This window comes from Ornithodoros turicata, chromosome 1, assembly GCF_037126465.1.
Source record: "Ornithodoros turicata isolate Travis chromosome 1, ASM3712646v1, whole genome shotgun sequence".
NCBI classification, from domain to species: Eukaryota; Metazoa; Arthropoda; class Arachnida; order Ixodida; family Argasidae; genus Ornithodoros; species Ornithodoros turicata.
This window is the reverse complement of record NC_088201.1, coordinates 223637607-223709695: the sequence shown is the minus strand read 5'-3', so window position 1 is coordinate 223709695 and position 72089 is coordinate 223637607. Positions and strand designations below refer to the sequence as shown.

The 72089-nt window shown below is 47.4% G+C and overlaps 1 long non-coding RNA gene across 1 annotated transcript; it reads left to right on the top strand.

The window, feature by feature from the left end:
* Positions 1-33346: 33346 nt before the first annotated feature.
* LOC135377066 (uncharacterized) lies at positions 33347-42351 on the top strand. Its single transcript, XR_010417998.1, has 3 exons — positions 33347-33472; positions 35662-35725; positions 42304-42351. It is a non-coding gene; the product is annotated as an uncharacterized LOC135377066 (long non-coding RNA).
* Positions 42352-72089: the final 29738 nt, after the last annotated feature.

Below are 72089 nucleotides of genomic sequence, written 5' to 3'. Positions count from 1 at the left end.
CAACAAAAAAAAAAAACGTGTCGACACTTAGTGATTTTTCCGAGTAATTGCATATTTCTTGCGCGGAGCAGTGCACCAATGCTCTCTTTGGATCAGCTATCCGGCTGGCAATTTCGTGTTCCTCCGCTCGGTTGACAGACGGGGGTAATGGAAGATAAGGAACATCCGCAAGACCGCAAGACGCTTAGCGGGCAGTGAGTGAGCGTGAATGAGTGAGCCGAGAGCTGAGAGGATGGTCAATAGGCGTGAGTGAGCGAGCTGAGAACTGGGCGGCTGGTGAATGAACTTGAGTGAGTGAGCCAAGAGCTCAGCGAACGGTGAGAGAGCGTGAATGAGCGAGCCGAGAGTTGAGCGGACGGTGAGTGAGCGTGAGTGAGAGAGCTGAGAACAGGGCGGGTGGTGAGTGAACTTGACTGAGCTAACCGACAGCTGAGCATACTGTGAGTGCGCGTGAATGAGCGAACCGAGAGCTGAGCAGACGGTGAGTGAGCGTGAGTGAGCGGGCTGAGAACAGGGCGGGTGGTGAGTGAACTTGACTGAGCCAGCCGAGAGTTGAGCAGACGGTGAGTGCGCGTGAATGAGCGAACCGACAGCTGAGCAGACGGTGAGTGAGCGCGAGTGAGCGAGCCGATAACTTGGTGGGTGGTGAGTGAACTTCAGTGAGCGAAAGTGAACACTGCCGAGGTGTGCTCGCAGCGGCTAAACCAGAATGACGTACGCCCAGCACACGAATGGGAGCGCAACGCAGGTGATTGCCTCCGAGGTCGTCTGCTTCGCGTTCGCACCGCAACATGCTAAGTGAAAGGACCCAAGTAAATACGCCGACTTTCGCTTACCAGTGTGGATGCTGCAATGACCATGTTCCGTTATGGTTGTATAACAAACCAACAGGTTGTTATACTCCTGGTTCTACGAACACGTACGACACTAACCAGAAAGAACATTCCACGAGCCGATGACCTCTCCTAGACCTACGAACGCCATCTATCATTCCCGCCGGGCGAACCGAGGCCACGGTCTCTCTGCAGCTCTCTGATTGGCCTCGTGCGCATCAAGGGCGCTCACTGATTGGCGTTGTCCAAGTGACGTTTACAGAGAGGGAGTTCGGTACTGCTCTCGACACAAGAGGGAAAAGCGGTATAGTTGGTACAAGTTCATATTTTTATGTTTTATTTATTTATTGGTATTTTTATGGTGCCCATGAACGGCAGTTGCCTAGGTGATGGTGCACCCCAAATACGAACACAGTCAACAACAGAATAGAAACTAGTAAAGGTAATAGTAGCACGTCTAAAAATGGGAAAATGCTCAAGTACAGAAATACAGGGACTGAAACAGAGGTAAATGTGCACTCACAACATATCAAAGTCAACAGAAATCACACTAGAGTTGCAATTGTAGAGATGAAAGATTTAAAGTTCGCAAAAATGTCCAAATCGCACTCATGAGGGATATTATTAAAATTAGCCATAACACGTGATAAAGGACAGCTACCACAATGCCTATCGACATGAAATTTGTGTGAATATCTAAGCATCTTAGCTGGGGCGTTAAGATGGACGAGGGAAAGAAGTGCTGGGCAATCAAATCTAGAATGGATTACATTATATACAAAAACAAAATCGTGACACCTACGACGAAGTGACAATGTTCTAAGTTTAAATTTATTAAACAAGTGGTAATAATCGTAGTACGTGCTGATTCCGACGTACCTATCGTAAAATGTTCGAATGAAACGCCACTGAACATTTTCGATCATTTGCTGTCGTGAGGCGTTAACTGCGTTCCATGAACATGTTGGCTTACTGCAGCAATAGACGCCGACAAGAAGATATAACATGAATGGCACAAACTACCTGCAGACTCTCAACTAAGTGAAGTTTATTCAAAGAGGAAGTATTTATAGAAAGAAAAAAGCTTTGTACATCATTATGCGCAAACCTTTCCTTACATGTAATTTAGGGACTATTCCATCCCGCTGAATTGCGGTAAGATCCATGTTGGGCAATCTGGCCGATGCCTTAGAGTAATGGAACACGCTTCTTCAATATCGATTGAGCCCCATCTAGTAATCTTGCACTCCATTACAGGCATTGCTCATGTGCACTTATGTTTCACGATGCTTCAGTGCCAGTAGCACACAGAGACCAAACTCTGCGTAAAATAACGGGGGTCTTTGCCATCCACATGTTTCACTCACTGACCAGGAAAAGGAACTTCTTGAACCTTGGTGAACCCTGAAAGTCAGGAATATGACTGCAACACTTCCTAAGCTACCACGTGATCAGTCTGAGAAATTGATGACGCGTACTGGGTTCCTATCCTATATGCGCTATGATGACGTACAAAGTTTTTTTTTTCTTCTATAATCAGTTCCTGTTTGAATAAACTTCACCTAGTTGAGAGCCTGTAGGTGGTTTATTCAGTGTTCTAACTCCTTGTAAGCTGATATATACTCTCAACATCAGTCGTTTGCTCTTGTCATGAATCATATCAAATTGGACAGACGTACCTCCACTAATCCACGTCCGATTGTCGGCGTGATTGTCGTTGATGAACGAGGATTGAAATGACACTGTAGTTTTGGAATCGACAGCCGTAGATGTGATAGACCATTTAAGGATTGGAGGTTAATATAAATCACGGTTGTTGTTGCTGGAAGCTGTTCAAGGCATTTGAGCCATCTTGTCGCGTCGTCTTCAGTGTTCGCCCAGGGCTCCAGCTTATTTGCCACGGCGTTCACGTCCCATGTGTATATCTGCGAATTGTACCACTTTACAGTTGTCTGTATGAGACTAGTAGTGTACCTAAATATAGATAACAGCAACAACTTTATTGATGATGATGAATAGGGGGCTTCATACCCGATTGCTGGTGATCTTCGATCGTTATTGTAAAGGGGCTCGTTATTTTATTCCCCCCATTCCACCAAGCACTGGGGTAGAGTATCGCCTGTTGCGATGAAACTCCCCACTCTCCAAGACCGAAAATAAAGTTGTTGTTGTTGTTGCTGGTGATCATGCGGGGAATGAAATAATGAGCCGGATTGCCAACGATGGCGCTGAAAAATTGGTCTCGCATAATCTTGTGGGAAGTTCGTAGAGCATGATGTTCGGCTATTTTTTTCTGATGGGATAGCTCCTGAATACCCGCGTCAATTATCATTAATTGGAGTAATTTAGACATGCTCTTCACATTGGTGGAGTACAGAAGTCAGCATTACTAGGCTAATTTCCGACTTCAGTTCGCAAAAATTTACATAATTAAACTTACGTTACATGACATTTTATATCGGGACGTGGCAAAAACCTAGTAAGAACAAATGCCGCTGACCGCATGACTCTGGGTGGTGTAGTTTTTTTTCAAGCAGGTTCAGCAGTTCAAGCAGGTTTGGTCGAGCAGCATCGAAAATGCCCGTGTGACAGGGGTATAATATAATTTAATGAAACGTTTTCTGGAACACCCTGTATAACGTTTTATTTCTACCCCACGTGAACTAGTGGCACCTGGTATACGGGTAATCAAGGAAAAAGAACATCGCCTTATTATTCCTGTTACAGAAAAGAGCGGTACGCGCAATTTTTAACACAGAACCCAATCATAGTACACGATTAATTTTCAGAGATATATCCCTCATGAGATTGACAGAGATGTACAACTACCGGTTAATTGTTACTTACAAGAGGATTACTTAAAATAATAACGTGCAGTTTTACAATAGGGTGATTCCATCCGAACTTCTGCAGGGTGGTCCGGACACATCACTGATTTCCTTTGGAAAAATATATGTTGTCGCATATGTCGCATATCGCAACACGCATACACATAAGTTGTCGCTGTTTTTATTGTGTACTGCTGGTAAGGCTTTAGATTGTTAATAGACACATAAATAAATAAATAAGAGCAATACACATTTCGGCTCTATGTATTGTGGTGCGTCCGAAAGAAATTTTACTCGACGGCGTGGCATTCTGACGGAGCGATTTTTGACATGTTCTTCCTCGCCAGCGGACAGTCCCAAACGATAGATCTTTTTGTGCAATGTGTCAGGTACAATGGCCTTCAGTGTACGTAAACACGACTCGTCAGAGAAATGCGTTGAACAAATACGGCATTGATCAGGAATATCTTCACGAAGCGCTTCCAACCACTTTCGTTTCCGCGCATTGCCCGTTGGAATCTTGTGGTACACAACGTCATTTGTCGAAAGAACACACTTGGTGTATCTCCGAACATTACAGTAGATACCTGGCATCGCTGTCAGGTGAAGTCCTGTTCAATTTCGGCAGGAAATGAACTTTTCCATACACAAACCATGCCAGAAGCAATTGACACCGTGTGATACGGTTGCTAGGAGAGCAGACAGAGGGCGCTGACAGTACTTTGCGAAACTGCTTCTTCGATATTTTGAACAATTGTCTCAGCAATTGTTGTGATAATCGAAGTACTGTAATTAGTAGCCGGGCACAACTTCATCATGTAGTACTTTGGTATCACGAGACGAGAGACCTCCGATCATTACGTTTTTAGCTGTAGCGGGGCGCCACCTAATGTCCGATTTAATTTTCCGAACTGATGCTGTGTAATAATTGCATTGTATTACAATGAATTGCCTTACCTTTAACTCGATTTTTTTACCAAAATTATAGTTCACATAATGTTCCTGTGTGGTTTGTATGTGTGAGAAGTGATAGCGTTTGTAACATAATATTTTCCTGCAACTACTGCCCGGATGTACTTTCATGACTGCGCATATATTCAAAAATCGTGCTGTTGCCGATGCGGTTACTTATGCGAACTAGCAAGGTTGCGGACGCGGTGGCGGATCTCGAACGCTCGGGTAACGTGCGTGTGCAGATACCTCGCTGTTATCCGCGCTAACCTCACGACATTGTACTCTGCCTAACACTGTGCAGGCGTATGGAAACGATGTCTTCCAGATTATTCTTTTTTATTCCGTTTTAGGGCCGCGAAGCAACTATGGCTGCAAGCGGCGTACAGGTCTGGACAGATAGAGAGAGGACAGCAGGATGGACTTGGAGACAGGGGTGTTAGTCCTGGGCCTTCTTTTGGGAGAACTGTGCCAACATTCCTGCTGAAAGTATTCGGAAAACCCGAGGAAAACTTCAGACAGGACAGCACGCGGTATAAGATAGGAACCGAGAACCTCCCAGTCTTAAGCAATACCTTGGCTATACTACCAATGCGCGTGACGCCGCAACCCACTCCGCCATGGGGCTGGTTTTCCAGAATGTTGCGGACAGCCGACTGTAGATGGCGCTGGTGTAGAGCGGAAACCAGTGCCGTGTATGCCAAAGAGAGTCTGGCCATTATGGGGAGCCTAAAAAAGAGACTCGACCTGTCAATAAAATTGAGCGTTTTTCACTGGGTGCTGTTTTCTATGCTGGCCGCCATGACACCAAAATTTTCCCGAAAATGGCGGCGTAGCTTGGAACGGCGAAGCGAGGATTTCATGACCAATTTTCTTTTTCACAAATTGCGTCAATTTTATTTCGCAAGTGTATATTCTGTTGCAATTATCTTGCAACTCACCTTTAAATTACGCTCCAGTGTCGATGTTTACCTGAAAATAACATGTTTCGTCGTCCTTGTTAGGCCTAGTAACGACAGCAATCACAGGCAAATAGCAAGAAAAACGCTACGGATTGCCAAAAATCTGCATTTTATGACATACTGTTATTCATGTATCCTTTGCCCAGTCTTGATTCAATCATATGTTATGTTTAGTTAAAATAAGTATAATACCGGTAGTCTGTTCTAACTAGCGGTTTTACCGGCCAATCAGTTCTGCTAGCATGCACTTCTGCCCTTCTGCTATTCCGCGTCTTCCCGACATGCCCCTCTCCATCCAGATGGCGTCGTTAAAAATGGACGCAAAATCAATTATATTGCTTGGTCATCAGTGAATATCCTTTTCAATCCAATCCAATCCAGTTTCCCGAAAATGTCGGCACCCAGTGAATAGAGGTGATTTATAGCTTGGATAGCCTGGGATTAATAGCGAACTATATTCTGCCTCACGATTGGCCTGAGAGATCAAAAAGTGAGTGGAGCCTCATGTATAGGCAGGTCCCACTTATGGTCAGACTCCCTTTGGCATACACGGCTCTGGCGGAAACAAAACGGTCTCCGCTGCTTGCCTGTAAAAATCAGTAGCGTTGCTCTTAAGCAACGCCTATTTGATGACACTATGCGTTGTGTAGTTCGTAGCACTCCCGACCTGAAATCATGAGGGACTGGGTTCGAATCTTGGGGGCGACTCATTTTTCCTGCGTTACTGTATAATTGAATTTCATGACAAAATATGTTAGTGGTTTGGTTTGAGATATATATTTTTTATTGCTTCCACCATGTTCGACAGAATAGACGATAATGTTCCTTCTTTTCCGTTTTTGCAAGCAAGTCGCAGATTTTCTTCGGGAACTTTGCTGGCAGGAGTCCACGGCCTGTCCACACTGCGAAATAAACACATGGAAAAGCTACTTAGTAAAACGGAGACGGGACGGCACCGGGCACACATCTGCTATGCAGAACATGGCGGTGGCGTCTCTGCGGTGACGGGCGCAGCACCTTTGGAATACAGTTATTAATAAGATATATGCTTCTGGTTAGATACACCAATGGCGTGAGCGCAGATTTACCTTGAGGAAAGCGTGCTAGGCGCACGCAATGCGTTCCGGACAGGTCATGGTCACACGTCACAGCAGACGTCAACGCACACGTGACCTTAAAGATGACTGCGCTCGTGATTGGTGGCCAAGCAGGTTTCCAACAATACGTTTTCTGTTTCTGTGTGCCGTTATTGGATGTCTTTGCGACTGCGGTAATTATTCTTATTCGATAATATCGCGATATAACGCGCAGTTGTGTATATGAGGCCTCGTGCTGTTGACCACTCCGAAGATGTGATAACGAGCTCGCTTTAGGACGCACAGAGCCGATAGGATGCACTCAAACTAAGCAGAAATGGGCTACCATGTCGTGGAAGAAGCATCACGTAGTTTACGCTGACAAAATATGTTCACGTCGTCGCTTCATGATGACCGGAAAACGTTGGTAAGCGCTGGTACGTCATGTAAACAAAGTCAAATGACCTCAAAAGGACATTGCCTATGACATGTGAGCGGGACAAGTTGTTTTTGCGAACAACATCGCCTTGGGCACCGGTACAAAAATGGCCTGTTTATATGACACCTGTGAGCGACACTAAGTTCCAGAGGGGAGGAAGAGCGCCATCTTGTTTCCGTGCGACACGAGCAGCATTCCCAGTTTGGTTTCAAAGAGGGCTAACTCCTCGTGGGATAGGGATGTGTGCATGATCTTTTTGCGAAAATCCATGCATTGTCCACGATAGTGTCCAGAGAATGCCAAGTTGAGCTCAAGTTTGTAGAGGAGATGGTTGCGACAGAAAACAACACTTCGGAGGACGCTGGATAGATGGCGTCGTGGCGCGAGGTGCGCGCGTAAACAAGACGGGGCTCCTGCTTGCACATATTTAGAGCCATGCCACACGGGCAGAAACAAAGAGAAAAGACAGCTTGTAATATCAGTCGATGATGTAGGTTCGGGTCCTCTATAGTAAACAACGAGATTTGGCCGAGGCAGACCACAATTACGGACGACACCAACAAGTAAGCCTCAAACGCCCAGAAGTCAACGAAAGCAACAACTCTTTTTTTTTCTTTTCCCTGAGTTGTTGCGTTCCTCCATAGCAGCCGCATGAGAGATGGGTACGTGACGAGTGTAAACGTGTACTAAGAGATTAAAAACAAAAGAGTGATATTACACGGCAGGAACAACTTATTTATTTACACAAGGTAACAGGACTTTAGTGCACGAGACTGCACTTCTTCAATTGCAATCCGGTGTACGAAAGTCTTGTTACCATGTGTAAATAAATAAGTTGCTCCTACCGTTTAATATCAATATTTTATTTACCCACCACCGGCAACTTGACATCGCCTATTTTTCTGCCTTAAATTCGCAATTAATCACTCATAATACCCCACCAAATGAGAGAAACGCCGAAAGTATGAATGCACCGTTTCCATTTACGTTTCACCCCTGGCGGCGGAATGCCGAACGTCGTATCCTTCCCCCCAATAAACATGAGGAGGCTTTTATGTCTGGCACGTTGAGTGGGAAAGTAGCAAGAAAAGATTGAAGGAAGAATTCGGGAAAAGCGTATTGTAGTGATTACGAGCACAAAGGTCCGTCATATCTAGGCCTCAAAAGTCCGCGTCAACCTTGGAACCGATTACCGCCCCCCCCCCCCGAATAAATATGACAGTCCTGTCCAGATGGCTGCGCATGCGCATACGCTTACCCAGAAATGGTGCATTAGAGGGAACAGATGCTGTTCAAAGACAGCGTGAAAAACCGCCATAGTGACAGCAGTATTTTACCAGTCAACCTGGCCATTAATGGATCATGCCATTATCTAAAGCTCTGTCAACATATGGAGCTGTCCTAGCAATGACATCGTAAAATAACAAGTGCTACCGATCATCGAACCCCTACAATCCGTTCCCTAACCCTACACGGGCGACGCCATTTTTCGTGGCGATTGAATTGGACAGGATTGAAATCGACACTTCTTGCAGACACACGTGCAGTTACACTTCAGGCTAGTGAATTTTTGTGAAACCTCCATGAACGGCAACGAAGACATTTAACAAAGCAAAGAGGTGAGAGTGTATGGGTGAAGAAAAGAGGAACAAAAGGGGAAGAGAACAGACATTCGCACCGCTGAGTTTTTATGTGGAGAAAAATGTCACATACATTTTAGCTAACAGCATTAAAAGTAACATCGTGACATCTCCCCGTAACATCTGCTGTGCCACCGGCCAGCTATGCCCGGGAAGTTCTGCTCTGTTTCTCCTCTCTCCGATGAAGAAACAATCGGACATGGGCGTAGACACAGCAAAGCGACACGACACAAATGCTCCTCGGGTGGTTGTGCGGTGTTTGTCTGCTGGGTCTTCGTTCACATCTCAGGCTTTCCTTATCGTGGAGTTGAACCCTCAGCTCGCCTGCATGCATGCTATACTATGTGGGCTGCCGCTTCCGGTTCAGACACGTGTACACCTAGAGATAAGGTTTGTGCGATAGGGGGAGACGCCCCTGTCTCCGAGATGTTACTTAAGCGACGGTGGAAGGCAGCGGGAACTAGTTCTTGCCTCGACTGGGTCTTGAGGCGACACGGCGCTACTCTGCACTAGAACATGTAAGACAATAAACCTTGCTTCTCTTGTTCAATTGCTGTGTTCGTGTTCTTCGGGGTTGCGGCGGGTCGATTACGGAACCGCCCCGGGTTTGTGGGCCGCGGTTCCCACAACTATCACACTACTATCCCTTCCTGGTCACGTGTGCACATAAAGTTATATTGTCGAACGCGTCAGTGAATTACTCAAGATGGTCTCATTCACGGAAAGCCAGTCGCGAGTAGGGCCTGCTGTATGGCTGATTCCCACGGTAACAACCGTTGAAAACGGGCTCGTTTCAACTTTCACAACCGTTGAAAGCATGAATACCATTGGAGAGATTTCGAGAGAAATGACGTCACGTTCGACTAATTCAGTCGAGATTACGTTGCCTGTGTCGTTAATGGTAGGTGCCCCATATACATACCAGAACGGCTTGTAACACGGACAGGCGGGTCTCTCGGTGTGCTGGAACAACCAGGGAAGTATTACATAACATAAATATTCACGTAGTTTAAGGCAGTTTGATAATGTAATGTTGTTAGGGCATTACATACATTCGTTACTTTCATCCCCTACTATACATTCAACGACAGTGACGTGTCTGCCTCATGGGTGTTATTCATTTCCTAAACGATTTCAGAAGAGCAGGAGACACATTGTTGAAGGAACGATCGATCTGTAGTAACCCCTAAGGAAGAGAACCACTGAAGCCGGAGGCCAGGGGTCAACTGTTTCATTCCGCCCTACGATGGCGACTCGGTTCCTCGGGGCCGGTGGGAGGCAGCAGGGTGTATGCGTGGGTGATTTGAACGCTCGGCGTCTTCAGATCAAGGAGCTACTGTGAACGGAAGCATACCTCATCAATTTTTGGGAGATTGACGAAGTTGATCTCACCGATTCCCATGTATTGACATCAAAGCGGAAGTCCAGTCACGTGGACCGATCCCGGCACACTGGACAGAGCCTATCTTCCACGGCATGTTTTTCAAACACACTGCGGCCTATGTTCTGGTTTGTACGGTAAATGTGAATATGACTATATGTCTATATCAAAATATATTTAAGTTGCTGAATAGTATTACTATGGGCAGAGCCGCAGACCTTGATCAGCGAGATCTGCCCTTCTATATCCCGTACGAAAATTCCGGATCAAACTTGATCAGCTCGGATCTGGTTTTAATCAGGCCGGATCAAGAGGAATCCGGGGTCGTTCAGGTCTCTTCCAGTTGGTTCCGGGCTGGATCTGCCTTTATCCTGCCTGAAGAAAACCGGAATGTCCCGGATTCCGGAACACCCGGGTTTTGATCAGGCCAGTTTAGTTCGGGGACCAAACGCGAACCTGGCATTGGCCGATGTGGGTCGGGTTAACACCAGGCCTATTGGACCCGGGTTGTGGCTTGGGCCGTTCTCTGTTTTTTTCTGTTTAAAGCCAATTAAAGGAGTTCTGTACAGAGAGAGCGAAACTTTTCTAATGTTGGGTCTATAATGTTTGTGTGAACTCGAAATTCGTAGCCCGCCACTGTTGGTTTCTGTCGTTGTTACACAGGAGGAGGAGTGTCGTTGGGAGGAACCTGAGAGGTCTGCCTGCCTGATTAGGCGGCATGTTTCTCGGGAAGGGAAAGGTGGTGGAGAGGAGGAGAGGAAAGGGTGAAGTGGAAGACCGAGCGGAATCCGCTCGGGGGGAGGATAGCTGCGTCCATGGGCCGACTTCAGGGGAACTGTGCCGGCATACGCCTATTACACATCTGAGGGAAACCCAGGAAAAACCCCAGACGGCACAGCCGGCCCGCGGATTCGAACCACGGACCTCCCAGTCTCCAAACGCACGCGTTACCGCTGCGCCACCGGAGCTGGGAATGAACTGCATTTAACCGCTCGGTTTTTCGGTTGCGCCGATACAAATAATAAAAGCAAAGACAGTACTTGAAATACATTTATACAGACTTTTGCCTCAGAATGAGATTGTTTGAATTGGTGTCATGCGTTAACTAAGCTAACTTTGTTAATTGAACTCACGAATTAGTCAAGGAAAGGTGGCATTTTTCTGCATGGATTTGGAAGCCTGTCGCCACAGCACGTACACTATCCCAGTGGAACTCAATGGGTTTTTCACAAGATTCGTACAGCAATTTGACAGTCAAAGATACTTCGCTTTGCGAAGTATAGTCGGTGAAATTGGTGGTTGAGGAACTCTCGGCTGCCCCTTTATCGGGACAAAGTGGAAAGAGCGACACGTTTTATTCCGATCGAGTGTCTTGTCGCCGTCATTGTCAGTGGCTGCTGGCTGAGGACAGACACTTTGACAAGGGTATACACTCTAAATCCGGTCCCCCTTATCGTCCCCCTTAACGGCCTGTAACCTGTGTTCCAGGGGTTACATTGGCATTTCCCCCTTAAAACCATGGGTTACTTCGTGTAGAACCCATTCGAAGGGTTACATGAGCCCGCTGTAACGCTTCGGCACCGTGCTACAAGGGTGACAGTGACGTGTCATCGATGTCACCCTTGAAATATCACCCTTACGTAATTCCAGTCACCCATACTCTCAACCGTAACCCTTATTACGAGGACAAGAACGAATTTGCTACAAGTTTCGCGTCTTCTGCGCCTGCGCTTAAACATTCAAACTGAACGGACGCGGACGCTCGGAGCTTCGAGTCCAGGCTTGGATCAAGTTGTCTCTGCGACACGTTGGCTTTGAACTCTTCCGTCTTGTTGTTGTTGCTGTAGTGATGTTCACTTCCGAGGACATTCGCGGCAACTTTTGCGGTCGGTGCAAGCAAAATGAGTGTGATTGTGCTGAGTTTATGAGGAAGATTGAGGATCATGCCGGCGACCGCACTGGGTGGTGTGTGTTCTGCGGTCATTCACCTTCAACACAGGGGCGTCTTGAATCAATTGGTGAGTGTCTTCCGCAATTATTAAAGCCATGATTTGTGCTGTCGCAAAACAAACAAGGGGCGGTGCTTTTTGTAGACGTGCCTCGCGTTGAGGAGATGGTTGTGGCCACCATTCGCGAAGAAACAGTGAGTTCGCAACGGTGTGTATCTCGTCTCTTTTTACATTTGTCCCTGTCTTTCTTTTAATGTGTGACCCGCTTTTGAGAGCGAGTGTAGCTGTCTGACGTAAGCTAAGGCTTGTTCATGCATGTGTCTTTTCAAGATGCAGAAACAGTGATGACCTGGGTACACCGGGATCGAATTTCACGGCGCAGTAAGCCTCTGTGTACAACTGTTCGACTATTCTAGAACGATTGGAGTACAAGCTACGGTACACCACCAGGATAACGCAAGCCGCAGAGTGAAGTCTCATACAATATCTTGCATGTACTTGTCAGCATTTCGTATATGGTTCCCAGGAGCAGATTTGTTGTCAGTAATTCAGATCCGTCATGTTGTAAGTACTCACATCCGCATTAACAGACAGCTGGCTTAACGAAGCAAACTAATGTTTCCCGACTCTGAGTAGTTGTGAAATAATTTTGTAATTTGTCATTTAGCCATAATAAATCGATGTGTTCCATACTCGGATTTCATGTACAAGTGTGCATGCGTTTATTTTATCACAAACACAATTTTATTTTCACGACTGTACACTGCCACTTCTCTATAAGTACATGAGCTGGGGCCACATGGCGATGCACTCAGCGAGCGGGCTTCACCACAAGCTACACTGCTGTGAGGGGAAGAGCGCTGCAGAGGACTGGTAACCCATAAAGCGGGGTTCAGCGCCTACGGGAAGGGTTACGTTTCGTAACCCATAAGGCTAAAAAACTGTGGCCTTGAGTGTCACCCTTATGTGCAGGCCACGCCTACATAACCCGTACAAAAGGGTTAGACCATAACCCCTGATGTAAGGGTTAAAAAATGATCATTTTTTAACCCTTACTATGGGTGACCAGATTTAGAGTGTACGTGCGATTGTGGCATTGTTTCTTTTGTTTTCGCACAGGAGGAAGGGTATTTGAACGAAGCCAACAATTCGGCAAACGTAAATACCAGTGATCGCGCTTCATCCAATAGCGAATTAGCGATTGCCAAATTTCAGTGGAAACCTTGTGAAAAACCGCGCGATTTTGAGTGCATTTGTGTGCTAGTGCGATGCGCTTCCAGATTAATGCAGAAAAATGCTTCCTTTGCTGGGCTAGTTTAAGACTTCAATTAACAAAATTAGCCTAATTAACGTGTGACACGAATGCAAACGGCCCCCCAATCAGTGGCAAAAGTTTGTATGAGTGCATTCCAAGTAGCTGGAAAATTCTCTTAAGTAAAAACTATTTTTGGGAATTTAATGGCATCCTCTCGTGGAACTCTTTGTATGTGCTCCCTGTTTTGAATGAAGTTTTGTAAACCAGATTTGAGTAAATGAAAACAATGCACTACAGAAGGGCTTTGCTTTGAAATATACTGTGAAATCTGTACACCATGCCTTGTGCACGATTTGTCGAAAATCAGGGGCACGAAATTAAACAACCTTTATGTTGTGCGCGCTTTCACTTTTCTCGAAGCTGCATATATTGCAGTACGCATTTTAGAATTTGTACGCCGTACTGTTTCTGCACTCTACCTCTTTCTTGTGTTTCCGGCAGCGCGTGTGGTAGCGTGCCACAGGAACATTTTGTTAATTCATACATATTTGTTAATCAATTAATATTCACGCACTGCTACGTTTGAGTATTTTCGGTGATCCCGCCGCATTCGCGTGTGATTCACGTAAATGCCTCCGTGACGTTCCGACTTCGGAAACATTCCTACATTCCTCGGCTTAGCAATAATAATAATAAAACACCGTGTCACACCGTTATGTCGCATCAGATATCGACAATCCAAGTCATCGACAATTTTAAGTCATATGAAATCGCATTTGGAGCCATTTACTCAAGAAGAACAGCTTTTCCAAAAAGAAGCCTCAGTCACACTGGCAGAACGTGAACAATGACGGACAGAAGGGCGACCATTGGCCAGCAAATTCTCTAGCCTCTATCCTCCGTGGTGACCTGGAAAACTTTCGTTTCACCCCGCCCGGGATTTTCCATTCTGCCGCCGGCTCCACGTGAAGAGGACGTCAAGCTTTGGCCCGATTCACCAAGGTATTTGGATTCCTCCTGGTCAAGCCTCACAGGTTTGTTGTTTTCATTAGCTTTGGTATAGTGTGTTGCGTTAGCTGTTTAGCTCACTGTACTTTGCTGAGGAAATTGCTGTGCTCGCAGACACATACTATCTGGAACTGTAAGCGAAAATCGTCCTGGAAGTTCATCCTCCGCATTTTTTTATTTCAACAGCGAAGGTGCGGTAAGGCGAGCTACGTAACACCACCAGGCCCGTCAGATGCTGGGAGAAATTAAGTTGATCGACCAAGTTACGGCACTCCGTGAGCAAGTCAACACATTAAGAAAAATGTTGTGGAAATCGAAACATATAGAGGTGAGTATGAGCCGCGATTTTTTTTTTCTGCCCTCAACGAGTACTCTTATTTTATTTATTTCTACCTGTGTTTCTTCTGTACGAAACATGTTCACAGAACTAGATCGTCTGCTGAGCAATGCCAGGAGACTGGTGCGGAAGCTACAAGAATTGCCTGGGTTGAATGCAGACCTCCAAAATATGGCGGCCACCTCATTGGCAATGGCGGTCCGACACGCATCATCCTCGGGTGGGTGCAACATGTCGACTGAGAAACGACAACTCAAGTACGCCGACCCCCAGGAAGAGGTACGTACCTGTTATTTGTAACTGGATTTTCAATTCATCGTGTTAGATTCGGGCATATTCATGTGCACATTCATTGCGGCACGAAAATTTTGGTCTACAAAGCGTTTCCATGCGTCCATGCAGGTCACTGAGCTCATCACTGGGTCAAGCATATTAGTGCCACACTGCGAGATTTCTGGCGTACGTCTGGGAAGGATTGCCACACCTTGTGAAGACGACAGGCACGCGGCTCCGTGAGCTTAGAGAGAAATGGTGAATGAGGCTGTTTCCGACAAATGTAAATGAATTTGCTGCTGATTTTCAATAAATGCATATAATATAGTCAAACATTTGTTACTTCTCTTGAAACGCACGTTGGGCACACGGATGACCCTGGGGTTGAGGCTGGGGTTTAAACGAACCGAGTCAGGTTATTATCCGATATCGGCTCGGATCTGTACACGGAATGATCAGGAATAGGTCGCGTTTTGAGCAAACGCTATTCAGAGGACAATACAAGTTTGATCTGGGTTACGACACCTCTAATCCAGATGTGATCAAATTTTGAATGAATCTGTGCCAAAATTTTATTGAGAGCCGATCAGTTTCTGATCAGTGATCTGAATCATGTTTTGATCAAAGGTTAGTCAGGAGGCGGTACAATTTTGATCCGGATCTGATAACATTTTGAATAAAGCTTTATCAAAATTTTATCATATGCTGATCCGTGATCCTGCCCAATTTAGCAATCAAACCGGATCAACCGTCCGGGATCAGGACCGGATTCCAATTTGATTCCGGAATTTTCGTACGGGTACAGAACAGGTTCGGATGCGTACAATGCCCCCACAGTAAAACACTTAAGGCTGAATCACTCGCTCCGAATATGTGAGCTTTTCTCAATGGATGGCGCCACTAGCGGAGCAGTCACGTGATATTGCGTGGGATGACAACATGGAAGTGACGCGACCGAGACCTATTTCTTATCCTCCTGTTCTCGCCGGAGCGACGTTTGTTATGGCCCGTTTCTTTGTTCGCCGACCTTCAATGGAGGCAGTTAATTCCAGTATTGTTGGTTGGCGAAGGTGGGGTGCCTTTGGAAGATGGTTCTGGCGGCAGTGTGAAATGCTGCTGTGTCTTTCTTCTGCCAATAGGTTCAATATTTGTATCTTATTTTGCAGTTGCACTCAGTCCCACTGCATACTTGTATACGTTTCCAGTGGCAAACAACATCGTGCAATAAAATTGATTGATTGATTAAAAAAAATGGAATGGAAAAATAATAAAATTACTGGCCTTTTCCCTCGCCTTTAAGCGTTATTCACTATATAGCAAAAAAAAATTTTTTTTTTTTTTTTGTCTTGAACTGCAATGCGTATCATTGGATTTTTTCTTTGATTATGCGTTATAAATGGCTCGGTTACCGAGATTCTAGCAAGGGCATAGCGTGCTTATCTCAAGCAGCTTATCTCAAGCTCTGATCGGGGCTTAGGTACTATACGAGCCAGTAATTTTATATGTCAATCTCGACTTACGTGTTACGTATGTGAGAAGCCATTTGGGTGCAAGAAAACCTTTTGAGTGTATTATGGCAAAAGTGTTGCTCGTTGTCGACGATCGCCAGCGAGGGGACTCTCTAGGCCCACAGCATTCGGTCGCGAAATTAGTGGTAAACTGCAGCTACGCTAACGCGAGCACATGCCACATTGGTAGAAGTTCGCGCGACTGATATTCTTTTGAAATTTTGCGATATTCTTTACGTTATATGACCTTTTGTAAGCCAATTGAAGTGAATGAAAGATTGGGAACCGTTTCTAACTGTTCATAACTTGCTCTTGAGCACGTCTGTTGATATTGATAACAAGGAACGACGTTAAATACCAGAAAGATACAAATACATCAATCAACAACAACGTTTTTCATAATACAATACTCCATCAAGTGCAATAGCTTTACGTCTGTTCAATATAGAGCCACGAGGGCAAACAGTTACTATTTTGCCCGTCACAGCGTGTTTAGAAAGAACGGTAGGAACGTAAAAAAGTTTCATGCTGCACACAGACAGAACGCTGCAGTTATGTTCCGCACCTCTGCGGGGTATTATACTATTACCTGGACCGTGCTATTACGCAAAGGATCGGACGTAAGAACATAAGACTAAAAGCCCTAACGAATACAGTGGTGGAAAGATCACTTCTGAGCGCAGACGAGTTCCGGCTGAGACAGGAGTACACAAAGGTACACAAGAGTGTCTTGACTACAAAGGCGCTCGAAACGGGATCTATCCTCTAATGGATGGTGACATACAGAAAAATCGCCCTCCAGTGAAGGAGTTTGGGGTCCTTATTGTTTGTAACCAAATCCTAGAAGCAGACAGGAAGCGCAAACACGACGCCAGGGAAGACTGAGTAAAAAGAAGGATTTAGGACGTTTCGCAGACTATCGGGTTGCGCGTTTTCTGGGACAGTTCAGTCCGACTTCCAAGTTTGAACCGCGTTTCTGTATCGGATGTGCTGCGAAGACGAGCACGTTTATGCGTCCTGGTAAGCCCGTCAACGCTCCAAGAGATGGCCAAGTCCAAAGTGCGCCCATCAAGGGTTCGAAAGAGGACCAAGAGGGCGAAAAGCGTTTTCGCAGCCCGAAAAAGGATGCGCTTGTCCGCTGCCACATTACCGACGGAAAGCATCGACAGGTAAGAGATTGTTTTACTCATTGAACTGGAGCAATGATTCTAGTAAAATGCCGAAAAGGGATTCCGGAGAAAACGTTCGCGAGGGAAGGGCAGCGCATTTCCATGGGCGGAAAAAACGTTCGTGGCCATTTACCCCAGTATTTCTTCTTTTTCTGTTATCTTATTTGTTACATGATCGTCAGCGGCCCTCGCGGGCATTGCATGACGGAGGGGCCAAATGTCATTGATTATAATTTCAACTCATTTAAACGAAATGTAAGATAAAACAGACAAACAAGTGTACGATGAGAGGTGCAGAATAACAGCATTCTTCAGGTGAGCCATGTCATGTGTACGTACTATATCCAGGGGGAGGGTGTTCCATTCAGCTGTAGCTTATTTTTCAACCTTTAACATAATCATGTAAACTTTTGTCAAATTTCCTGCACATTGCAACATGAGCAATTCTGAAAGCGACGACGGAAGTTTGATATCTCGAGTGGCTCATAAACCTAAATCATTTGCTACAGCAATTTTTTTATTTTATTTTATTGCATAGCCCCCACAAAATAATAACAACAACGATACATGAATGGTGATGAAGTGAGGTGCTTCGCCACAAAATAAGTGCGTTGTATATGCACAGAATGACAATATTTTCCTCAGAAATTGGTTGTACAGCCCCGTCAGTCTATTGAAGAATTCCTAATCGCGTGGCCAAGAGGGGCCCATTTCTTCCAGGGACGTCATCTCCCGGCAGTTTTTCTTCGGGGACATTCTTTTCCCACACCGATTGCGGTACATGCGCCTCAAATTCGTGTGCGGGAATTCTTGGCGCACAATCAGGGCCGCGAAGGACGGCGTGTTTATTTTTTATCTTGTGACATTTGCATTCTTTGTGGTGCTGAACACATGTCACTACCACTGAACCACTCATTTTTTCAACTTTTTTTATTTGTGCAGTCCCAACGCCTGTGCGTTTACAGAAGATGGGACCACCGATGAGTCAAAATCGAATGCCACAAACTGGGACACCGAGGAACAGCCATCTTCTCAGGAGTACGACGAAGACCACAGTTGTGATCATGCTGTGCAAAGTGCAAACGAACGCGTGGAAGACGACTTTGACCCGCCACCACCTCTCACCAACGCTCCTACAACACCGAGACAGAGTGCCACAATGTCCTACGAAGAGACCCCCCCCCCCCCCTTCGACTGCGCCGAGCAACGAAGGAGAAAGCGCTGCTGCAGCACCGTTCATGAACGTAAATGCCAGTGATGTGATCTCGTCAGAAAGCAGTGGTGCCCAAAGAACCACGTTAGTAGTTGACCTGCCACGAGTGCTCCAAGAATACGGACGGGCCGCACTGAACCACGTACAGGAGTGCGTGTTTTGTGGCCAACTTCAGTTCCACAAAGAGGTCAGAGTCGGGCTCGGTGTTACTTTAGAGTACCGCTGCTCCAAGTTCCCCCTGTGCAATTTCCGTCAATTCGTGAGAGCACAACCGGCATTGACAGTAGAAAACAGCCTCAATACATCTATTGTCCGAGGATGCCTTTCTATCGGGATTGGATACGCGCAAGCTCGAGAGCTGACAGCTTCGGTTGGTCTCCCTTTCCTTTCGTACAATCTGTACCAAAAGTGTGAAACAAAAGTCGGCAGCTGCCTTCATTTAGCGACATTGGACTCGATGAAGGCTGCAGCAGAAGAAGAGATCGAGTTGGCTAAGAAACGCGGCGAGCGCCCTAACTGTGACGGGTTTTGGGAAATACCCGTTATCGTAGACGGAGGATGGAGCAAGAGGTCGTTTGGGCACAGCTACAATGCGAACAGTGGGGTCGCCGTTATTGTTGGCAGGTACACCCGAAAGATACTCTACCTCGGAGTGAGGAACAAATACTGCACAACTTGCCGACGTGCGGAGTCAGGGGGAAAGGATCCTCTGCCACACACTTGTGCCCGCAACTGGACATCCTCTTCTACGTCCATGGAGAAGGACATCATTGTACAAGGCTTTCAGGAAAGCGAAACAATGTATGGAATTCAATACACGACACTGATTGGTGATGGAGACAGTAGCGTCTTCGTGAATGTGCAATCATGCGTTTCCTATGGTCGCTCTGTAAAAAAGGTGGAGTGTGTGAACCATATGGTCAAAAACTACACAAAGAGGCTGTACAGCGTAGCGAAGGATACGAAGACATTTGCCACACCCGAAGGAAGAGAAGCGAGAAAGCTGTTGTCGTCAGCAAACATAAAAATCCTGAAGGGGCTGGCAAGGTCTACTGTCCGACGGCATGCCGAACAAAATCATGCGGTAACACCTGAAGCAATCACGAGCCTGCGGCACCAACTAAAAAATGGGCCGTACCACGTGTTCGGTATTCACAGTGGCTGCCCCAGTGAACACTGTCCAATCAAAAGAGGTGACGCGTCTGAAATTCAACGAAGAACGGACAAAGGAGAGCTCCTTCTACGATCTGGCATGATGATGGAGATTCAGAAATCCATCGATATACTTGCAGACAGATGTGACACGCTTTTGCTCGACGCGACGAGTAACCCTGCCGAGACGTATATGAGTATGGTTGCACGTACGGTAGGCGGAAAACGCGTCGATTACGCGAAAGGAAAAAGCTACGGGAACAGATGCCGTCTAGCTGCCCTCGCGTATAACTTCAGAGGCGCGAAGTGGCATGCTTTTTACTTGAGAAAATCAGCTGCAAAGAGCCCTGGTTCAGCAATGAAAAAACTAATCAGGGAAAAGGAAAGAAGAGACCAGCAAAAGAAATGCCGAAGATCGCTGAGTTTCGGCTCGACGCCGCCCTCAAAGATGCCTAAATTTGCCAGCAGCGCAGAAGACAAGGATTACGGATCCAGTTCTCAAAAGCCGGACCTTGACGCCACAATTCTCAGTGAGAAAGCTAAAGAGTTCCTGGAGAACATAAAACTGAGCAGTCAGGAGGCGGACCATCTGCAAAACAACACAGTTGAGCAAAATAAATCGGAACTGTGGCGAACAGAAAGAAAAAGAAGAGTACCATCAACCTCTATCTACTCCGTATGCCGTCCACACCGAGACACATTCAAATACTCATCTGTGGTTAGACAGATCCTCTACCCAAAAACATTCACAAGCAAAGACTGTCAGTACGGAATTCATCACGAGGATGACGCCGCAATGGAGTTCCAAAACAGGAACCCAGCCTGTACTGTGCAAAAGTGTGGGCTCTTTGTGGACCCCGATTCACCTTACATATGCACCAGCCCCGACCGTCTACTAGATGACGACGGCATTCTAGAAATTAAATGCCCTTCATCTGCACAGAACTACACGTCAATTGTGGAGACAACTCGAAAGCATGCCATAGGCATAAGATTATCTAAAGACGGCTTGCTTTACTTGCCGACGTCTCACAAGTATTATTACCAGATTCAGGCGCAGCTCAATGTCACAAAGAGAAACTATTGTCAACTTCTAGTTTGGTCGCCACCGGACATGCAGGTTCTCACCATAAAAAGGGAGCCGTCATTTTGGGAGCGGCTGTTACCACAAGTAAAGAAGTTCTACCTCGAGTACATGGTTCCCGAACTGGTAGATCCCCGGATACTACGACACATGGATCTCAGAGAGGATCCAGTGCAGATAGGCATGATCGGTGATCTCCTTTAGAATGTAAGCAGCATGTTGTACTTTGGATGTGTCACACCAACTGGATATGGCATGTACTAACAACTACGGACCATTCGTCCTTACATCATGTTATCCTATACGCGAAAGAACATGTATACAAGTTGTACAGAATAATTTGTGTACGTGAATGTAGATACGTAATGTATGTTGTACTGTTGTACATCAATGTAAATATGAAATGTACGTCGCACTACTTTATATAAATGTAAATGTGTAATCTATGTCATAGTTTTGTATATACATTTAAATATGTAATATATGTTGTACTATTGTATACAAAACGTAAATATGCTGTAAATATGTATTGCAGACTTGCAGTAAAAATATGCAGTGTTTGACTACGCCGCGTACACAATTTTGCTTCGTCTTTTTAGTCAGAACATTCATGAAGAGCGTTGAAAATAAAGCGACCACGAGCAAATAAGGAGTAACACTTAGAACAATGCTACGAAAATCTAGAAAAGGAAACTTGCACATGCACAAACTAAAATGTCCTTGAGATATCTAAACATACCTGCCGTGTGTTTTGCAACCTTCCAGACGAAAATAATGTGAAACACAAAAAGCAAAACGGGCAAATAAAGGTTCCGGTACAAACCGGTAGGTGCACAAATGTTCTGGCTACTGAGGTATAGGCACGTACGTACACAGTCCAGGCAAATGTTTTTAATTTTTTTAATGCTAGCGTGATCAAGTGTACAAAAGATTGCATCACCTGATCTCAATAATTTAGTAGTGGAACAAAGCAGATTAGAAGTCACGAAAGTCTTCACAAGTGTCCAAGGTCAAACTGAAACGTCTTATCAAATATATGCCAGTATTGTGACTTTCACGATTCAGGGAAGTACGTTCGAATGAGAAAATAAATCTTCACGAAAAGTAACCATTCAGAAAAGTGCTCGACCAACATTGCAGACAAACCAACAAGCGATCGCATTGATACACGAACATGTTGTGCAGTGAGCTCAAAACCATTACGTCCAAAGCGCCAGCACACACCTTGCACTACTGTACCACTTGCTGTCTTGCACCCAAGCGGAGCGCTAACAAACAGGCAGCTCAAAGAAAAGAAAACGAGGTCAGCGCAGTGTGTACAGGCGATGAATAGGAACACTAAGAAGGGGCCCTCCCTCACTCCCTCTCGCTCCCCTGCTCCCCGTCTTCCCCCTCCCTGACCGGATATAGCTGCGGTGGCAGCACTGTGCAGTCCCGTCTAGCAGACGACATACTGTTACAGTTTATGTCAGGGTTATCACAAAACTCTGAGTAGGTAATCTCGGAAATGATGTTAAGTTGCGATCACTAGAATTTGATGAACGGCTTGACACTATTTTCGAGAGTTGCGTTTGCTGCAAAGACGTTTTATTGAACGTATTCTGCTACCTCCCATAGAGCCCCATGTATTCTCATGCGAGGAAACAAAAATTTATATAAATTTAACAAGTTGTCGTAAAGCTTTAAAAAAGGTGTCGATCTATGGCAAGTCTGTCACAGTATTGCCTGTCTAAGATATGACTTCATACTTGATTCCACTCCGGCGCCAACCTTGACAAAGTGAGGTCCCATAGAGAATACATTGAGGAGGCTCCCCCTTAATATATCAGTTTAAGGTACTTACGCATAGATAGGTTCTTCGATGGGGTCCCCGTAGGAAGCAGGCAACACTGGAAACGGGCGACAGAGTTACAGTGAGAATCTTTCTATACTGGAGAAGTGGAAAGCCCATTATATATTCCTATATATTCTACGTAATATATTTTATAGAAAAGCCCAATATGTATTCTGTATTGTATAGAAAATATATTCTTCTACATAAATAATTAATCCATACTCTGCCTAATATACGTTTTTACGTAATACTCAGAACGTATCAGGTTCGTATCAAACGTTCGTACCAGGTTTTGTGTCAAGCACATGCCATGCACTTGCACATGCTTGCACGCAGAACGCGCATCTCGTACTAAGCTATTCCCGATATCGGAGTGCATTCACATAAAAGTTGATGACTTTCTAAAGGAGCTCTACCTATAATGGCATCATGTAGGAACAATGCGAAAGGCGTCGACAATTTGGTGGGGTAGTACACATTCGTTAAACGTGTCACTTTCGGCAGTGGACATTTTTACAAGATTAGGTAACCGGTTATCAGGTATATTTAAGCGGGTACCCGAACGGCATTCGTGACACTACTTTACTTTTCCCATGTATGCAACAAGAGAGACATTTTGCATTCGATTTCCACAAGGTGATGTTTTGCAATCGAATAATTTGATGGAGAAATGGACTACACCGCTGACTCTGATGTGAATTCTACGCGCATGGCTTCTTCGCTATATGTATCTCCTCGTCGGTAGACGCGGGAAGGTCTCTGCCTAAATTTGTGCTGCAAATAATCAAACATTCCTTTGTTAGCTCGTTAATTAGGGATTTTCGTGGTGATATGAGATACCAGAATTGGAGCCAGATATTATTCGGAGCTAGCGTATTTTTAAGAGACCCCTACAAGCGTACTCTTATGTGTCAGACGTCAAATTCTGCCATTCAAGAAAGACGTGGGCTAGTTTGGGCGACAGAACTGGTTCGTGTTCGTGTCACAACCTTCAGGAGATTCATTGAAAGTATTTACATCCGTGCACAAGGATTATTTACATAGGTCCATGAGGACAAAGAGGGAATGGGGTTCCAGTTTATGTAATTTCATGTATTTGACACACTTACACACCTGCGAGAAGGACGACGACGAACAAGAAGGGGAGGACCATGAACTTCATGTTGGCTTTCCTGCACCATGGCCCAGGAATATATCGACAAATTAGTATAAGGACCTACATACTGTTTATTCAAATTCTCAAAAGAACGGCATAACAAACTGTTTTGTTTTGGACGTTGTGTCGTTTGCGAGTGATCACCGGGTCTCTAAGTCGGCGTGCTGCTTAGTGGGATGGATTGTTCGTCGTGGGCCGACTTCGCCGGAAACTGCCGAGCCTTTCGTCACAGTCGAGGCAACCGACATGGATGAAAAGCTTCCAAGAAAGTAACCGTAGTCGGTGGCGCACAAAGGACGACGTCTCAATTCCGGATACGAAATTATACAGTAGAAACGTTTAGCACATCACATTCGCTCAACGAAAACTATATGATAAAGCAAACCGTCGAATCAACGAATCAATCATCAACGTGTCACCAGCTCAGGTGGTTCAGTGGCTACGGTGCTGGCCATGCACGTCGAGACTGGGAGGTACCAGAGTTCGAGTGCCTGCGCCGGCTTGACTGTGTGGAGTTTTCCTGGGTTTTCCTCACACTCTTTCAGAGATATGTCGACACAGTTCCCTTAGAAGTCGGCCCTGGACGCACATTCGACCAGGACGTCAGTCGTGACGTTGCCCAACTCTGTGAGGCCGACAGCGGGGAGCCCATTCACCAACACCATCAGCAACGTGATGTCATTCACTTCAATGGTTGATAATTGTTAATTCACTGCATTAACGTCGCAACGAAACCATAGGTTCATGGGCGACGCCGGAGGGGTCAGTCTGTGGATCAACATAACGGCAGGGCAAGCTGGCGTGAATGCATTCAGGTAATGCATCGTCCCACCCTCGTCCAGGAATGCATCCTCGTTTGTAGTGCTTGCGGTGCAAACCAGGAGAAACAGGGCAGAGTACAAACACTGTGCTAGAAGATGATTTTCTGGAAGATTTACGGAGCTACTGGCCCTTAATGATGTCAGGCATACCAGGATTGCGGGTTTGTCCTCTGCCCTGCCTGTCCTCGTTTGTAGTGCCACTTTACCTCGATGCTGTGGATAAATTTCGCCAACCGCAGGGTTACTTAACGTGCTAGGAATATCTCAGCTCACATCACGCCATATTTAACGTCCCTTGCGGAAGGTGCTGTATCCAAGCAACTTGAACCGAGTCACCAAATAGCTGGTGTCCCCGTGGCCACCATGAGGTGGCCGAGATCAAACCGGCAACCTTTGCAACCAGCACGCAGACAACCTAGCAGGGCTCTTCATCATTCTGGACCCTCCATCATCCTACATCCTAGGTAGGGCTCTTCGCTTTCGGGTTTTATTATTTTCGAAATTAGCGGGGCAGGGGTAAAAATCCTGGTGTAAAAAAATTCGTTTTTCGAAAAGAAATTGGGGCAGGAATCCGCGCGTATTCTATCGCGTGTTTTGTGTTGTCTGGAGTTTTTTGGTGGAAGTAAAATCGTGTGAATTATTCTTGCAAGATGATTGCATGGATGTTCCATGAAATTCCGTCACATTTACGAAAAAAAAAAAACACGTTTGGTACTACATTGGGCACTATCGAGGAGGTGACTGACAGGAGGACGTTAAGAGGCAATCACTTCTGCGCAAGACAACTAATAGAGGAAGTTTGTTCGCACATCGCTCAGAAACGGCGTAAAGTATCGTCAAAACAGAAGTACTGGCGTGTTCGCCTTCCTTTACCCTCGTCAATGACACGTTTCGTACAATTGCAGGACTACCCGCTGATTTGTATTGAGCCCGAATTTGCAAATACTTTAGTGTGCGAGAGTCTATCGAGATGGCAGCACGTGTTCGAGACGCACCAAACTTTAATTTATGAAAAATCAATGGCTCAAGCTTGTCCCCTAAAAATCGGGACAATCGGGAATCGGAACAAGAACCGGGACAACAAAAATCGGGAATCGGAACAAGCATTTCCCGCATAACGGGAAATGTTTGTTCAGACCACTTGAGCGTCATAGCAATCACAAGGGCTAGCCTTTGTGGTGCTATTACGTTCTAGGAAAATGTCGTGTGGCAGAAACTCACGTATACTTAGCTTGCTGTCCAAGGGCACGAACGCTGGGAATCTTGTCTAGCGACTGGCACTAAACGATCGATCGTCGAGCTTCTCAGTTCGCCTTCAAGGAGCACAATGACGAGCTCGACAGGACAAACGCACTAAAACTTTACAACCCAAAGAGGGCTTTCTTTGTATAGGATTATTTGTAAGAGCGCATATCGTATACGCATTGATCATAGTGTCTTGTTTCTTGCTATCTTATATTTTCTCAGAGTTGTTGCGTTCTTTATAAAAAGAACGGCTCTTCGCTGTTGTATGCTTTTGAAAAGGAACTGCAGCCACAATAGGAATGATCATGTTTTCGCGTGAAGGTACTCGTTAAAGCCGGGTGTTGGGTTCTTTGTGAAAAGAAACAGCTCTTCGCTGTTGCACGCTTTTGAAAACGAGCTTCGACCACAATAGGAACGTTCATGGCTTCGCGTAATGGTGCTCGTTGTAGCTGGATCGTACTGTCGAAACTGTATTGACGTGAAAAGCTTTCAATGGAGAAGGCCACCGGGGAGCTGCCTGCGACACACTTGTCTGAAATCTTCATTCAAATGTAGCGCAGCCCGTGTGGACTTGAACGACCCTCAATGAGCCTTGCCGTTGTTCTGTTTCAGGGTGGGTCACATTGCCTACCGGTCTATTGGTAGGAAGAAACAAGATTACTGGCAGAGCAAACCGCCAGGTGTCGATTTCAGATACGTGTGTCGCAAGCAGTAGATGCTGGCTAAGAATGCGTCACCTGAGGAAAGGATTGGGCTATGTCTCGTCTCGTCTTTTCGTTTTCTTTTTGAGGGCTGCTTCTCCTTACTGAAACGTGGCTTTACTCACGGGGAGATATCGAATGACGGCGCTCTCACGACTATCAAATGAGAAATGAGTTCCAAAACAGATGTTGAGCCTGTAGTCTGTTTTTAATAATTAAAGGAAGAGTCTGAACCAAAAACCTGTTGAGGTAACACATGCGATGTCATTCCGTACCGTATGGTATTTTAGAGTGTACAATTTCTCATGCTGAAGTGTCACAGGTAATTAGACAATTCATGTTTTCCTTGTGGGTGATTAGGCGCTCCTCCGCGGTACAGCAGTCCAACAACATTGGTCTTCACCCCACCGGTATTCCTCGTGTACGGCTTTCGGTAGGATTTGCTTTTACCGCTGCAGGATATTTAAACCGAAATAGAGGAAGCAGATGGCAGGTCATCCATGTGGCACGAGAAAGCTGCAATGCGCGTGCCTCAAAAACCGCCGGTAGCCCACGCGAGACTATCGGTGAGTCACGCATGGTACATGAGGCATGAGAGAGAACCTTCAGAGGTTTCGGTTTCGTTTTGAGCTTCCCAGTTCTTTTGGAAGATAACGGGTCCCCTGCTGCCACACCAACTTTATTTAGCCACAATAACCACCTTTCGGAAAAAAATCAGTCGAACGTATTTACGTTGCCATGAAATAGTCCAGGGGTTGCCCCGGCGTCTCGCTTTAAAAGAGTAGTTAAATGTGGAATGAGACATCGCATTATCCCTCTCTGCCAATGTTGCAAGCTGCAAGAGTACTATTGAGGAGGGAAAAAATGCAAAAATACTGAAGGAGCTATACCAGAATGACATATGCCGGCCACACGACTCGGAGCGCAACCAGTTGATTGTCTCCGATGGCGTCGCAACATACTGAGTGAAGAGACCCCAGCAAATACGCCGAGTTTCGCTTACCAGTGTGAGTTTTGATGTGTCTGTGTCCCGTAGGACAGGGTACGTGTTATGCTCCTTGTAAGAGACCAAACCAGTCGGTCCGAGAGCATCCCCAAAACTGGAGAACGATTTATTCTCACGCGCCTCCGTCGTTCTCCTCCATGTAGGGCACTACACTCCTGACTCTACAAACACAACTAACCAGAATCAGCATTCCACGAGCCGACAATATCTCCTCGACCTGCGGACGCCATTTTCACGCCGGTCGCCAAGGTCTCTCTGGCGCTCCCTGAATGGCCTCGTCCGCGTCAAAGGGGCGCTCACTGATTCGCGTTGTCCAGGTGACGTTTACAGAGAGGGAATGCCGGAATACGCTCAACGTACGTTGTCTGCTCTTCTCATGAATTACGTCAAATTGCACAGAAACAACTCCACTAATCCGCGTCGGATTTTCGGCTTGATTATCGCTGATGAACGAGAAGCAAAATGACACCGTAATTTCGGAATCAACCACGACAGATGTGATTGTCCATTTAATGATGGGAAGTTGCTGTAGAGCGTGGTTGTTATTGGTGGAAGCCGTTCAAGACGTTTCAGCCATCTTGTCTTGTCGTCTTCAGCGTTCGTCCAGTGCTCAGACTTATTTGCCATGCCGTTTATGTCCCATGTGTATGTCCGTGAAATGTACCACTTCACAGTTCTCTGTAGGAGACTAGCAGTATGTCTAAATACACATAACGACAACAACAACTTTATTATGAGATGAGGAATGGGGAGTTTCATCGCCGGGGGCGATATTATACCCCATTGCTTGTGATGAAGCGGGGAATGAAATAATGAGCCCCTTCACAATAAGGATCGAAATCGTATGGTCTCCAGAAAGGTGAAGAGAGCTTTGAGGGCACAGCGTTGGTGAACTGGACGTGGCCAGGGAACAATCAATTTTGTGACAGACAGGGGGCGAGAGTCCAGCTCATTAAGGGATCCGGAGAGTACGGTCCGAGAAGGTTGGTAGTGTCGGCAAAGGAGAAGGATGTGCTCTAGATCTTCTACAGCACCGCAGCACTCTGGACATTGCAGCATAGTTTTTGTACGAACAAGATAGGGTTAGATCGTTTTTGCATGCGGCCGACAGGTGCCGACGGAAAGAAGTAGAGTGCTATAGAAGTTTATTAGAGTTTCCCTGCGTCAGCCTAGGCCTAGCCAACTTCTGGAATGAAATGCACCTTGGAGATGGACCTCGAAATACGTGGTGTTCACCAGAAATACCAGTATCAATGCGGCGGAGACCTTGAAGTTGCTTCTCCACTGCAACGGTTTTACCTGGTAGTGCAGTTGCAGTACAATATAACATGGAAAATAGGTTCAATGGTACCATCTTATGGGCGTCCTCACCCTTTTCCTCCGCTATTGAATTTCACTGCATCTACCAACAAGGGTTACACTAATAATATATCATTTTTCCTTGATTACCCCCACGCCAGGTACCAGTAGTTCACGTTGGGTAGAAATAAAACATAGCATTGCCTCATTATTCATCTTACAGAAAAGAGCGGTACATACATACATACATTTATTTACTTTAAGGACCATCGATGAGGGTATTATATAAAGGGGGGAGTAAGCATACAACACATTGCAAGCGCGGCATGAGCACTAAGAAAAATGTTCAAAACACAGTGCTATAAAGGAAGGCAAGTCTCTCTCCAAGGCGATGTGAGATGGTAGGTTGTTCCAGGTGGCAACCATGAATTGATGAGGGGAGAACAGAAACTTGTTAGTACGCACCGAAGGGGTAAACATTTTATGAGAATGATCAAGCCTGGGAAAAAGTCTGTGAGCCCGGGGCAGTAGATGGGATGTGGGAGGTCAGCGGCGTAGTATAACCTATGAAGAAGTGCAAGGCTGGATATCATCCTTCTGGTCCGCAAAGGATGTAGAAGGAGACGTTGCTTTATCGCCGTAACGCTAGAGAAGGTACTATAATCGTGAGCAATGAAACGAGCGGCCCTATTTTGGACAGCTTCCAGTTTGTCAATTAAGTACGACTGAGACGGGTTCCGTACAAGCGAGGCATATTCTAATTGAGGTAGGACTAGCGCTTTGTATGCAAGAGCTTTGACGTCAGGGGAAGTTAGGTACAGGTTTCGCTTCACAATGCCTAGCGACTTATTTGCTTTGCGGACCACATTATTTATGTGGGCATTCCAGGACAGGTTGCTAGTCAAAGTTACCCCAAGGTATTTGTATTCACTTAACCTTTCCAGGTGTGAGGATGGCGTATGGTACTGGTGGACTAGGGGAGAAGCCAGCGTTGAAAAGGACATGCATTTTGATTGGTACGCGCGATTGTTAACACAGAACCCAATCCTAGTACACGATTGATTTTCAGAGATATATCCCCCATGGGATTGACAGAGATGTACATCTATTGGTTAACTGTTACTTAAAAGGGGATGACTTATAATAATAACGTGCGGTTTTTATATATAGTGAACCTGGTTGGAAAGGCATCTTACCATATTGCTGCTATTACGTTTTAGGAAAATGTTATTCAGCAGAGGCCTATATACCACATTTGCTGTGCTAGACGATGGGGCCGAGATTCTTCTCAACCTATTGGCAGTGCACGCTAAGTCTGAGAGCTTTTTATTTTATTTTAGGTTCAAGGAGCACACTGAACATGGAAAAAGGGACAGTTTTTTTCAGTGATGTCCGCTAACTACTTCTACAGTAGTTTAACTGTAACTACTAACTATTTCGCGATGGTGTAGTGTAACTAGTCGTTCAACTACTTCTCAGGGGAGGTAGTTAAAACTACTTCTTTAACTACTGCGATGTATTTTAACTACATTTATAACTACTTAACGTTGTCCACCAACACCGATCCCAGTCTATAGTGTTCTTGGACACCTAAATATGAATCACAAGCAGTGATAAAACTGAAGATTTAGTACACATGCATGACACAATTGCTCTGCACCTCCGTTCTCATCAAACAAGTAGCTCAAGGTAAAAGTCGGAAGCACAATCGGAAGTAGTTGGCGCCTGCAGTAACAGAACTACTGCAGTTAACTACTCGAAATAGTAGTTTAACTAGTAGTTGCCACTACATTTCTGTAAGTAGTTGATAACTACTTTTTAACAACAATCAGGTAGTTAAACTACTAGTTAAACTAACTACTGGCCATCACTGAGTTTTTCAAGACAGGTACAGTTCAAAGAGGTCTTTCTAGGAATATGAACACGTGAAGACCAGCAGATGGTATGCGCCTGTATCATATCTTCTCGTTCTGTCCCCGTTTTTTAGTTTCCCAGTGGTGATCGGTATCTTTTTTTTTACGAGCAGCTTTTTACTATTGCATGTCTTTGAAACGCGCTACAATCGCAATAACAACATTTACCGCTCTGCGTAAAAGTACATCTTCGCGCTGCCCGTCACCATGTTCCGAAAGGTAAAAACTTACTGTAATGAAAAACGTGTTTTCATGCAGGAAGATATCAACCAAAAGTGCATCACAACTCTAGAAGCATAAATTCTTAAACAAACAGTCGCTTTGCCCACAGGCCGGTATATGATTTTCGCGTATGAGTCCATGGAAGTTATGCACTTGTTTTGTTACAAAACACAGAAAAATGCAAGACATATAGACTGTGACCTTCGGCGAGAAAACACTCCAGAAAAAAACGACGGCAATATTTATTGAACTTTTCGAGTAATTAATTGTTTTCAAATAAATGGTACAGCTACCCGGCTCTCAAGTTCATGTTCATCCACCAGATACACACACAAGTGTGACATAACATAAGAAACAGCCGCAACAGACGCCTGGCACTTCGACACTCCTATACTTTTCTTTCCTGACAGGTACACCGTCTTCGTAGATGTCCTTGGATAAATGTACAAATACGCATATAATGACAACATTAATAATAATTTTTATTCCTTGCATTTCGAATCAAGGTACAAAGCAGGCCCGCCTAAGCCGAAGGGCTTGTGACGCTGGGCCTGGAGGCAATCAACAGCAAGACAACTAAGCACATAATTTAGCTAGGAAATAGAAACCAAATGCAACTACATGGTATATTAATTAGTCGCAATAACATAATTAACGCAGTAACCCAAATCTGACTTTGACTCGATCGTTAAAAACTGAGTAGGATCATGTGCATCGTCGTAATAAGAATAATAATCACTACTAATAATATATGCTAGCAATAATAATTTATTTTATGTTCGCAGGTGTGCAGGGGCCTGGCAGGTCACATATCCGATTTCGCAAGTGGGTCATCGTTTTCATGATGAACATATCGCGAGAGCTGTGCCACCACTTTCGCAAAGAATAAATGCCTTCCTACTACCCCTTGGCTTTCATCATCCCAATGTGTGAACCAGCCGGATCGCTACGCGAGTGAGGGCCTCATAGCTGAGCGAAAGAGCGTCAAGCTGTCGTACTCCGCGCGATAAACGTGCAACCATTAAATCAATCAGTTGCCTCGAAAAATTATATGTATTACTGTGTATTGTACTATGTAGTATGTGTACTATGTATTGCTACGTATTGACATAGCTTCACAGACGGTATCGTTGAAAGAAATTCTGCGAGCGCTTGCCAGGGGACTGGGACCAACACCATTGATTGCCCCTCTGACACAGCTTCTTTTGTGGAATATTTTTCGCTGAGTGCTGCGGTGACAACAGCATACATGCCACAAGCCTTCGAGGTAAGATTTACAATTTTTTATTTTTATTTAATTAATGAGCACATGCAAATCAGGTTCAAGTTACGAATGAGCCACTCACTGGTCGGCTTCCGGCTGGAGTCAGTAGGATATTTACGAAGAGAAAATTTCGTCGACTGTGCCACCCATTTCAGAATTATTAATTCGGGGGGGCGGGTTCATGAAACACCCGTTACGTATGATTTTTCTTCTTTTTTTTTATGCGCGGCGATAGTTTTAGCCACCGACTCGTTGTGGAAAGGTCGGAACATCGCCCTCGCCCGCCTTTGTTCAGCTGTTCCCAGCTGTTCAACATGTTCAAAGTTGATTCATGTTGCAGGTCTCTTCTCGTCTTCTGTTCGGTGTTTTGTTTCGTCGTATAGATTCACGAGTGTCTGCCGCATCTTCAACTTAACAACCGTTCCCTTTCACATGTCCACTTTTTTTCTTTTTTTTTTTCAGTGATTCAAGCTTATGTCCCAATCACTACGTTCGTGTCTTCCATCGTGTGTCATATCACGCTTCCACGCATAACTTCCCAGGGTACTGTCACGATCTTCCTTAGACCTTCGGAGCTTCTTTATGCATGCAATGAATAACATTATTTGTCGAAGGAACTGAAACTGCAAATGGGCGACGCTCATCGTGATGTTCTTACCCTAACATTTCCCCAGAGCTTCGATGGAACAGTACCTTTGTATGTCAAACGAAAACCACGCTATACGCAAGGGAAGAAAAGCCAGGTAGACGCATCATTACACCTGCAGTTCCTGGTAAACACCTTTGCATAGAAATGTCTTCGTGACACCTATGTGGCCTTCCTTCCAAGAAGCGGAAACGATGTTCAGCGGTTCATACTTGTACTTGCGAAATATGGTATAAGAGGTTGCAAGATTGGCCGTACAGTCATTCAAGCTGCTACTACGAGTGACCTAGCCTCCATCACACGCCGTGTAAGCTTCTCGTGGTAACCTTTCGTTTTATTGCACTATGCAACCCTAGACCCTGTTCAAGGGGCAGCAATGTCGGTCTATATATCTTGTTACTGTTTTCGTGAGCTGAGGGTGCGCCCTGTTGTGCCCCGTTACCCTAGGTGATGTACTTCGCGACGTGGGCTATGGTAACGCCAGCTAGATGTAGAAAGCCTGACCCCAGCGTGACGTAGTCATTAACTGTTCGCAGACGACAACCTTGCCCTAGGCGACCGTTGCTACGGAAACGGAATACCATCATTCGCATGGGCCTGTCACCGATTGAAACGGAAATTCTGTAGTTTGAAATTGGTTGTCACGGTTGGGCGACATCAGGGCTTTCTATATCCAGCGTACGAAGAAGTTTGAAGAGGTATTAAGCAGGCCTCCTGTATCTAAGTGGAGTTTGTCGTCTCCGGTGAAAGTAGACGAGCTAGTCTTGCGTGAGAAGGGCACAGTTAGCGTCAAGGAAAAAGCTAGAAATGTCGATATTCCATCACTGCGTTCGCGCGAATTAGATCGAAAATAGCAATCTCTATGTTTTCCGCAGCAACCTAGCACTACTTATCAAGGAAACGTTTATTTACGCTTTACAGTTGGTTTACGAACCCTTATAGCTTCCGTCATCTTACCGACCAGCCTAGTCGTCGCATTACTGATACATGCATTCCCCTCTTTCCCAAATCGCGAAGGCTCCCCAAATCTCGACATACATAACTGCTTGAAATATACCCTGTATCTTGGTAGTGCTAAAGAGTAAGTGATATCCGGGTGGCTCCCACGTGCTCGTAAAGCGTAGCCATGTTTGGCGGGCGATCATTCCAACAGTGCTCCCGTAATATCGTGCTTACAAATCGATCTGTTTGCCATAAATGAGAGTGTTCACGCTATAATGACATTTCATAAACACTCTTGGTTGAACGGTGCACGGGCTGTGGGTCCTTGTGTTTCATATCACACATCTGATTACGACATACATGTTCCCGACGTACTTGTCTCCCCCCCCCCCCATCCCCAACGGGAGACCATTTTGCACACAACGTCGCCAATCGACAGAAACCATCTGTGATACTTGAGCGTCGTCTGCTGGCATGGAGGAAACAATGCTTGAGGACGACACTCAAGTATCAAGGTTGGTCCTCACTGGTGCGTTTTCACGTACAGGCATCCGTTCCACTGGCACGCATCCTGAGCGCCCAACGCACATCAATGCGTTGACATGTTCTCACTGCCACGGACCTACGTCCGTCGGTTGACACATGAGATCGACGAAGCGCACCAACGTTGATTCAGTGCATGCGCATACAGCACAGACGAAAGCACTACGATTGAACAACGTTTTTTAGAAGTGTTTTGTTGCCGTGCTGTGGTGCATCGATATAGAAAATCCGGAAACGGTGGCACTCAGCGACGCTTTCGCTAGATTTCTTGTGGACCAGTATTCCTCGGCGGCGCTACTCTTGCAGCAGAAATTGAAGGCGACAAGAACACACGTTCTCACGCTGCACTGCCTTTTAATAATCTAGCCTCGTCTTGTCACCCCTATTTCGCTGCAAAGCGTTTATTGCACTGCAACGCCCATGGCAGCACCAAATACACAAAACCACACGAAGCTGCTTCGTCAGCCGCCATTGCTGTTTACCTACACCGTACAAACTGCGCATGCGTCAGTTTCGCACCTCTGATCGGTCTCCTTGCTGCGTCGAACGCGCTGCTGTGCGGACTCTTGTACGTCCGTGCGTGCGAGCTCTCGGTTAGCTCGTTGTCATGGCAACTGACGGATACAGGCCAACGGAACGGATGCCTGTGCGTCAAAACGCATCAGTCAGGACCAAGCTTCACAGATGATCTCTCCGCGTTCGGTTCCGTGAAACACAGCCACCCGTCGGAGGCGACAATGCTTCAGCTCACTCCTGCGCGACACCGCCGATAGGCGGCAGCTAGAGCAAGGGCAGGAGATTTCAGACAAGTACGTCGCAAGTAGTACATATGTCGTCTGTCTATCTATCTATCTATCTAAAACTGAGAGGTGGTTGGAGCTATTTGGTAGTCATTGGTGGTACCTGCGGCTCCACTCTAGCGTCCTCCACTCCAGCTCCTGTCGTCTACGTTGTTCCCTGCGCGTATCTGCTGCGCTGACAATACCATCTGTTGTGACTGTCTTCTTACAGAAGAAGCTGAACATGAAGTTCCTTTGCCTGGCCTTGCTTCTCGTCATCGTCACTGTTGTGTCATGTATGTACCTACGAAAGTCATAAGATTGGTCAAACTGGGACTCCGCCACCAAATCACCAGGCTGCGGTATATCCGTAACCTTTGGGATGTTAGGAGCATGTGTAAGAAATATATCGTGCCAAACCTGCGCAGATTTTATCCAAACAAATTTATTACCAAGCGAGCGCTCCGCCTCTGTGAAACGAGAGGGCGGTGAAAGCAACACGCTGCTGACATCATCAGTCATCCGGCAAGGGAAAATGCAGGTTTCGAACATGGAGGAAGGAAACAGAAGGAGCGGCCCTCCACAGTGTTCCATCGGAAAGAGCGTAGCCGGCTTCGCATTGCATTCTGGGATGCTCCTGTCTACCACGTGACCGCTCACGTGACCCCTCCAGACAGGGCGGCACCACCAGAGCAGACGACGCGAGCTGTAGTCGTGTCATAGTTGAGATGGCAGGATTACGTTGAACGCGTGTTTGTACTTTATTTCTGTATGTTCGAATGTTTACTGTTCTATTAGAAGACAAGTCACGGTGTGCAGAACACAAAAGTAATACGCGGGACCGGAAACATCACGTGTGGCAACGGTGACTTCCAACGTATGTACGCTTCTTGATTAAGCGGTAAAGAATGCCGTACTCAGAACACTATTAGATTTCTACAACAACAAATGATATGAACTGAATCTGCGGCGCAGTATCAGGTCCCAAACGAACAATTCAAGATGACTTGAGCAGACACAGGCGACTAAAACAACTTACCGTGTGCTTACGAACAAAATGTGTTCCCGTGACAGTGCTGCTTTCAGATCAACGAGAGCCGCAGCCGGGACAGGAACACATTACTATACGTCGTTTCTACAATGGCGCTCACATTTTTGCAATAAATTACCTTCGGAAAGCAAAATCACACGGAGAGCAGCGCGAGAAACAAAGCCTTACAAAACCGAAACTTTAGATGTATCACGTGGTAGACAAGAGGTAATAGGGATTTTGACTCGAGCGACCGCTAGAGAGTGGCTACGCTAGTCTGGGGCGAAGAGCCGCTCCTTGTGTTTGCTTCCTCCATGGTTTCGAAGCAGACGAAAATGCTGGGTGACGTCACCATATCCTCCTCCGGATATCAACCGCAGTAGTACGGAGCTGTGTTTTCCGGTCTTCGCTTTTCGGTTTCGGTTTGCAATTGTCCTCATTTACGAATTAATTACTCGCGCAAAATGCATGTTGTGTTCCGTGTTGAGGGCGTGGTTCGTGTTCGGTATGATGCTCACCATTTTTTTTTCGAATATTTGTGAAGTCTTCTTTTAAAGCAACTAGAGCTATGTTAAACCTGATAAACCTGATACTAGAGTAGAACTTATAAGTATATTCTTGTTACGTTTAACTCTGAAAATAAGTTTGTCAAAAGCAACTATTTCTCAGGGGAATTCTGCACAAACGTTTCAAACACCATAAGTGCTTCTGGTGGCTACCTATAGAGAGAAGAAAGTGGCATCACCAATCCCGTTCACATGTCGAAGACGACAATGCACTACAGTGATAAGAATAGTTCCTGAAGCGGAGAAAGAGATGTCTGAAATATAAAGTTTAAAAAAAGCGCTTCTTGAGACATCTGCAAACTCCACAGACACAGGTACTCTAAACTTCTTCAAGTACACAACAGACAAAAAGAGCTTGTTGGTTAAAAGTAAACATACTCAACGACCGCTATGTACTCTGAGAAAAAAACATTCGCTAGAAAGGTAGCTTTAACCTACCCTTTCTTTGTGAAAAGAAAATGATCCAAAAGCCGGTGTTCATCACGAGTATAAGAAGGGTATACACCGACTTGACAAAACAACACAAAACAATTTAATTCAGACGTTTCGTCCCACCCATACGGCAGACATCATCAGTGTCCGTCAAGGGCAGAGTGAGGAATGCACCAAACCAGTCGTCTCATTTAAGGTCAGCGTAGATCTCGGAAAATGGGCCGCGGTTGACCAAATAACCTTCAAACCGCATATTAGACTCCGGGACCTCCTGTCCCCACCAAAGGATCCCATTGATCCGGATTTCCAAAGTGGAGTTGTCTACAAAGTGAAATGCAATGATTGTGACGTCAGTTACCCAAGCAGCACACAATATTTGGCCCATATTGGCTGGTCATTGGCGATACAGGTCCAATATAGGGCTCGTTTCGCCAAGATTTCCCCCATATCTGCTGAAACTGGGCAATATGGGCCCCATATTGCCCAGTTTGAGCCAATATTGGGAAAATCCTGAGAGTATGGGCACCATATTGCCCGTGTATACCCCATATTGACTGAAAATGCAGAAAATGGTACGTATTCGTGTTGCACAAATGAACAAGCAGCATGGCAAGATTGGACGTTGAAGTGCGTGAAATGCCCAATTCAGTACGTCGTTACATCCAACAACTTCCCGCAGATGATACACATTGTTCGAAACAGTCAACATACGTGGCAATCCCATTGTAACGTTCACTAGAACTCGACAACTCAACTTTCCACGTTCTGGAAGCAGCGGCCATCTTGCTTCGCGATGCCAATGCCAATCGGTCGAGCCGACTGAGAGCGAGCGGGTCGTTTGAGAGAAATCACGGGTCCTACATCTAATGCGCATGCGCGACAGTCGGATCGGACGTTTCATACAAGCTAAAATGTCGCTGGTTCCTGTAATGATAACGTGCGGCAGGCAAGTAAGGAACACAATGTTTGATAGAAAGGGATGGCTCCTCTATAAAGTTAGGTGCTTTCAAGTTGATGCAAGCAGTGGGAGTTGCTCTGGCGTATGTCCGTCACCGTCACGAAAGTGTTTCGCTCTTTTGTACTCTCGGAGCGGGTTGGACATTTTTGGTTCATAGAATATTGAGATCCCAATGAAGGCTTTTGAGGCATCTGTGGCATTCTCAGTTCCGTGGAACTGCTTGTGTCCTTCAGCAAGACGGGCGTACCACCCGTTCTTCGTTTGTTTTTGTTTTTTTATTGTATGGAACATGGATCAATGAGATCTGTAGAAATCAACAAGGAAAAAGAAGAGAGAAGTAATATCAGCGGTGGATATTAAGCCGGATAATGCTTTATTATTACACGGAGTCCCCGTTGCCGTTATCACAGAAATATTGGCAATATTGATCCCATTCCCATATGGGTCTAATGTTGGACCAATATTGGCGTGTTGCTTGGGTACATAGGTGAAACCGGCCGGAAACGGGGCACTCGACTCAAGGAGCACAAACGCGAAGTAGAAAGAGCCACAAACGCAACAAGGTCAAAGACAGAACTGTCTGATGATTGTTGAACTACCGGGCACACCTTCGACTAGATGAATGCGCTTACTTTGGGTTGCGAACAAAGGTGGGACCCCTGCAGATTCTTGGAGTCTTGGCACGTTCGGAAAGGTACGACTGTATGCAATGTCAACCATGGCCCACTTGCCGTGGTCTACGCTGACCTTAACGAGACGTCTGGTTGTGGTATTCCTCACTCTGCTCTTGGCGGGTTACGATGATGTCTCCCGTATGGGTGGGACAAAACGTCTGAATTAAATTGTTTGTGTTGTTTTATGAAGTCGGTGTATACCCTTTCATTTTCTTATTTCTGCTACACCATTATCCCTTATTGACCTCCTATTGCTCCACCAATGAACTCTTTATTGCTTCAGAAGGTTGCTCAGTCTTCCTTTTGTTGTGATTTAGTTTTTGATACACTGTTAGCGCCGTGAAGCAACTGTGAAGAGATGAGAGCAGAAAGGAGTGGGAGACAGGGGGGGGGGGGGTTAGTGTACGTTGGACAACAGTGGGCCCCTCAGCATGGCAATCAACTAAAACAAAGTTAGTTTCTCAGATGTACTGGTCCCACCCGTGTGACGATCTGATTGAATTCAAACTTCCAGTATTGTACTCCTGTTTTCTGCAGATCGCCATGGTGACGCAGTCTAAAATATCTCCGCCCAAAACCGCTGTTCGCAGCGTCACAAAATATAATCCAGTCATATATGGTCCTAGAAAGGCTCACACACACACACACACACACACACACACACACACACAAGTGAACAGAAGGAAAAATTATTACTTTTAGACTCTTTCCCCGGGAGCTCGTCCGTGACGTCATCTCCTGCATCCAATAGTGAGGACCGTGCTTTCTTCAAATGGGGGGCGGTAGCATTTCTTGAACGCGCTTTCGGGAACTCCGCGAAGCCGCGTCGCGTCATATTTGATGGAGAGGGGCGTCTGACAGAGTTCCTCTCCCCCTCCTACTTGGCGGCACCACGGCTTCGAAGTATCGAAGAAACTGGAGTGGGGGCACTCGCTCTGTCACCGCACATCGTGCCAAGTGAAATGTCGTCTACGGTCGTCCGGGAACACGGATGCCGCGGCGTCGCACTGTATGCTGCGTGCGGAAGAGTACTCGCGCACGCATACAGTACGCACATGAGCCGTCATCGCTTCATGCGGACGCAATGATCAAAAGCGAGGAACGTAACAAAGCGTGGCGCCATTAGACTCGCCAGACTTTAACAGGGAGTGAACGCCACTGCAGGCGACACCCGTGTTTTGGCACCGGCCCCATCGCAATCTGTGGTCGGTTTTGCCGTTACGCCGGACGCAAATCATGCACGGTGGCTACGCGGGCACTGTCCATCGCCTGCTGCAATGGTATCGCATGTCGTACTAGTTTGACAGTGTGCCAGAGAGTACAACGATTATTTTTTTATGTGTCAGCATTAGAACCCCCAAGTTCGAAAATCGTGACCGTCTGATGGATGTGTGAAGCCTCGGAAGAAACCTATCCCCTCCCTTCTTCCTCCTGTACCCGCGTGCTGCGCATGCGCACTGGTAGAGGGAAGACCTCTCTCTCTCTCTCTCTCCGGCAGCGCGGTGAAGGGGCAACTCGAGGAAGAAGGCTTGCGCCGCTGTTGTAACTGTGTGGTTAGTGGTAGTTAGTAACAGTTAGTTATAGTTAGAGGTGGAGAGGGGTGGATAGTGATAATTACATTGACCGTCTTGCAATTTTTTTCTTTGCTCTTTCGGTTTTATATTGCGCTGTCCGTCCCGCGTATGACCGCCGTTCGCCTTGCTTCCTGGCCAAGAAAATGATTCAGTTCAGCCAATAAAAAGTTGTCAATGATCTGAGGTCACAACACGCAAGATGGAAGAGTTTACTGCGGTTAAGCGCAATAACACGATTAGCTTGAGGGATAGCAAGCAAATTCAAACATCGTGTCGTGTTTTCCTCTCCGTATCCCTGTTTAAGGTGCCTATTTCAGTGCTGATGTTCACATGCTTAACGCCAGTGTTTCAGTTTAATGGGTGTCGTAGGGCCGAAGTCACACTGGTTATACATTATACATTATACACCAACATCCCGTCATACATGTATGACGAACGTGTATAACAAACATCCATTAAACATGTATGATCATACAGTGCTGGTCACACTGCTTAAACACCGGCAAAACATGTTTTAAAACACGTGTTTATAACCAGTGTGACCGTGCCGTCATACAAGCAAGCGCTCTGACTATGTTTGACAACATGTTGTCAAACACACGACGATGTATTCGGGCACTGCCGAAAAACGGTGATGGACAAGTTGTATAAACGGGCGTATTCGCCACGACAGTTTTCGTTCGCACGAGTCAACGACATCGTGATGCGCGTGAGTTATTTTGCACGAGTAAGTTGTAAGTCAGTGTTCGCGACATTGTGTTGCACGTACGTTCAAAATAGCGACCTCTTTGCCTGCGCACATGGAGCATCAAACAATCGAAAATCAGCCAGTGCAGCCCCGTCTTCGTCGTCTTCGTACATTTTGAATATTGCGATGTCCGCGAATGGAAGTTATATAAACTCCTGGGTTGGTTACTGTGACTCCAACGAGGAAGACACATAATAAAGATATCGAGCTCCCTGGGTTACGTGGCGTGCTGTATTCTGTGGTGACGCACAGAGGAAACGGTTGGCGATATGTGCTTGCGCAGGAAACGCGCGGCGTAGTAACGATCGCTTAAGTTGTGCGGGCGCTAACCAAAGGAATAATAATAATGACAAGAACGGGATGAGTAGGTAAGGGACTCAGTAAGGGTTTAAAGGGACACACATGCATATATCTAGCTAGAGAGGCGTCCTCGTACTAACTAATAAATAAATAAATTAAACAGACAGGGTCGGGATGAGAAAGACGGCTTAATTCCGCGCTCTCGCGGTTGTCGAGCGGATGACGATACCAATGAGAATGCAGAGGATGAAGACGATGCGCTACAGTTTCGACGAATTACTTGAACTGTTTGAAATTGCTTGAACTGTCCGCTGCACTGACACTGACGGGTGCCATACATCAGTGTTCAAGCCACTCCCACCGTAGTTGTATGACCAGTGCGACCGATGTTTGAACGACACATGTTCGAGGCGATGTATAATCCTACAAGCGTTTGAATCGAACGATGTTGTCAGACAAGAATTGTATGTCCAGTGTGACCGAGCATTATACATACGCCATACATGTTTGAAGACATGTTGTCATACATGTTTGGAGCACGTGTATAACCAGTGTGACTCCGGCCTAATCTTCTTCCTTCGCTTTCTAACAGGCGTCCCTGCCCCCAACGTCCACGGTCTGCTCCCCGAACCCTATATGTAAGTTCTTTTTTTTTGTTTTTCATTCGGCGCTGCAAGGCACAAATGTTCGCTTTCTAATCATTATACGAGTGATTGATATTCACGAGCCAGAGTGATGGTGATGGTGATGTGATAAATGGGGATGCAAGTTTCGACGAAGTCGCACCAGGGTGTTGTTTGCATTTTACTTGGCCCAAAGAAAAAGATCCTGGTTTATGCTAACTGCACCGGAATGAAGTTTGTGTTGCTCGCAAGGGTAATAAAGAGGCTGTGACAGCTGGAGAACAAATACTCTCGCACCTATGATACCACACACGGTGCAAACGTGGAAGGGGTATCTGAATAATTTCTGTGGTAAGACGTTCGAACAGCTTTTCTTTATTTCCTGATTGTAACTTTGAGAGCATACCAGCAGGCCACACAAAAGTCCCCAGGCTTCCTAATCTTCATCATGCGGCAGTGATTCAACGACGTCGTGAATGAGGAAATAAGAGACAACAATTTCTCAGACACAGTTATTTCCTCCCAATCTCGGGTCCTCACGTCGTCAGTATGAACCAGCTATCACACTAAACCTTTTTACACCTAAGTGAGTGTAAGAGGGGTGTATGTTGCAATATACACCCAGATCACACTCATATTACACCCGTTCTATGCTGACCCTCTCATAGATGGGTGTGAATTGGGTGCACATCTACATTGGTGTGTTAAGGGTGTAATATGGGTGCAAGGGTTTAAGTGCGTTTTGCATAATTGTAAAATGCTTAAAATTGTCATGGAATATGAATGGGTATATGTATAATGGGAATATGTACACTGGGTCTTAATTTTCCGTCATTCCAAAATAAGTAAGAAACACAAACGTTATCTTGATGGTGAGTTTATACACGAAGCAATTCCTCAATTCGGGTTTTTGTGTGTGCATACTCAAGTTAAACTTAGACATCTCACCCTTGGTTTTGACTGGAATGCAAGCAGGGCTATCGAATTTGCAGACGCTCGCAAGACAGGCAATGTGTATACTGCCCGTTTTGCTCTTAGAAAGGACATGCTTTTCTATGTGATTTTTTGGTTCGTCATCCCATTTATGTAGTGTTTCAAATTTTCTTGAAACTTAAGCGCGTATATCCTTATCCGTATATCAGATCGTATATTCGTCCAATATAGCACCAGTTCGTACGCCCTTTCACTATTATCGAAGTGATTGTGTGCGCTCGGTGAGATACGTTTGCAACTTAGCTTATGTAAGGTAGAAAATGTGAATGTTGCTGTTCTTATGTCACATTAAAGCAGCTGTCCAAAGATGAGTAATAGTTTATTCATCTGTTTCAGCTTCCTTCAAGGCTACAACCATTCTGGTACGTAACTAGACAAACACATACGGGGTTTTCGATGATAGGGTACGGTATTCTTTTCACTCGAAAAGAAAAGCGAAAAACACGTCGCTGGTAGGGCAGCCGTTGCAATTTTCGTTAAAAAAATTTAGGTCCAGGATGTGACTCGGTAAATTATCAAAAGAAATTGAAGACCTTACTCTCTCGCACGATGTGAATACCGTATTCCGTCATTCATTTTTTTTTTTTTTTGAGGTGTCCGGACGTCCTTGATTCTTCGAAATTAACTCTAGAAGGTACGACTAAGTACCCAAAGCTGCAAGGCAAATCATCAACAATGCCCGGAATTATGCTTCAAAAAATTCATCAATACAACTTAGAAACAAATCACGATCGCTTGAACAACATGGGGTAACATTTACGGGTAAACCAATCACGACGGTGCTTTGGGAGTCCTAGCTACGCAGAAGGCCCACTGGGAAGCCTATGTTTGAGATCGTCTTCGGGGATTGGCTGACGTCATGACTTTGTATGTCCACGCGTGAAGGAGGCCTTCTGTGTAGGTGGCGTTGGCCCAACTGCAGGACGGGAACAATACGCTATGAGAGTAGACCAGACTTTCGCGCAGCCACTCAGATTTTCCCTTTCCCTTTGTGCATGTAGAACGGTCTCATTGGATCGCTCTCAAATAAAGAACCGACCGGGAGGTACCCGGGTTCGAATCCTGGTTTTTCGTAGGTGACGCTGTGAAACATATGCCGGCACAGTTCCCTTAGAAGTCGGCCCAGGACGCACCCGATTCCCCCCGAGCGTTAATCGTGACGTTGCCCACGTCTTCGAAGCCGAAGAGGGCGAGCTCTTTCACAAGCACCCCCTCCCTCTCACGTTGCTTCATCTTTTTCACATAGTCTTGTGTCCCATCTGCGAATGCCCCCTTATTGCTGCTTTCTGTGTGGGCAGACTTTCCTCTCAGAATGGTAGCATGTGGCTCGGGGGGGGGGGGGGGGGGCTGGTGTCCTAAGACCAGACCTCACTTCAGACCTTCCTTAAAGCCAGACCTCGCTTAAAATGTTTGAACAAAGCACATGGAAACTCCCAGGCAACATTGGCAGTACCAGCATGGGGACCGGTATCACTTGCTCAGGAGTTTCAAAAGTTGTTTGCTTCACCTTTTCGGGTCTGCACAGGGTGGCTTTCAGAGTGTGCCACGGAACTCTGCGCTGTGGAAAAGTAACAGCACTTAATTACCCGCTTCAGAGCGTTTCAGAGCGCAGAGGGACTGTCTCATAAGAAACGGACACCACTTCGGTGCCGACACCACATGTTCGGCATCGGCTCACAATCTGACTGCAAATGAACCTTTTTCACACCCGCGTCCCATCCTAGCGGATGTCCGGCGACACACGATCGGCGCGCGCCAAAGCACAGCCGCCACCATATTGGCGCCATCTATTGAATATGTAGGGAACCTTCTCCGGCGCCGTCAGGGTTACAGAGCATGCGCAGAAGCGTTGTGAAAAAGGTCCGTTGTTTTGTCCGGAAAGTGCATCGATATTAATAAGCGAGTTTGAAACATTGAACGCTTACGGAATCTTTTGGTTGATTTCCGTTACCGCCTCCGTTACTGGCCGCATCTGTTTCTGGTTCGGTCTCCGATACTATTGTCGGTTTCGTTATGTTTCGTACAGACTTCCCCCTCCCACCTGGTTTGTCGTGTGCCTTCCTGATTTCTTTTTTGAGACATTGAGACCGTCACAAAATTAATACCTGTACATATATGTTCTGAAATATATTTTGCGAGCTTTAGGGATACGTGCGCACAAAACAGAACATTTATTGAAAAATATAGTACATTGTTTCTTTGAACAGCAACAAAGAACTGGTAAGTACACGAACACGGTTTTCAGGAATGTTGCTCACGCTTGCAACTCACACAAGTCACCGTGAGCGAAAATAACTATGCTTCCTGTGTTTACTGCATTTATTTACTATTTACATTTACTATTACATTTACATTTACTATTTACGTAGTATATATCCCGTTCTGGTAGTTAATTTTAGCTTTTTGTTCGTTTCATTCAGCGTGATTTCCTAAAGTTATCCAAATGATATAAAAGATAGTAATATTTCAAGTCCTGCAGTACCCGAACTATTGCCGGAAATAATGTTCGTTCCCGTTTCTGTCTCACATTATGAGTGTGCGATATCCGTTTCTGCTTCCGTTATCGTTACCGGCTATATTTCCTGTATAACACCGTTTCCATTTCTCTTACCTCTTCCTGGTTTTAAATACTGCTGCTTCCGCAGCTGCAGAGGCTCCGGCGCCGTAACGTCACTTTCTAACAAGAGCAGTGAGAGGGCGGCGCTCAGCGGAGAAAGGCAACGTCACGCCACCACACGCTCCCACGTCCCCGGCATTCCATTTCTCAAGCCGAGCTCTCAGTGGTGGTGGTGTAGGAAATGATGCCTTTTTCCAGAGAGGGTTCCAGAGTTGCACCCTCTCAACGTCCGGCGTCTACTCTTGTCATGTAATCCGCTGCATAACGGTCACTTTACGCCACTAGGTCGCGTGGGATACCGTGGTTACCGGTCAATTAGTAATGAAATTATGACAGAACCACCGCGAAAAAAACAAATCGATCCCACGGATGTCCCATGGATGTCTTAACACGGACTTCACCACACGTTGTGGAGCAGGTCTAGCGGGAAAAAAGACGTCCCGCAGACACCGTTTTGTCAGCTTTTCGAACATCCGTGTGACATCCCACGGCAGAACGGGAGAAATATGCGGGATCTGCGCGGAATGGAGCCCATTATACTGTACTTCCTGGACGGACCGCAACGGGACGGGATGCCCGCATGTATTTCGTTCGTCCGCACCTGACTTCCTTGGGACGTCTGCTTGAGGCCGCGACCTAGATGTGCTGTGTGGGAATAATATGGGACAATATGTTTTGTCTGGGTAGTTTCGAAATCGACTGGAACGAATGCGACCGCCCCTTTAAAACCTCATTACACGGTATAGCTATATTTTCCTATTTCGTCACAGCGATCAACCTCCCTGAAGAATTCTGAAGATAGCCGGAAGATTTGTGTCCATGGAGAACATTGCGCGCTTCCAAGAATTCTAGAAAGAACCCGCAAATGTTCACAGTTTCGGATTCTTCAAGAATAGGTGGTGTCAGCAAGAACTCTGTCGCCCTGTCTTTTAGGTACAACACCGTTCCCCGCTCTGTGTGGGAAGATTGCCAACTGCTGTGGCGAAGAGACGAAAATCAACATTCGAGGGGACGCGTGCAGCAGCCAACGTGAACCGACGAATTGCCAGACGTGTGCCGGAATGGCCACGTCATAACACCTTACGTCTCAAAGCTAGAAACCCAATCGATGATATGTCTGCGTGTCGTAGATAAAACAATTCTGCAGGACTCGGAAGAAACAAAATTTTGTCCTTATTGACACTCTGACGCGATAACACCGTGTGCAACCAAACGGCCTTCGTTTAGGTGTACGTTGTTTGGAGCACGTTTGTCTGTACGCAAGGCCCCCTATAACTTCTCGAATCACACCTCGTCCTTTGAATCAACACTTTAAATCCTATTAACGTAATTTGTGTTTTTCCTCTATTGTAACTGTATGCAATTCAAAAATTATACCGGGGACCGCGATGTAGGACAACTATAAAACATTGCAAGCTTGCTGCGCTCCCGTAGCAGCAACCCGTCTCATTTTAAATATTGATGTATCTTAGTTGTAATGTCCTGAATGCAGGGTAGGATGGTTGATGTTTGCAACGGTTCAGCCACTTCTGTAATAGTTGCGATGCTTATTATGAGCACAGGGGCCATGTTTTCTTAACTTGTTCCCAGAGCACTTTTGAAGAAAAAAACATTTGTTGTACACGAATCGACAATATTCAAGTGCGTAACCGATTTTCATTACTATATCATAGTTAACATTACGAGTTATTATTATCCTTATTATCATTTTTATTACCTTAAGACATCGTAAGATAGGGTGTGCGTGAAAGCTGACGACATTCTTAAAAGTGCCAAAATGAAATTGTAGAACAGAAGCACACACCAGCCGTACTACAATAGAGCGAGCTTTAATGACAGATGATGGTTGCGGGAACGAATAACGAAACCTCAGGCGAATCTACAGCGAAAACGCTGCGAACTTCGCTCAGCGCCGGAAGCCCTGCGTGAGGCGTCAAAAATGTGAGCGTCTGCCGCCGCCAGATATTTTCGCCCAGCGTCCGCGGTGGTGGTGGTGGTGGTGGTGGTGATAGGGCTTGCCGTCCGCGGTTCCGGAAGCGTCAACTGCAGATGAACCAATCAAAGTGCTCTTTCACTACTAATCTACGCCAGATCGCCTTCACGTGGTTCTTCTGCTCTCGTGAATCATCGTCATCGTACTCTTCGTGCAACTGGTTGCTGTCGTCTGCTCGCTGTTTCACCAACTGCAATCGTTAGAACTTGATGCATTCTCTGCCAAGAAACATGTTTTCCTTTCGCAGTAGTGAATATTCCTTTCGGTACGTTACTGGGCGCATCTTTACAGACAGTTGTTGGATTTAGTTGCAAAATGTGTGACATTAAATCCACTGTTTCTTGCAACTGATTTCACAAAGCTTTCACCTGATACCCTGGCAACAGTGACATCACAGCATGACTTCCTGACGCCGTCCGCTGGTTTTTCGCTCCATGCAGCTGGTGGCGGCGAAGAACTGGCGGCGGAACGCGCATGGCAGTCTGCCTCGCGAACTTCGTTCCAAAAAATTCGCTCCATGGAGGTTGCCCTTAAGGTGCAGCTGGTATGTAGGAGGTCGCTACAATATCAAACACATTTCCTGCACCAAAAGGAAGGCACATGCCAGAGGCTGCAACACAGACGACCTGCCTGCACCCCTACGTCATTGATTACGCAGCACAGCCGCGCAAAGCGTACTTGTGGACACTATCAACTTCATCAGCCTATCAGCCGACGCGCGTTTTTCCACCTTTCTACCCACCAGTGATGGCCAGTAGTTAACTACATGTAGTTAAACTACAAGTTAAACTGCCTGATTGTAGTTAAAAAGTAATTATCAACTACTTGCAAAAATGTAGTGGCAACTACTAGTTAAACTACTATTTCGAGTAGTTAACTCCAGTAGCTAAGTGACTGCAGGTGCCAACTACTTCCGATTTTGCCGCAAGCTTTACGGCACGATTGTGCTTCCGACCATTACCTCGAGCTACTTGTTTGATGAAAACAGACATGTAGAGCAATTGTGTCGTGCATGTGTACTAAATCTTCACTTTTATCGCTGTTGGTGAATCATATTTAGGTGTCCAAGAATACTATAGAATGGGATTGGTGTTGATGAACAGCACTAAGTAGTTATAAATGTAATTGAAATACATTGCAGTAGTTAGTTTTAACTACCTCCCCTCAAAAGTAGTTGAACTACTAGTTAAACTACTTCATTGCGAAGTAGTTAGTACTTATAGTTAAGCTACTGTAGGAGTAGTTTGTGGCCATCACTGCTGCCCACCACAGCAAAATATAACCTCTTGTAAAAGTTATAACTGGCTCCAGTCAGACGGGCTAATTTAGTATCACTTTCAGCGAGTGGCACTTGCACTTAATGTCATTCCTATGCTGTCACACAACATCTTTTAGTGACACTTTGCAGAAAGTGCACTAACGATTTACTGAGTTCCCCAAACTCACTTCACTTGTCTTCGGCGGACAAAGTGTGTAGCCTCGATAGCAGGCTTTGTGGCACAGGTAAAGATACTGAGGAAACGCGATGGGTCCGGACACCACAATATTTTTAAACAATTATTTTCCACAGCGTGTTTATTTCGTTTAAGTACAGTGTGAGATGGTGCCAAAAAAACATGTCATTACTCTCGTTAACAGCCTGTGACAACTTCGTGCTCTCAACAATCCAGCGGCGGCAATTTTGGTTGTGTCACAAGTGTTTCTAAATTTAAAACAAACAATCATTCTGAGGAAGGTACAATGGCGCACGCCTGGAAATTTTGCCGCCGTTTATTCTTATTTATCGTAATTGCCATCACTACATAAGTGACCCCTACTTAAGCCGTGTAGCAAGTACGTAGTGAAAGTGACATTCCCTGGTTGGAGTGCACTCCACGAAAATGACATAAAATCATCCAGTGTGACTGGGGTATAAGCATCCTCTTGCACTTCGATTTCAACGAGGATTGAGATAACAGCCGCAGAGCTTAGCGTGGTTTTAAACATTGACGTTACGTTGCAGGAGCGGCCCGGTCACAGGAGTTGCAACAGCGACTCGCTGGTGGCTTTACCCTCCGGATCTGCCAGGCTCTTGGAATATGTCCTAAATGAACTGAATAAAGAACAGTTGTCCCCTGCCATGCAACCTCTTGTCTTTTCTGCCGAGTCGAGCACTGTAAGAGAAATTGTTTCATTTTCTGCGATAGTTCAAACCCTCCATTTGAACCTCTCCAGGTGTAGAGCGGTGCAACTCCACAGTGGAACCACAGTTCTCCGCATTCATTGTAAAATTTACCCGTGAATGGTTGTTCCCGTATTGGTATATGATTTCTGCTTTATGTGCACTGACACACTGACCTCCTCAGGTTATCCGGGAAATGTCCCTCAGGGACGAAGGACAGGAATTGTATCCCTAGGACGACCCCGAGAGATCCCCAGTTTGTCAGAAAAGTTAAAATGAGACTCCTCATATCATCCTCAGAACTTCTCTGATAAAACCCCCAAGGGCGTTGCTAGTATGTTGTCCCAATGCGTTGTCCCAAATTTTTAACCCTCTTAGAGTAGCGATGAGTAGAATCAGTTGAACCCCTCCGTTTGTACCCCAGGTGTAGAATGGTCCTACTCCACAGTGGGACCGCTGTATCCCCAGTCATTTAAAAATTCTACCCGTGTTCCTCTAATGGTATACTATTCCCAAGAACACAATGACCTCCTGTGTACGTACGTGTTGGTATATGTACTTGCTGGCTTGTACTGCGGCCTCCACAGGTGGTGCCTCGCCGAGGCACACTGTTAGTCGACCAAAGATCTTGTCACTTCCCTGCGTCGGGCACATGAGCTCCAACTACAGCGAAACAATTGTCCTCTGCTGGGAGTGCACTACCAAATTACAAACATATGCTCAGCGTGCAGCTAGGGACCTTCGTCTATTTTTAATTTGTATGTGTACTTGCTGGCTTGCACTGCGGCCTCCACAGGTGCGCCGTCACCGTGGAACACTGGTGCTACGCCGAGGCACACTGTTAGCGTCGACCAAAGATCTTGTCACTTCCTTGCGTCGGGCACAAGAGCTCCAACTACAGCGAGACAACTGTCCTCTGCTTGGAGTGCACTACCAAATTACAAACATATGCTCAACGTGCAGCTACAGCACTTCGTCTATTTTTGTTTTGTATATGTACTTGCTGGCTTGTACTGCGGCCTCCACAGGTGGCGCCGTCACCGTTGAGCACTGGTGCCTCGCCGAGGCACACTTTTAAGGTTTGACCAAAGACCTTGTCACTTCCCTGCGTCGGGCACAAGAGCTCCAACTACAGCGAGAAACTGTCTTCTGCTGGGAGTGCACTACCAAATTACAAACATATGCTCAACGTGCAGCTACAGCACTTCGTCTATTTTTGTTTTGTATATGTACTTGCTGGCTTGTACTGCGGCCTCCACAGGTGGCGCCGTCACCGTTGAGCACTGGAGCCTCGCCGAGGCACACTTTTAAGGTTTGACCAAAGACCTTGTCACTTCCCTGCGTCGGGCACAAGAGCTCCAACTACAGCGAGACAACTGTCTTCTGCTGGGAGTGCACTACCAAATTACAAACACATGCTCAACGTGCAGCTACAGCACTTCGTCTATTTTTGTTTTGTATATGTACTTGCTGGCTTGTACTGCGGCCTCTACAGGTGGCGCCGTCACCGTTGAGCACTGGTGCCTCGCCGAGGCACACTTTTAAGGTTTGACCAAAGACCTTGTCACTTCCCTGCGTCGGGCACAAGAGCTCCAACTACAGCGAGACAACTGTCTTCTGCTGGGAGTGCACTACCAAATTACAAACATATGCTCAACGTGCAGCTACAGCACTTCGTCTATTTTTGTTTTGTATATGTACTTGCTGGCTTGTACTGCGGCCTCCACAGGTGGCGTCGTCACCGTTGAGCACTGGTGCCTCGCCGAGCCACACTTTTAAGGTTTGACCAAAGACCTTGTCACTTCCCTGCGTCGGGCACAAGAGCTCCAACTACAGCGAGACAACTGTCTTCTGCTGGGAGTGCACTACCAAATTACAAACATATGCTCAACGTGCAGCTACAGCACTTCGTCTATTTTTGTTTTGTATATGTACTTGCTGGCTTGTACTGCGGCCTCCACAGGTGGCGCCGTCACCGTTGAGCACTGGTGCCTCGCCGAAGCACACTTTTAAGGTTTGACCAAAGACCTTGTCACTTCCCTGCGTCGGGCACAAGAGCTCCAACTACAGCGAGACAACTGTCTTCTGCTGGGAGTGCACTACCAAATTACAAACACATGCTCAACGTGCAGCTACAGCACTTCGTCTATTTTTGTTTTGTATATGTACTTGCTGGCTTGTACTGCGGCCTCCACAGCTGGCGCCGTCACCGTTGAGCACTGGTGCCTCGCCGAGGCACACTTTTAAGGTTTGACCAAAGACCTTGTCACTTCCCTGCGTCGGGCACAAGAGCTCCAACTACAGCGAGACAACTGTCTTCTGCTGGGAGTGCACTACCAAATTACAAACATATGCTCAACGTGCAGCTACAGCACTTCGTCTATTTTTGTTTTGTATATGTACTTGCTGGCTTGTACTGCGGCCTCCACAGGTGGCGCCGTCACCGTTGAGCACTGGTGCCTCGCCGAGGCACACTTTTAAGGTTTGACCAAAGACCTTGTCACTTCCCTGCGTCGGGCACAAGAGCTCCAACTACAGCGAGACAACTGTCTTCTGCTGGGAGTGCACTACAAAATTACAAACATATGCTCAACGTGCAGCTACAGCACTTCGTCTATTTTTGTTTTGTATATGTACTTGCTGGCTTGTACTGCGGCCTCCACAGGTGGCGCCGTCACCGTTGAGCACTGGTGCCTCGCCGAGGCACACTTTTAAGGTTTGACCAAAGACCTTGTCACTTCCCTGCGTCGGGCACAAGAGCTCCAACTACAGCGAGACAACTGTCTTCTGCTGGGAGTGCACTACCAAATTACAAACATATGCTCAACGTGCAGCTACAGCACTTCGTCTATTTTTGTTTTGTAGATGTACTTGCTGGCTTGTACTGCGGCCTCCACAGGTGGCGTCGTCACCGTTGAGCACTGGTGCCTCGCCGAGGCACACTTTTAAGGTTTGACCAAAGACCTTGTCACTTCCCTGCGTCGGGCACAAGAGCTCCAACTACAGCGAGACAACTGTCTTCTGCTGGGAGTGCACTACCAAATTACAAACATATGCTCAACGTGCAGCTACAGCACTTCGTCTATTTTTGTTTTGTATATGTACTTGCTGGCTCGTACTGCGGCCTCCACAGGTGGCGCCGTCACCGTTGAGCACTGGTGCATCGCCGAGGCACACTTTTAAGGTTTGACCAAAGACCTTGTCACTTTCCTGCGTCGGGCACAAGAGCTCCAACTACAGCGAGACAACTGTCTTCTGCTGGGAGTGCACTACCAAATTACAAACATATGCTCAACGTGCAGCTACAGCACTTCGTCTATTTTTGTTTTGTATATATACTTGCTGGCTTGTACTGCGGCCTCCACAGGTGGCGCCGTCACCGTTGAGCACTGGTGCATCGCCGAGGCACACTTTTAAGGTTTGACCAAAGATCTTGTCACTTCCCTGCGTCGGGCACAAGAGCTCCAACTACAGCGAGACAACTGTCCTCTGCTGGGAGTGCACTACCAAATTACAAACATATGCTCAACGTGCAGCTACAGCACTTCGTCTATTTTTGTTTTGTATATGTACTTGCTGGCTTGTACTGCGGCCTCCACAGGTGGCGCCGTCACCGTTGAGCACTGGTGCATCGCCGAGGCACACTTTTAAGGTTTGACCAAAGACCTTGTCACCTCCCTGCGTCGGGCACAAGAGCTCCAACTACAGCGAGACAACTGTCTTCTGCTGGGAGTGCACTACCAAATTACAAACATATGATCAACGTGCAGCTACAGCACTTCGTCTATTTTTGTTTTGTATATGTACTTGCTGGCTTGTACTGCGGCCTCCACAGGTGGCGCCGTCACCGTTGAGCACTGGTGCATCGCCGAGGCACACTTTTAAGGTTTGACCAAAGACCTTGTCACTTCCCTGCGTCGGGCACAAGAGCTCCAACTACAGCGAGACAGATGTCTTCTGCTGGGAGTGCACTACCAAATTACAAACATATGCTCAACGTGCAGCTACAGCACTTCGTCTATTTTTGTTTTGTATATGTACTTGCTGGCTTGTACTGCGGCCTCCACAGGTGGCGCCGTCACCGTTGAGCACTGGTGCATCGCCGAGGCACACTTTTAAGGTTTGACCAAAGACCTTGTCACCTCCCTGCGTCGGGCACAAGAGCTCCAACTACAGCGAGACAACTGTCTTCTGCTGGGAGTGCACTACCAAATTACAAACATATGCTCAACGTGCAGCTACAGCACTTCGTCTATTTTTGTTTTGGATATGTACTTGCTGGCTTGTACTGCGGCCTCCACAGGTGGCGCCGTCACCGTTGAGCACTGGTGCATCGCCGAGGCACACTTTTAAGGTTTGACCAAAGACCTTGTCACCTCCCTGCGTCGGGCACAAGAGCTCCAACTACAGCGAAACAACTGTCCTCTGCTTGGAGTGCCCTACCAAATTACCGTGTATTGACACGAGCGCCTTTTCTGACTGCGCAGCGACTGAAGGAGGAGAAGGAGGTATCGGCGTAATCACCCAATCATCCAACCATTCGGTCGCGGGCGGGGCTTATCGTACAGCAGAATCTAGGAAGCGCGCACGTTCTTATCTTATTTTTGGCGAGATATGAAAGGGCCTTGTGCAACATCGCTGCGCTCGGCAGCTCCGTCCGTCAGAAAGAACCACGCGGATAGTTTGTTCGCTGGGCACAGAATATGACGACTGACGCGCAGAGCCTTCCGGGAGGACGAAAAAAAAAAGCATCATTCTGTTGCCAATGTGACAAGCTCTTTTGTTTTGATCTAATACACCTGGTAGAGCAACACTCGATTTTGTGGAAACTTGCCCATGAGCAATACCGAAATGTACCATGGAAACATGCCATGTGAGAACTGGTCATTTTTGAAATGGAAAAGAGACACCTGGATGTCGAAGCAACGGTATTGTATGTACACCAAAGCACTTTTTGGGTCCCCATATTCACGGCGTAGTCGTTGTATCAGTTAAGAACACGTTAATTATTAATAACGAGTTGGCTGCATGCTCGCATTTCAGACCAAAAGGTATCGGCTCAGGATACTGGTAGTTTCGTTTAAAAACGAGAAAATGTTGAGCAGTATGTCGCACACCAGGTAAGCCAAAGGGGCTCAAAATTTAATCCACGAGCCGGCCACTGCGGAGGTCGCGCATATTCATAGTTGTCTTGCATCATAAATTAACCGTGTAATGCTATAATTTAGGGCTGTAATTACACAAGCTTACAGGTAGCACCATGTGTTCACCATCACGTCTTGGAGTGCGCTCGCGGGAGGCCACTGTGTGCATACATTGTGTCCTTACAAGCATCAACAAGACGAACAGTTGTAATAAACGGAGCCAGTTTTCCTCGGTTTCACTACTTTTGCGTGTTTGCCATCCATCGCGGCCACAAAGTTTGGGAACTGCCACAGCACTTCAAAGTAACGTGTTTTAAATCTGAATAAAGCGGCTTGCCGATGAGCAATACCGAAATGTACCATGGAAACAAAGCTAGTGCTAAAAATGCAACATATTGACGAACTTACGCTATAGCGTCTCGCTTTGCCATAGCGTTATTTCATAATTATTCACTGGGGGAGCTTCTTATACAACGCGATATGCAAAAAGTGCGAATTCGTAAATTTCGTTTAGTCCCATAATTTTATATGTATGGACGGGACGGTAACGTACGCCCCCCCCCCCCACACACACACAAAGAAAAAAAAAAGAAAGAAAAAGATAAGGAAAGGTCATAAGGGTGGTTTGAGTGGGAGAGGATCATTTCCAAGGGAGGTTCTTCTCCCGTTCTAATTGCACTACCAATGGTGCGGGTTCATAGTGGTGAACTCTACCTCGCTATGCCACCGGTATATGCGATGAGCGTTTTACGGCAGTGAATAGTGTACGAAGGCAGTAGACACAAAAACATGGCCTGTCCAACGCCTAAGGCAATGGGGCCAATGAACCGCAGGAATTGGAAGTTCCCAGAGGAGGGGATCGTACCTGAACCATCCCATTTCTGTACTCTAAAAACTGAACTTCAGGGCATAGCAGGCTATGCTCCAACCATGGCCACGAGCGATAGGGTCATCGCTTCTGATTCGAAGAGAGAGGAGGGCAAAGGGTTTTCTGTGTCACTTATCATATATCCCAATTGACACAAGGGAGGGGGGGTTATGGCAGGATCGGCTCGCCGTTGTTTTCCACACAGAAGTGGCCGTCGTCACGAGCTTAGCAAAAAGAAGAAAAGAAGCAAGCCGGATGGTGGATAGAGGTGCGTAGAGGGTGCATGAGTTCGTCGGGGGGAGCAAATAGTTAGATGGGTCTTAGAGCAAGACCTGCCTTCTGCAGAAAGAGGACAAGGTTTCTTCCTTTAGCAGAACGTGTGGCAGAATTACCACACACACACTATTGAGACAAAAAGGTGTACGCTCCACTGTGTCTTCCAATGAGAAGTGAGCCTTTGCGGCAATGGTTGGCGCAGAGTGTGCTATGCGATGAAGCTGTTTTTACTGTGTTCTAAAGTTCATCTCTATTACAGCCTCCTTCCTACGTATCTGAACGTAATGATCACGAAAATAAGGTTTGCTTACGTAAGTATAATAGCCTTCACTGATTCCGGTTGTTTATTCCCCGATTGTCAAGACTCTGCAGTGACCTTCCCCGCCACGTAGCACTTTTCACTAATCATACCCAGTTTCAGGCGGCCATCACTAATTTGTTATCTCTCCCCTGACTCTTTTTTACGTTTTCCTTTCTTTCTTTTTTTTTTCTCCTACTGTTGTTCACGGGATCTATATGTGTACATCCTTGCTGGTTTTTGCATTATGTCTTGATGACTTTAGTGTTGTATTTCATTTTTTTAAGTATATTTAACGTTTCTTTTGTTGTTTGCCGATCCATGTTAATTACTTTTCCGTTCTCAGTGTTATTGTTACTGTCGCCCAACTTCTACGTTATGTTGTAGCCGTTTGAGTCTTTAACGTATTCTAAATAAATAAATAAATAAAGGTGCGACCTTTACGCCACAGCCATCTCTGCTTTACAGCACACTCATCACTATCATACTGCTGCGGCGTTACGGTAGAAAACGAAGACACACAGCCTTCATAGCACTCTCTCCTCCACTCTTTCCCGCTCAGTCTTATTTACGAAAGCTTTATGCATTTAGAGGCATGTTTAAGCTCACATAATTCGAAGGAACCTGTTGCAGATGGGTTACGAAAAAAACGATCACTGGCAGGTATAATGTCCCGCATATTCATCTCTATACTCTCCTTATGCGCTTTGCTATGCGGAGCGTAATGTATTCAAAAGCGGCCGCATCCATTCTCAAAACCTTGCGGTAGGCACATGGGTCCTCGTGTCGTAGCTCCCGTAGAAAGCTATTTTGCAGACCCTGCTCTTCCCTCAACACCCATTCTTTCGTCCATATCTTCCATAACCACTTATTTTCATGGCAGCATTCGCTATCGTCAATGAGAACAGCAAAAGCCACCAATTTTCGCTTTCTTTCGTACCAAGCGCCGTGCACATAAAATTAATGCTGCAACCTTCAACCGCAGCGCGAACGTTATCCCCGGCATCTGAGCTGACAGCACATTGGAACACTATCTGTGTAGGCATTCCAGAGGGGCGTAGCCTCAACGCCTTATCGTTGACCCTCTCGCTCCTTCTGTCGCTGCGCCGTCAGAAAACACGCTCGTGTGAATACACGGTTACAAACATATGCTCAAGTATATGTCCTCTGCTTGGAGTGCACTACCAAATTACAAACATATGCTCAACGTGCAGCTACGGACCTTCATCTATTTTTAATTCGTATATGTACTTGCTGGCTTGTACTGCGGCCTCCACAGGTGGCGCCGTCACCGTGGAACACTCGTGCCTCGCCGAGGCACACTATTAGTCGACCAAAGATCTTGTCACTTCCCTGTGTCGGGCACAAGAGCTCGAACTACAGCGAAACAACTGTCCTCTGCTTGGAGTGCACTACCAAATTACAAAATTATGCTCAACGTGCAGCTACGGACCTTCATCTATTTTTAATTCGTATATGTACTTGCTGGCTTGTACTGCGGCCTCCACAGGTGGCGCCGTCACCGTGGAACACTCGTGCCTCGCCGAGGCACACTATTAGTCGACCAAAGATCTTGTCACTTCCCTGTGTCGGGCACAAGAGCTCGAACTACAGCGAAACAACTGTCCTCTGCTTGGAGTGCACTACCAAATTACAAACATATGCTCAACGTGCAGCTACGGACCTTCATCTATTTTTAATTCGTATATGTACTTGCTGGCTTGTACTGCGGCCTCCACAGGTGGCGCCGTCACCGTGGAACACTCGTGCCTCGCCGAGGCACACTATTAGTCGACCAAAGATCTTGTCACTTCCCTGTGTCGGGCACAAGAGCTCGAACTACAGCGAAACAACTGTCCTCTGCTTGGAGTGCACTACCAAATTACAAAATTATGCTCAACGTGCAGCTACGGACCTTCATCTATTTTTAATTCGTATATGTACTTGCTGGCTTGTACTGCGGCCTCCACAGGTGGCGCCGTCACCGTGGAACACTCGTGCCTCGCCGAGGCACACTATTAGTCGACCAAAGATCTTGTCACTTCCCTGTGTCGGGCACAAGAGCTCGAACTACAGCGAAACAACTGTCCTCTGCTTGGAGTGCACTACCAAATTACAAAATTATGCTCAACGTGCAGCTACGGACCTTCATCTATTTTTAATTCGTATATGTACTTGCTGGCTTGTACTGCGGCCTCCACAGGTGGCGCCGTCACCGTGGAACACTCGTGCCTCGCCGAGGCACACTATTAGTCGACCAAAGATCTTGTCACTTCCCTGTGTCGGGCACAAGAGCTCGAACTACAGCGAAACAACTGTCCTCTGCTTGGAGTGCACTACCAAATTACAAAATTATGCTCAACGTGCAGCTACGGACCTTCATCTATTTTTAATTCGTATATGTACTTGCTGGCTTGTACTGCGGCCTCCACAGGTGGCGCCGTCACCGTGGAACACTCGTGCCTCGCCGAGGCACACTATTAGTCGACCAAAGATCTTGTCACTTCCCTGTGTCGGGCACAAGAGCTCGAACTACAGCGAAACAACTGTCCTCTGCTTGGAGTGCACTACCAAATTACAAAATTATGCTCAACGTGCAGCTACGGACCTTCATCTATTTTTAATTCGTATATGTACTTGCTGGCTTGTACTGCGGCCTCCACAGGTGGCGCCGTCACCGTGGAACACTCGTGCCTCGCCGAGGCACACTATTAGTCGACCAAAGATCTTGTCACTTCCCTGTGTCGGGCACAAGAGCTCGAACTACAGCGAAACAACTGTCCTCTGCTTGGAGTGCACTACCAAATTACAAAATTATGCTCAACGTGCAGCTACGGACCTTCATCTATTTTTAATTCGTATATGTACTTGCTGGCTTGTACTGCGGCCTCCACAGGTGGCGCCGTCACCGTGGAACACTCGTGCCTCGCCGAGGCACACTATTAGTCGACCAAAGATCTTGTCACTTCCCTGTGTCGGGCACAAGAGCTCGAACTACAGCGAAACAACTGTCCTCTGCTTGGAGTGCACTACCAAATTACAAAATTATGCTCAACGTGCAGCTACGGACCTTCATCTATTTTTAATTCGTATATGTACTTGCTGGCTTGTACTGCGGCCTCCACAGGTGGCGCCGTCACCGTGGAACACTCGTGCCTCGCCGAGGCACACTATTAGTCGACCAAAGATCTTGTCACTTCCCTGTGTCGGGCACAAGAGCTCGAACTACAGCGAAACAACTGTCCTCTGCTTGGAGTGCACTACCAAATTACAAAATTATGCTCAACGTGCAGCTACGGACCTTCATCTATTTTTAATTCGTATATGTACTTGCTGGCTTGTACTGCGGCCTCCACAGGTGGCGCCGTCACCGTGGAACACTCGTGCCTCGCCGAGGCACACTATTAGTCGACCAAAGATCTTGTCACTTCCCTGTGTCGGGCACAAGAGCTCGAACTACAGCGAAACAACTGTCCTCTGCTTGGAGTGCACTACCAAATTACAAAATTATGCTCAACGTGCAGCTACGGACCTTCATCTATTTTTAATTCGTATATGTACTTGCTGGCTTGTACTGCGGCCTCCACAGGTGGCGCCGTCACCGTGGAACACTCGTGCCTCGCCGAGGCACACTATTAGTCGACCAAAGATCTTGTCACTTCCCTGTGTCGGGCACAAGAGCTCGAACTACAGCGAAACAACTGTCCTCTGCTTGGAGTGCACTACCAAATTACAAAATTATGCTCAACGTGCAGCTACGGACCTTCATCTATTTTTAATTCGTATATGTACTTGCTGGCTTGTACTGCGGCCTCCACAGGTGGCGCCGTCACCGTGGAACACTCGTGCCTCGCCGAGGCACACTATTAGTCGACCAAAGATCTTGTCACTTCCCTGCGTTGGGCACAAGAGCTCCAACTACAGCGAAACAACTGTCCTCTGCTTGGAGTGCACTACCAAATTACAAACATATGCTCAACGTGAAGCTACAGATCTTCGGCTATTTTTAATTGGTATATGTACTTGCTGGCTTGCACTGCGGCCTCCACAGGTGTTGCAGCCACCGTCTAACACCGGTGCCTCGCCGAGGCACACTGTTAGCGTCGACCCAAGATCGTGTCACTTCCTTGCGCCGGGCACAACAGCTCCAACTGCAGCGAAACAACTGTTCTCGGCTAGGAGTGCATTACCAAATTACAAACATATGCTCAACGTGAAGCTACAGATCTTCGGCTATTTTTAATTGGTATATGTACTTGCTGGCTTGCACTGCGGCCTCCACAGGTGTTGCAGCCACCGTCTAACACCGGTGCCTCGCCGAGGCACACTGTTAGCGTCGACCCAAGATCGTGTCACTTCCTTGCGCCGGGCACAACAGCTCCAACTGCAGCGAAACAACTGTTCTCGGCTAGGAGTGCATTACCAAATTACAAACATATGCTCAACGTGAAGCTACAGATCTTCGGCTATTTTTAATTGGTATATGTACTTGCTGGCTTGCACTGCGGCCTCCACAGGTGTTGCAGCCACCGTCTAACACCGGTGCCTCGCCGAGGCACACTGTTAGCGTCGACCCAAGATCGTGTCACTTCCTTGCGCCGGGCACAACAGCTCCAACTGCAGCGAAACAACTGTTCTCGGCTAGGAGTGCATTACCAAATTACAAACATATGCTCAACGTGAAGCTACAGATCTTCGGCTATTTTTAATTGGTATATGTACTTGCTGGCTTGCACTGCGGCCTCCACAGGTGTTGCAGCCACCGTCTAACACCGGTGCCTCGCCGAGGCACACTGTTAGCGTCGACCCAAGATCGTGTCACTTCCTTGCGCCGGGCACAACAGCTCCAACTGCAGCGAAACAACTGTTCTCGGCTAGGAGTGCATTACCAAATTACAAACATATGCTCAACGTGAAGCTACAGATCTTCGGCTATTTTTAATTGGTATATGTACTTGCTGGCTTGCACTGCGGCCTCCACAGGTGTTGCAGCCACCGTCTAACACCGGTGCCTCGCCGAGGCACACTGTTAGCGTCGACCCAAGATCGTGTCACTTCCTTGCGCCGGGCACAACAGCTCCAACTGCAGCGAAACAACTGTTCTCGGCTAGGAGTGCATTACCAAATTACAAACATATGCTCAACGTGAAGCTACAGATCTTCGGCTATTTTTAATTGGTATATGTACTTGCTGGCTTGCACTGCGGCCTCCACAGGTGTTGCAGCCACCGTCTAACACCGGTGCCTCGCCGAGGCACACTGTTAGCGTCGACCCAAGATCGTGTCACTTCCTTGCGCCGGGCACAACAGCTCCAACTGCAGCGAAACAACTGTTCTCGGCTAGGAGTGCATTACCAAATTACAAACATATGCTCAACGTGAAGCTACAGATCTTCGGCTATTTTTAATTGGTATATGTACTTGCTGGCTTGCACTGCGGCCTCCACAGGTGTTGCAGCCACCGTCTAACACCGGTGCCTCGCCGAGGCACACTGTTAGCGTCGACCCAAGATCGTGTCACTTCCTTGCGCCGGGCACAACAGCTCCAACTGCAGCGAAACAACTGTTCTCGGCTAGGAGTGCATTACCAAATTACAAACATATGCTCAACGTGAAGCTACAGATCTTCGGCTATTTTTAATTGGTATATGTACTTGCTGGCTTGCACTGCGGCCTCCACAGGTGTTGCAGCCACCGTCTAACACCGGTGCCTCGCCGAGGCACACTGTTAGCGTCGACCCAAGATCGTGTCACTTCCTTGCGCCGGGCACAACAGCTCCAACTGCAGCGAAACAACTGTTCTCGGCTAGGAGTGCATTACCAAATTACAAACATATGCTCAACGTGAAGCTACAGATCTTCGGCTATTTTTAATTGGTATATGTACTTGCTGGCTTGCACTGCGGCCTCCACAGGTGTTGCAGCCACCGTCTAACACCGGTGCCTCGCCGAGGCACACTGTTAGCGTCGACCCAAGATCGTGTCACTTCCTTGCGCCGGGCACAACAGCTCCAACTGCAGCGAAACAACTGTTCTCGGCTAGGAGTGCATTACCAAATTACAAACATATGCTCAACGTGAAGCTACAGATCTTCGGCTATTTTTAATTGGTATATGTACTTGCTGGCTTGCACTGCGGCCTCCACAGGTGGTGCAGTCACCGTGTAACACTGGTGCCTCGCCGAGGCACACTGTTAGCGTCGACCCAAGCTCGTGTCACTTCCCTGCGCCAGGCAGAACAGCTCCAACTACAGCGAAACAACTGTCCTCTGCTGGGAGTGCACTACCAAATTACAAACATATGCTCAACGTGCAGCTACAGATCTTCGGCTATTTTTAATTGGTATATGTACTTGCTGGCTTGCACTGCGGCCTCCACAGGTGGTGCAGTCACCGTGTAACACTGGTGCCCCGCCGAGGCACACTGTTAGCGTCGACCCAAGATCGTGTCACTTCCCTGCGCCAGGCAGAACAGCTCCAACTACAGCGAAACAACTGTCCTCTGCTGGGAGTGCACTACCAAATTACAAACATATGCTCAACGTGCAGCTACAGATCTTCGGCTATTTTTAATTGGTATATGTACTTGCTGGCTTGCACTGCGGCCTCCACAGGTGGTGCAGTCACCGTGTAACACTGGTGCCCCGCCGAGGCACACTGTTAGCGTCGACCCAAGATCGTGTCACTTCCCTGCGCCAGGCAGAACAGCTCCAACTACAGCGAAACAACTGTCCTCTGCTGGGAGTGCACTACCAAATTACAAACATATGCTCAACGTGCAGCTACAGATCTTCGGCTATTGTTAATTGGTATATGTACTTGCTGGCTTGCACTGCGGCCTCCACAGGTGGTGCAGTCACCGTGTAACACTGGTGCCCCGCCGAGGCACACTGTTAGCGTCGACCCAAGGTCGTGTCAGTTCCTTGCGCCGGGCACAACAGCTCCAACTGCAGCGAAACAACCGTCCTCGGCTAGGAGTGCATTACCAAATTACAAAGATATGCTCAACGTGCAGCTATAGATCTTCGGCTATTGTTAATTGGTATATGTACTTGCTGGCTTGCACTGCGGCCTCCACAGGTGGTGCAGTCACCGTGTAACACTGGTGCCTCGCCGAGGCACACTGTTAGCGTCGACCCAAGATCGTGTCACTTCCTTGCGCCGGGTACAACAGCTCCAACTGCAGCGAAACAACCGTCCTCGGCTAGGAGTGCATTACCAAATTACAAACATATGCTCAACGTGCAGCTACAGATCTTCGGCTATTGTTAATTGGTATATGTACTTGCTGGCTTGCACTGCGGCCTCCACAGGTGCTGCAGTCACCGTGTAACACTGGTGCCTCGCCGAGGCACACTGTTAGCGTCGACCCAAGATCGTGTCACTTCCTTGCGCCGGGCACAACAGCTCCAACTGCAGCGAAACAACCGTCCTCGGCTAGGAGTGCATTACCAAATTACAAAGATATGCTCAACGTGAAGCTACAGATCTTCGGCTATTTTTAATTGGTATATGTACTTGCTGGCTTGCAGTGCGGCCTCCACAGGTGCTGCAGTCACCGTGTAACACTGGTGCCTCGCTGAGGCACACTGTTAGCGTCGACCCAAGATCGTGTCACTTCCTTGCGCCGGGCACAACAGCTCCAACTGCAGCGAAACAACCGTCCTCGGCTAGGAGTGCATTACCAAATTACAAAGATATGCTCAACGTGCAGCTACAGATCTTCGGCTATTGTTAATTGGTATATGTACTTGCTGGCTTGCAGTGCGGCCTCCACAGGTGCTGCTGTCACCGTGTAACACTGGTGCCTCGCTGAGGCACACTGTTAGCGTCGACCCAAGATCGTGTCACTTCCTTGCGCCGGGCACAACAGCTCCAACTGCAGCGAAACAACCGTCCTCGGCTAGGAGTGCATTACCAAATTACAAAGATATGCTCAACGTGCAGCTACAGATCTTCGGCTATTGTTAATTGGTATATGTACTTGCTGGCTTGCAGTGCGGCCTCCACAGGTGGTGCAGTCACCGTGTAACACTGGTGCCTCGCCGAGGCACACTGTTAGCGTCGACCCAAGATCGTGTCACTTCCTTGCGCCGGGTACAACAGCTCCAACTGCAGCGAAACAACCGTCCTCGGCTAGGAGTGCATTACCAAATTACAAAGATATGCTCAACGTGCAGCTACAGATCTTCGGCTATTGTTAATTGGTATATGTACTTGCTGGCTTGCACTGCGGCATCCACAGGTGCTGCAGTCACCGTGTAACACTGGTGCCTCGCTGAGGCACACTGTTAGCGTCGACCCAAGATCGTGTCACTTCCTTGCGCCGGGCACAACAGCTCCAACTGCAGCGAAACAACCGTCCTCGGCTAGGAGTGCATTACCAAATTACAAAGATATGCTCAACGTGCAGCTACAGATCTTCGGCTATTGTTAATTGGTATATGTACTTGCTGGCTTGCAGTGCGGCCTCCACAGGTGCTGCAGTCACCGTGTAACACTGGTGCCTCGCTGAGGCACACTGTTAGCGTCGACCCAAGATCGTGTCACTTCCTTGCGCCGGGCACAACAGCTCCAACTGCAGCGAAACAACCGTCCTCGGCTAGGAGTGCATTACCAAATTACAAAGATATGCTCAACGTGCAGCTACAGATCTTCGGCTATTGTTAATTGGTATATGTACTTGCTGGCTTGCACTGCGGCCTCCACAGGTGCTGCAGTCACCGTGTAACACTGGTGCCTCACTGAGGCACACTGTTAGCGTCGACCCAAGATCGTGTCACTTCCTTGCGCCGGGCACAACAGCTCCAACTGCAGCGAAACAACCGTCCTCGGCTAGGAGTGCATTACCAAATTACAAAGATATGCTCAACGTGCAGCTACAGATCTTCGGCTATTGTTAATTGGTATATGTACTTGCTGGCTTGCAGTGCGGCCTCCACAGGTGGTGCAGTCACCGTGTAACACTGGTGCCTCGCCGAGGCACACTGTTAGCGTCGACCCAAGATCGTGTCACTTCCTTGCGCCGGGTACAACAGCTCCAACTGCAGCGAAACAACCGTCCTCGGCTAGGAGTGCATTACCAAATTACAAAGATATGCTCAACGTGCAGCTACAGATCTTCGGCTATTGTTAATTGGTATATGTACTTGCTGGCTTGCAGTGCGGCCTCCACAGGTGCTGCAGTCACCGTGTAACACTGGTGCCTCGCTGAGGCACACTGTTAGCGTCGACCCAAGATCGTGTCACTTCCTTGCGCCGGGTACAACAGCTCCAACTGCAGCGAAACAACCGTCCTCGGCTAGGAGTGCATTACCAAATTACAAAGATATGCTCAACGTGCAGCTACAGATCTTCGGCTATTGTTAATTGGTATATGTACTTGCTGGCTTGCACTGCGGCCTCCACAGGTGCTGCAGTCACCGTGTAACACTGGTGCCTCGCTGAGGCACACTGTTAGCGTCGACCCAAGATCGTGTCACTTCCTTGCGCCGGGCACAACAGCTCCAACTGCAGCGAAACAACCGTCCTCGGCTAGGAGTGCATTACCAAATTACAAAGATATGCTCAACGTGCAGCTACAGATCTTTGGCTATTGTTAATTGGTATATGTACTTGCTGGCTTGCAGTGCGGCCTCCACAGGTGGTGCAGTCACCGTGTAACACTGGTGCCTCGCCGAGGCACACTGTTAGCGTCGACCCAAGATCGTGTCACTTCCTTGCGCCGGGTACAACAGCTCCAACTGCAGCGAAACAACCGTCCTCGGCTAGGAGTGCATTACCAAATTACAAAGATATGCTCAACGTGCAGCTACAGATCTTCGGCTATTGTTAATTGGTATATGTACTTGCTGGCTTGCAGTGCGGCCTCCACAGGTGCTGCAGTCACCGTGTAACACTGGTGCCTCGCTGAGGCACACTGTTAGCGTCGACCCAAGATCGTGTCACTTCCTTGCGCCGGGTACAACAGCTCCAACTGCAGCGAAACAACCGTCCTCGGCTAGGAGTGCATTACCAAATTACAAAGATATGCTCAACGTGCAGCTACAGATCTTCGGCTATTGTTAATTGGTATATGTACTTGCTGGCTTGCACTGCGGCCTCCACAGGTGCTGCAGTCACCGTGTAACACTGGTGCCTCGCTGAGGCACACTGTTAGCGTCGACCCAAGATCGTGTCACTTCCTTGCGCCGGGCACAACAGCTCCAACTGCAGCGAAACAACCGTCCTCGGCTAGGAGTGCATTACCAAATTACAAAGATATGCTCAACGTGCAGCTACAGATCTTCGGCTATTGTTAATTGGTATATGTACTTGCTGGCTTGCAGTGCGGCCTCCACAGGTGCTGCAGTCACCGTGTAACACTGGTGCCTCGCTGAGGCACACTGTTAGCGTCGACCCAACATCGTGTCACTTCCTTGCGCCGGGCACAACAGCTCCAACTGCAGCGAAACAACCGTCCTCGGCTAGGAGTGCATTACCAAATTAGAAAGATATGCTCAACGTGCAGCTACAGATCTTCGGCTATTGTTAATTGGTATATGTACTTGCTGGCTTGCAGTGCGGCCTCCACAGGTGCTGCAGTCACCGTGTAACACTGGTGCCTCGCTGAGGCACACTGTTAGCGTCGACCCAAGATCGTGTCACTTCCTTGCGCCGGGCACAACAGCTCCAACTGCAGCGAAACAACCGTCCTCGGCTAGGAGTGCATTACCAAATTACAAAGATATGCTCAACGTGCAGCTACAGATCTTCGGCTATTGTTAATTGGTATATGTACTTGCTGGCTTGCACTGCGGCCTCCACAGGTGCTGCAGTCACCGTGTAACACTGGTGCCTCGCTGAGGCACACTGTTAGCGTCGACCCAAGATCGTGTCACTTCCTTGCGCCGGGCACAACAGCTCCAACTGCAGCGAAACAACCGTCCTCGGCTAGGAGTGCATTACCAAATTACAAAGATATGCTCAACGTGCAGCTACAGATCTTCGGCTATTGTTAATTGGTATATGTACTTGCTGGCTTGCAGTGCGGCCTCCACAGGTGGTGCAGTCACCGTGTAACACTGGTGCCTCGCCGAGGCACACTGTTAGCGTCGACCCAAGATCGTGTCACTTCCTTGCGCCGGGTACAACAGCTCCAACTGCAGCGAAACAACCGTCCTCGGCTAGGAGTGCATTACCAAATTACAAAGATATGCTCAACGTGCAGCTACAGATCTTCGGCTATTGTTAATTGGTATATGTACTTGCTGGCTTGCACTGCGGCCTCCACAGGTGCTGCAGTCACCGTGTAACACTGGTGCCTCGCTGAGGCACACTGTTAGCGTCGACCCAAGATCGTGTCACTTCCTTGCGCCGGGCACAACAGCTCCAACTGCAGCGAAACAACCGTCCTCGGCTAGGAGTGCATTACCAAATTACAAAGATATGCTCAACGTGCAGCTACAGATCTTCGGCTATTGTTAATTGGTATATGTACTTGCTGGCTTGCAGTGCGGCCTCCACAGGTGCTGCAGTCACCGTGTAACACTGGTGCCTCGCTGAGGCACACTGTTAGCGTCGACCCAACATCGTGTCACTTCCTTGCGCCGGGCACAACAGCTCCAACTGCAGCGAAACAACCGTCCTCGGCTAGGAGTGCATTACCAAATTACAAAGATATGCTCAACGTGCAGCTACAGATCTTCGGCTATTGTTAATTGGTATATGTACTTGCTGGCTTGCAGTGCGGCCTCCACAGGTGGTGCAGTCACCGTGTAACACTGGTGCCTCGCCGAGGCACACTGTTAGCGTCGACCCAAGATCGTGTCACTTCCTTGCGCCGGGTACAACAGCTCCAACTGCAGCGAAACAACCGTCCTCGGCTAGGAGTGCATTACCAAATTACAAAGATATGCTCAACGTGCAGCTACAGATCTTCGGCTATTGTTAATTGGTATATGTACTTGCTGGCTTGCACTGCGGCCTCCACAGGTGCTGCAGTCACCGTGTAACACTGGTGCCTCGCTGAGGCACACTGTTAGCGTCGACCCAAGATCGTGTCACTTCCTTGCGCCGGGCACAACAGCTCCAACTGCAGCGAAACAACCGTCCTCGGCTAGGAGTGCATTACCAAATTACAAAGATATGCTCAACGTGCAGCTACAGATCTTCGGCTATTGTTAATTGGTATATGTACTTGCTGGCTTGCAGTGCGGCCTCCACAGGTGCTGCAGTCACCGTGTAACACTGGTGCCTCGCTGAGGCACACTGTTAGCGTCGACCCAACATCGTGTCACTTCCTTGCGCCGGGCACAACAGCTCCAACTGCAGCGAAACAACCGTCCTCGGCTAGGAGTGCATTACCAAATTACAAAGATATGCTCAACGTGCAGCTACAGATCTTCGGCTATTGTTAATTGGTATATGTACTTGCTGGCTTGCAGTGCGGCCTCCACAGGTGGTGCAGTCACCGTGTAACACTGGTGCCTCGCCGAGGCACACTGTTAGCGTCGACCCAAGATCGTGTCACTTCCTTGCGCCGGGCACAACAGCTCCAACTGCAGCGAAACAACCGTCCTCGGCTAGGAGTGCATTACCAAATTACAAAGATATGCTCAACGTGCAGCTACAGATCTTCGGCTATTGTTAATTGGTATATGTACTTGCTGGCTTGCAGTGCGGCCTCCACAGGTGCTGCAGTCACCGTGTAACACTGGTGCCTCGCTGAGGCACACTGTTAGTGTCGACCCAACATCGTGTCACTTCCTTGCGCCGGGCACAACAGCTCCAACTGCAGCGAAACAACCGTCCTCGGCTAGGAGTGCATTACCAAATTACAAAGATATGCTCAACGTGCAGCTACAGATCTTCGGCTATTGTTAATTGGTATATGTACTTGCTGGCTTGCACTGCGGCCTCCACAGGTGCTGCAGTCACCGTGTAACACTGGTGCCTCGCCGAGGCACACTGTTAGCGTCGACCCAAGATCGTGTCACTTCCTTGCGCCGGGCACAACAGCTCCAACTGCAGCGAAACAACCGTCCTCGGCTAGGAGTGCATTACCAAATTACAAAGATATGCTCAACGTGCAGCTACAGATCTTCGGCTATTGTTAATTGGTATATGTACTTGCTGGCTTGCACTGCGGCCTCCACAGGTGCTGCAGTCACCGTGTAACACTGGTGCCTCGCCGAGGCACACTGTTAGCGTCGACCCAAGATCGTGTCACTTCCTTGCGCCGGGCACAACAGCTCCAACTGCAGCGAAACAACCGTCCTCGGCTAGGAGTGCATTACCAAATTACAAAGATATGCTCAACGTGCAGCTACAGATCTTCGGCTATTGTTAATTGGTATATGTACTTGCTGGCTTGCACTGCGGCCTCCACAGGTGCTGCAGTCACCGTGTAACACTGGTGCCTCGCCGAGGCACACTGTTAGCGTCGACCCAAGATCGTGTCACTTCCTTGCGCCGGGCACAACAGCTCCAACTGCAGCGAAACAACCGTCCTCGGCTAGGAGTGCATTACCAAATTACAAAGATATGCTCAACGTGCAGCTACAGATCTTCGGCTATTGTTAATTGGTATATGTACTTGCTGGCTTGCACTGCGGCCTCCACAGGTGCTGCAGTCACCGTGTAACACTGGTGCCTCGCCGAGGCACACTGTTAGCGTCGACCCAAGATCGTGTCACTTCCTTGCGCCGGGCACAACAGCTCCAACTGCAGCGAAACAACCGTCCTCGGCTAGGAGTGCATTACCAAATTACAAAGATATGCTCAACGTGCAGCTACAGATCTTCGGCTATTGTTAATTGGTATATGTACTTGCTGGCTTGCACTGCGGCCTCCACAGGTGCTGCAGTCACCGTGTAACACTGGTGCCTCGCCGAGGCACACTGTTAGCGTCGACCCAAGATCGTGTCACTTCCTTGCGCCGGGCACAACAGCTCCAACTGCAGCGAAACAACTGTCCTCGGCCAGGAGTGCATTACCAAATTACAAACATATGCTGAACGTGCAGCTATAGATCTTCGGCTATTGTTAATTGGTATATGTACTTGCTGGCTTGCACTGCGGCCTCCACAGGTGGTGCAGTCACCGTGTAACACTGGTGCCTCGCCGAGGCACACTGTTAGCGTCGACCCAAGATCGTGTCACTTCCTTGCGCCGGGTACAACAGCTCCAACTGCAGCGAAACAACTGTCCTCGGCTAGGAGTGCATTACTAAATTACAAACATATGCTGAACGTGCAGCTATAGATCTTCGGCTATTGTTAATTGGTATATGTACTTGCTGGCTTGCACTGCGGCCTCCACAGGTGGTGCAGTCACCGTGTAACACTGGTGCCTCGCCGAGGCACACTGTTAGCGTCGACCCAAGATCGTGTCACTTCCTTGCGCCGGGTACAACAGCTCCAACTGCAGCGAAAGAACTGTCCTCGGCTAGGAGTGCATTACCAAATTACAAACATATGCTCAACGTGCAGCTACAGACCTTCCTCTATTTTTAATTTGTATATGTACTTGCTGGCTTGCACTGCGGCCTCCACAGGTGCTGCAGTCACCGTGTAACACTGGTGCCTCGCCGAGGCACACTGTTAGCGTCGACCCAAGATCGTGTCACTTCCTTGCGCCGGGTACAACAGCTCCAACTGCAGCGAAACAACTGTCCTCGGCTAGGAGTGCATTACCAAATTACAAACATATGCTCAACGTGCAGCTATAGATCTTCGGCTATTGTTAATTGGTATATGTACTTGCTGGCTTGCACTGCGGCCTCCACAGGTGCTGCAGTCACCGTGTAACACTGGTGCCTCGCCGAGGCACACTGTTAGCGTCGACCCAAGATCGTGTCACTTCCTTGCGCCGGGTACAACAGCTCCAACTGCAGCGAAACAACTGTCCTCGGCTAGGAGTGCATTACCAAATTACAAACATATGCTCAACGTGCAACTACAGACCTTCGTCTATTTTTAATTTGTATATGTGCTTGCCTGCTTGCACAGCGGCCTCCGCAGGTGGCGCCGTCACCGTTGAGCACTGGTGCCTCGCCGAGGCACACTGTTAGCGTCGACCCAAGATCGTGTCACTTCCTTGCGCCGGGTACAACAGCTCCAACTGCAGCGAAAGAACTGTCCTCGGCTAGGAGTGCATTACCAAATTACAAACATATGCTCAACGTGCAGCTATAGATCTTCGGCTATTGTTAATTGGTATATGTACTTGCTGGCTTGCACTGCGGCCTCCACGGGTGGTGCAGTCACCGTGTAACACTGGTGCCTCGCCGAGGCACACTGTTAGCGTCGACCCAAGATCGTGTCACTTCCTTGCGCCGGGTACAACAGCTCCAACTGCAGCGAAACAACTGTCCTCGGCTAGGAGTGCATTACCAAATTACAAACATATGCTCAACGTGCAGCT